This window comes from Rhinolophus sinicus, chromosome 14 (genome assembly GCF_057876585.1).
Source record: "Rhinolophus sinicus isolate RSI-liver-muscle chromosome 14, RSI-T2T, whole genome shotgun sequence".
Taxonomy (NCBI): Eukaryota; Metazoa; Chordata; class Mammalia; order Chiroptera; family Rhinolophidae; genus Rhinolophus; species Rhinolophus sinicus.
Window position 1 is genome coordinate 39,608,335 of NC_142514.1, and position 72,089 is coordinate 39,680,423.

The window sequence follows — 72,089 nt, forward strand, 5'->3', positions numbered from 1 at the left end:
TATGCTAGCGTGTATCGGTTAGACTCCAACACTGGACAGAAGTGTGCTGCCTGAAGGCCTCGTCTCCCATGGAGCAGATGGTTGGGTGACTGCACAGCACCATCCTTCTGGGATATTTGTCATCTTTTGTCCCCTGGGACACAAGTCCTGCTCATCACATGGAATTCTGCCTCTTCCCTGGTTATAAGAGGATGGGCCTTGAATGCAGGCCTGTATGAACTCACGGCTTACTGGCTGCGTGTACTTGGGCAACTTTTCTCTCTGAGGCTCAGTTTTCCCATCAGTGATAAAACAGGTAGAATAATACAGTGGTAGCCATGGCGAGGAGAAGCCCCCCCCACCCCCCACTTGTAGCCCCTCCAGGATCTGCCTCAACCTCTGACTGGAGAACACACTCTTCCTGGGCAGCCCCAGGCAATGACTGCTCACTTGGGGCTATTAGAGCCTGTCCATTTCTGCCCAATGTGGGACTCCTCCAATGGGCACTCTTTGCTGAGAGCTCCCCATTGGGTTGGCCAAGTCAGTTGTTAGTTCTGCAATGCTGCTGGCGTCACTCTCTGCCAAACCTGCTTCCTCTCTGCTTTCCTTTCCCAGGAAAAAAAATCCCTTATCCCAGTCTAAAGGCTTTCCCCGCTCAATTCTGCCTTCTTTTTAACTTTTATAGACATTACCCCTAATATACCACTTGTATCCCTAACTTGTCTCAGGATATGCTTCCCAGAGGGCCTGACACAAATACCTACATAGTAAGAACACAATAAATGGTGGGCATAATTGTAACAGCAATCATAACTGTTATTGGTATTATTACTTCTCCCAATTAAGAAAAACCTGTAGCCCCTCTAATCAGCGGAACCCGAAGTTACAAGTACACAGGGTGTCAGTTTTCAGTCTGGCCAGCAATTCTGCACAGTTGGCTGTGTACTGCAGATTATGGCCACGGGGGCTAAATCCTGAAGACCTTTGTTTTACAACTGCTCGCATCAGTTGCAATTGTTCTCACAAAGGGCACAAGCACTCACTTATAGTGTGCAAGGCAGCTCCGGTTTCAGGAGGAAACAGATGAATTTTCAAAAGAGGAACATTTCAAGCTAGTTGGCTCAACACTTCCTCCCTGCTGCTCAGATGGAGAGTGTATTGGACAATTCATTATACTTGTCGGGGCTCGAAGACAATCAAACACCAGCCATGCAGCTTTGAGATTTAAGACCCTTCAGGATATTTTGCATACTTGTTATATTGCCACCTTTGGTGTGTTAACATTTATTGTCCCCCAGGGCCATAAAAATGTCCTGCCTTTTATAGAATGCACAGATTCAGAGACTCACCCCAACCCCCTGGCCAACCCACAAGAGTTGGAAGGGACCTTAGTGAGGCTTGATGTTCTTGATTTGTAACTGAAATACTACCCCACTATTAAGTTGTTTGGCCAAGGCACCAGCATGTTACAACAAGAGGGATCCCTGCTCCCCACTCAATCCAATGAAGGTTAGTGAGAGACACTGACACTGGGGAACTTACTAGCTCCTAATACAACTCACACTGTTTCTTCGTGTGTGTTATTCCCAGTTGACCATATGACCTGATTTGCATCACATAGTCTTTGTTTATGCCTATTGCCCCAGGGTAAATATTAATAGCCCCACCTTCCCTCTTAGATATGGAGTAGAGCCTTTCACAAAACATAGGTATGCATATACACGCACTATCTGCATACAAAATGGTGAAAGTTTGGAGTCATGAACCAGATACAAATTTATAGGCGTGAGACTGCTCTCATTGACTGATAATTATTTATTGCATGGTTCTGTGATACTGCTGTAGAAAGCCCTCCAGTGACTCTTGTGAAAAGCCAAGTGAGCCGCCATCCTGAATTTGACGGAATTCAGTCTTGCTTGGAGTCAAGGGTATGGCACGAATGACCGCTTATGGCTCTTTCTAGTTCTGTGAATTCCTGAAATAGATCGGTGGGTGCTGACAAATGGCCAAAGAAGTCATTGGCTCTTGTAGTTCAATAAAGATGATGTTGATAACAAAAATGATAATAAGACTAACACATGATATTTACTAGGAGGGAGGCATTGTTCTAAGTATTTTATATTTACACATATTAACTGATTTAATATTTATAATAACCTTATGAGGTAGATACCATTATTATCCCCATTTTGACAGGTAAAGGAATAAAGGCTCACAACTGATGCCTCAGTGTCCACATGGTCTAATTTTGCTGTCTGTTGTCGACAGAGAGTATAAAAATGGAACCTGGATGTCTTTCCTTTAGATATGGGCTTTCCCCTTCTCCACTGGTTCTGCCTCTCCCCATTTTCTTCTATGACATGGCTTCACACAGTGGGGTTTTCTGTTAAGCCCCTGTGATCCCTGGGCTATGGCTTAACCTCTTTAGGGCAATGACTATGTCTTGTTGCCTATGGTATCCCAGTGCCCATCCAGGAGCCTGGCACATCAAAGGGTTTCTAAATAATTGCTGGCTGAAGAATTGGGAGAAAGTGACAGTACTCCACACACATGCAGTTCTCCTGACTCACTCTATGGACCTTGGCCAGGCGTTTATTTTCTCTCCAAGTCTTAGTTTTCTTATGTGTGAAATGTAGGAATTTAACCAGATGGCCTCCAATATCTCTTCTGGTTATAGAACTCTATGTGCCTGTTACATAATCATAATTATAAATCCCTACTTCGTGCCTGGAGATAAGAAACATGATCTCTCCTCCTTCAAGGAGTTTACTAACAAGTTAGGAAATAATGTTATTGTTCATTATTTTATGCACATAAATGCCAAAAAATTACACTGGGCTATATGTGAATAAATCTCCAAAGAACAGAGAAGATGTGTAGTAAGAGTGATTCATTTATGCACTGAGCATTTACAGAGTACACACTGCTGTCTATGAGCCGGGTTTGTCCTCGGCATTACGTAGACACAAGGTCAAGGGAAAAAGCTATAGCAGCATTAGCTAGGACGCAAAACCAGCAGTCTGATCTTGGGAAAATTATATAATCCCCTTGAGTCTCAGTTTCCATATATATAAAATTGGGAGATCACTTTGTAAGTTATATAAATGTCTAACCACTGTGCCGTATGCCTGAAACTAATATGTTATTGAATGTCAACTGTAATTGAAAAAAGAAAAAGATATACATTAACAAACAAGAGTTATGGAGAGGATCTGATGATTAAGTAAGTTTGAAAAATGCTGGGTAATTTGAAGGTGAGATACCAGTATTAGTTGCCTTTAGTGCTTACAAGTTCTGTCTATTGATTTTTCCATGCATACCATGAAGGGGTCCAGAGTGGGACCTGGATTGCTATTGTGCTTGGTCGGGATCGCGGAACACACTTGTGATCTTGTCTCTGTGTTCAGCCTTGGTTTCTCCAAGCTGTACAGTAGTCAGTGGGCTCCCCCAAATCTCGTCTGACCGTGTCACTTCCTGCTACAATCCCACAGGGCACGTCATTGGAAAATAGGAGAGGGTCCAGGGAGCTTCAGTTTGGTCTGCAACGTTTTACATTTTCAGCTAGGAAGTGGATGCATAAATATTATTTATACCAGTTATACTCTTTGTCTGCCTGAAACATTTTTTAATTAAAAAGTGCATGAGGAGGGAATACCAGGGACACTGTGCTTATTGACTGTCTCCCGACATCCTGCAAGCTGTGGGGAAGGAGACAGCATCCTCCAGGGTGGCAGGAACAGGAGGGCTCTGAATCAATCCTCTGGGTCATTTGAGACTTCAAGAAGGTACTATTTTCCAGAAAGAAATTAAAACTGGGTTCATGAATTGGGGTCTTTATTTTCCATAAGGCGTTTGATGGTTTTCCCAGGGAGAAAGAAAACAAGTGGAAAAAGTGGGAAAATTCCCCAAACGCATGCAGTCACGGCAAGGGAGAAAACCGTTCTCCTTGCCCTGCTTCTGACTGAATTGCAAGGAGGGTCCTAATTGTCTCCCAGGCCCAGACCCCATTCTAATTTATTGAGGGAAGGGCCCAGGAGGTAAATCTCGATGTCATTCTCTAAGCCACCTAAAATGAGCCCATTAAACTACCACCCATGAATGGAGGTGTTTTTCCCAGGGTTGCACGCCCCCACCCTCATCCCACACCCAGCATCAACCCAGGGCACCGCCACTCTGGGAGCCCGAGTGGCACATCTGACAATGAAGCATTCAGGAAGGCCTTCCTGGATGGGGTCGGAAGCCTGTTTTATACCCTGTTAATTACTGCAACAATTTATAAAATTCATGACAAACATAAAGCCCTTATAGAGATTGTATTTCAAATGGTATTTACCTGTAACAGAATCCCCTTTGTTTGTAATTCCTGGATTTATGAGCTGTTGCACAACAAAATGGAACCACCCCTTGTCCCCATGGGGGGTGCTGGCTGAGGGACCTCAAATATGCCATGGAGACAGAAACCTACTCAGGCTTGGACTCCATCCCAGACCCACCTCAGTCCATGGCACTTCTCAGTTTCACAGCCTGTGAACTTGGGGGAGTAGAGGTTGGACTGGGAAAGGTAAGTTTTCTCCCAGTGAACTTTGGTGTCTCAGGGCTGGAAGGGACCTCAGACATGAGCTAGCCCATCTGTGCATCCATTATTGGAATCTTCCCTATAGCTTCTCTCTCTCTGCTTGCCTACCCCAGTGAGAGGGTGCTTCTTACCTGACAAAGCAGCCCAGATGATTGTCCTTTTTCTCTAGTTTTGTCCCTTTCTTCTCCTCCCCAACCTCCCCACCTTGGCCACAGAGTGATTTTTCTAAAACCCAGATCTGATCTTGTGTTGCTCCTTGTTTAAAAATCACTCAATAGCTTCCATTTGCTTCCTAAATAAGTCCAAACTCCTTAACAAGGCCTGTGAGTTCCTGTATGGGGGGGGGGGGGTCCCTGCCCTCTTGCCTACCTTCATCTGCCGTCATCTGTGGTCCATTCTTCTCTGAGTTGTGCCAAACTACTTTCAGTTACCCTCTTGCATTAAATTCCCATAGTAAGGCTCATTATAACAGAAAGATCAAGGACTTATCTTTAGGGGCAACAAGTAAGAATGTGTTGTGAAGCTGAAAGATGGTGACTTCCTTAGCATCCAGCATGGAGAGTGGGGTGATTGGAGCCCTACAGAGGGAAGAGAGGATGGTGGCATCTCCAGGGAAGAGAGGGAAGCAGGACCTTAGAAGAAAAACCAGAATCTGAGGAGAATCGGTGTCCTGAGAGTGTTGCCACGCAGCAGCCTACCCGTCTGTCTCCTTGTACCTGCCCCTAAAGAAAGGAGAGTCTGTGAGACGGATCCTTTCAGGGACTGTGCTTGCACCTTATGTCTCCCTGTTTGGCCCCAGAAAGATGCCTGATCAGCCAATGACGGGTACGACTCTCCATGTGGAAAGCAACCTAAGACAGGCGGAGCCGTGTGGAGACCAACAGGAGAACCCAGGGGGTTCATAGAGGTGGGCACAGCCCCCCACCTTCCTCCAGCTAAGGAGAGCCTCTGCCTCTGTGGCTGCATTCCTTCCCAGAACCTGCAGGGGAAAAGATTCAATGATGTGCTCTCCATCTATTCATGTGCATAAAGATTTTGTCCCTTGGGGAAGTACACACATCCTGAGACTTAAGGTTCAGCTGCCTGCAGGCAAGGGTGATTGGCTTGAATCAGTTTCCTATTTAATGTATAGGATACACAGATCTTGAGATTGACAAGCTTTATCTCCATGGCTACTGTCTTTTCTTAACCCTGCGCCGCCCTCCTCGCTTCCCACAACCTGGCAGGACGTGACATGAGAGCAGGAAAAAGGCCTCGCAGTTCTCTCCGGTGAATCTGAGCTGGTAAAATGTGAAGCATGGGTAAGGGCTGGTTTCCTCTGCCCTACCCTAGAGGAAGGGAGAAGGAACCCAAGCTCAGCTCAGTTCTTCAGCAGGTCGGCTTTCAGTGAGTTTCCAGCTTTAAGGAAAGCTGTACAACTATGCAAAGGTGCTAACTTTATGAGTGTTGGAATTGCATTCATTTTCTCCTTAGCGTCAGAATATGTGTATTCTGCGAAATCTGTGGGAGATGTTCAGATTTGCATCCTCTGAAACAGAGGACTGTTTATAGAGCAGTTGAAACCTGGAGTGACTGTGTACTCTGACTTTCCAAAGTTTCTATTTTAATGCTTATGTGCTAATTTCTTTTAAGGGGAGAATTGTTTTGTGCAGAAATCTAAAGAGAAAAGAGCATGGACTTCCGTCCATCAGATTTCAACTGTTTTACAAGGGCAGACAATTAAGTGTGTGAACTCATCCTAGAAAAAGTGCTACATACCTCATTGCTGAATATTACTATAGTCACCTTTGAAATACTCCCCTTGGGAAGCTATGCACTGATGCCAGCGCCTAGTCCACCCTTCAAAGCAATTTTGGAACTCTTACTGGAATGGCCATCAGAGCTGTCGTCGTATTACACTTGATGTTCTGAATGTCATCAAAATGTCTTCCTTTCAATATTTCCTTTATCTTTGGGTAAAGAAAGAAGTCATTGGGGGCCAGATCAGGTGAGTAGGGAGGGTGTTCCAATACAGTGATTTGTTTACTGACTAAAAACTCCCTCACAGACAGTGCCGTGTGAGCTGGTGCAGTGTGGTGATGCAAGAGCCATGAATTGTTGGCGAAAGGTTCAGATTGCTTAACTTTTTCACGCAGCATTTTCAGCACTTGAAATAGTCAATTTGGTTAACTGTTTGTCCAGTTGGTACAAATTCATAATGAATAATCCCTCTGATATCAAAAAAGTTTAGCAACATCGTTGCAACAAGATTGTGATCATATTTGTCCAACCTTACTGGTTGTGTGACCACAGCAAAATAATTCCTTTCTCTGGGTCTTGGCTGTCGTTTCTGAAAAACTGAGGTTGTTGTTTGTAAGAGCTCTTTGAGATGTTCACATCCTCAGGACACAGTTTTGATTCTGTAGTTTATTCATCTATAAGATGGAGATAACGCTAATATCTGCCTCTCAGAGTTGCTCTGCATAATAGTTAAAATAATCGACATTATTATACATATTAGAAGGATGAGTTTTCTGCATTTTCTATCAGCCCACATTGTAAGGAGAAGCCAGGAAGAAAAGTTCCAAACTGTTTAGTTGAGGCGTAGGGAGGGAGGAGTAAGGATGATTTTGGCTGTAAGTAACAGAAGACCTCAAATATCGTAAATGATAAGATAATTTGTCATTTCATATTCTCAGCAGCCCCAGTAGCATACTTTCGCATTTCACTGCTTTCTCCCCTAAGCATGAAGCTGACAGACACCTCATCAGAAAGTGTATGAGAGCAGGAAAAAGCAGGGCCTGGCTGTTGAACAGACAAGCAGCAGTGTAGCATCTCCCCCAGAGTGTCACAAATATACACCACAAACCCAGCTGTGGGGTGGGGGGATTACGGTTGGTTCTAGGTCAACGACTACTTCAGAAATAATTCAGTCTGCCTGGTACAGAGGGAGGTAACATGATGGACAGGGAGACACATAGTATCTTTAGAATCAGTTTACCTTCTCAAATTTGGCTCCATCATGACCAGACATGAGTTTAGACAAATATTTGATGGCTATGTGTTTCGTCAGTCAAGGGAATGCAAATCAAACCCATAATGAAATACCACTAAATACCAACCCACAAGAATGGCTAAAATTAAAGAGACTTTAATTTTAGGAGTTGGAAGAACTGCGACTCTTATAACATTGCTGGTAGGAGTAGAATAGTATAATTCGATATATACTCTATGACTGATTCAGCCATTCTGTTGTGGTTTATGTCTAATAGAAACAAGTGGTTATGTCCATCGAAAAACATCAGTAAGAATATTCATAGCAACCTTATTCATAGTAATGCAAACTGGAATCCACCCAAATGTCCGTTAACAAGAGAATGGGGAAATACCTTGAAGTATGGTGGACATGGTCATGTGCTGCCCAGAACCCTCTTCAAGGTGGGAGTTGTAGCCCCACCTTTTGGGGATGCTGCCAGCAGACAACCTTTAGGCTGTCAGTCCCTTCCAGAATTGCCCCAGCTGCAGAGAGCTCACTTGCTCTAGGCTGTCTTTCCTGGGGCAGCCCACATTCACACAGCATGGCTAAGATGGGCCGTTTTAGCTTCAGAGCTCTGTGTGGGGTTGGCTGAGGCAGTCCTCGGGTCTGCTTGGAGCGCTGAACTTCTCCCTGTTTGTTCCCAATCCTGCTTCCTGTCCCTCCTTCCACAGCTTCCATCCCAAAGGCACTTCCTAATAACTACACTGCTTGCTAATCTGTCTCAGCGTTGGCTTCCCAGAGAACAAACCTGCAGTTTGCGGTGTAGTCATACAACAGAATATGGTACAGCAAGAAAAAGAACAAACTATGACACAGGCAACGTGAATGAATGTCAGGGGAGGTAAGCCACGTATGAAAGAGTACTCACTAAACAATTCCATTTAAATGAAGGTGAAAAACAGCAAAACCAATTCATAGTGTAAGAGGTCAGAAGAGCAATGACCCTTGGTATCAGGGAGCCTTGTGTGGTGCTGGAAATAGTCTGTATCTTGATTCAGGGGGTAATTATACACACATGTGTACACCTTGAATTGTGCCATTTACTGAGTTAAGTTACACCTCAGTAAAAATAATAAAATAATAAAAAGCCCAGATTGTATTGTAATTACTGATATACCCTGATAGTCTATAACTCCCTGAGGGCAGTGACTGCTTGGCTCAGAGTGGGTGTTCAATAAACATTTTTTTGAATGAATCAATGAATATTTCCATAGATGATGAATCTACCAGTGTTGTGTTGGGTAGACGTGAGTGAATCTCACCACTTCGTGAACTTCATTTTACAAGAAAGGAGACCCACACAAATAGCAAACTCTAATTCATAGGCAGGTTATACAAATTACATAAGATAATTGATGGAAGTATGCTTTGTAAACTTCTGTTTAAGAGTTAGTACACAGGTTCTGAAGTTGGACTGACACAGGTAAAAAATACACTCCGTAGCTATCAACTGTGTGACCTTGGGAAAGTTACTTAACACCTCTGTGCCTCAGTTTCTTTATCTGTAAAATGGGGTAAAAAAAAGTACCTACCCTATTGGGTGACTCTGATAATTGAGATAATCTGAGTCACTTACAATAAATAGTGGCTGACACTTAGTAAGTTCTCAAGTGCTAGCTAGGATCCTGTAAAGAATTTTCCTGCAGGTAGCATCTTTCTGGTAAAGCATTCCTCTCCTACCCCTTGCCCTACTTGGCTTTCTTCCCCTTATCTCTTCTCTGGAGCTCACTGGCATCCTGGGATCCAGTCATTTGTAGCCTTAAAGAAATGAGTTTTCCCACAGGGTAACTGGCCTCCTCCAAAGGAGATTATCCACTAGGCAGCCCCACACTCCTGATCAGGAAGTCTGAGCATCATTTTTTCCGCCAGTGGAGGAAAAGAGGTGTTAATTGACTGCTTGTGAAATATCTGGGCTTCTCTGAGCAGAACAGCCTGTGAAGGGGTGCTGCAAACGGTGAGGGGGCAGAATGGCGCTCACCTGTAGAAACCTTTAGCGCTCTTGAGGCCTTGAGGGCAGAACATGATCTCAGAGTAGACTTTTTCTCCAACACATGCTAGACTGGGTGAAGTGGCCAAAGATGGAGTCAGGTTCCAAATAAAAACCAGACTCAGCAGGGGTGATGTGGTGTGGCAGAAGTGGGAGTCCCAGCTTCCCCAATACCTAGCTGTACAACCTCAGCTTGTCACTTCATCTCTGGATTTCAGTAAAATGAGCCATGGGGACTAGATAATCTGTAAGGACTCATTCAACTCTGAATTTGGGGATTCTAAGAAGTGCCTCTTGGTACAGGAGGCTCAGGGGAAATGAAATTTAATTCCAGCTCTGCCATTTGGCAGCCCCATGTTCTGGGGCAAGTGATACCACTTTGTCCCTTTGGGTTCTACCTGTAATAGGGGGTAATAGAAGGAAATAATAGAGGGCTGCTGTAAACAGGAGCTTAGTAAGTAACTGTCCCTGTGATGGGTCATTTTATGGGTCAACTTGATTGGGCCACAGGATGCCCAGATATTTGGTCAAATATTATTCTATCTGCGAAGGTGTTTTGGATGAACTGAACGTTTGAACTGGAAGGCAGATTGCCCTCCCTAATATAGGGGCTCATTCAATCAGTTGAAGGCCTGAACAGAACAAAAAGGCTGAACTACTCTTGCCCGAATGACTTTGAGCTGGATATTGTTTTTTGCCCTGCCTTTGGACTTGAATTGAAACACTAGTTCTTCCTGGGGCTCAAGCCTGACCTTTTGGACTGAAACTAAACCATCAGCGCTTCTGGGTCTTCAGCTTGCTGACTATAGATCTTGGGACTTGTCTGCCTCCATAATTGTGTGAGACAATTTGTAGTAAATCACACACACTCACACACACACACACACAAAATGTAGGTTCTGTTTCTCTGGAGAACCCTGAGTAATACAGTCCCCTTCCAATCTGCCTTGTCAGTTTTTGCAGAAACATATTCATATTTTGCTTTCATGTATCTCTCAGCTCTTACTCCCCACTCCCAAATAAGAGAGTGACTACTTACAGAGAGCAAAAAGTCTCCAACAATAGAATACACTCCATTTGTCTTATGTTGTTTGTGCCCATTTTTTTACTTCAAGCATTTTTATCATTATTATCTAATCCTAGGGACACACCACCCAGAGAGATAAATAAAGTAGAAATTGTTCCTTTTTATTTTAGCAACATTATTAAGGTATAATTGACATATAATAATCTACACTTACATAAGTTTACAATTTGATGAATTTTGACGTACATATGCACACCTGTGAAACTACCAACACAATCAATATAAAGAACATACTCATCATCCCCTAAAGTTTCTTTATGCTTCACTGTAATCCCTTCCCATCCCCCCACCCCCACTACATCCCAGATAAGCACTGCTGATCTGTTTCTGTTTTTATAGTCACCGAGAAAGCTGAGGACCAAAAGGTGACATGTTCTGTCTCTGCCACTGCTGTCATCCTGTGTCCTGACACGACCCAGTATTCATTCTAGCAGAGACCATCTTCAACCATCCCCAGAAGAAAAGGGGAGGGAACTATTTACTGGGTAAATATGCTAAGTCCCAGACTAGGTGCTTTATATACTCATGTGTAGGTATAAAAACAGAGTAGTCTGAGTACCCTTTTGGCTTTAGGTGCCTTGTCTCTGACGAGTGTTCTCCTTTGTCCGAGTTCTCACTGAGCTCACGTATCTAAGTATGATTTTGGCTATGTCTCTGCCTTGGATGTCTAAGAAGTATCTCAAACTGAACTCACTTGAACATCACTTTGCTTAGAATCTACCTGCCCCCTAGTGCCCAATCTGTAGTCCCCGCTGAGTCATCTACTCAAATGCTCAAGTCAAAAAATTGAGTCAACTTTGATGCTTCCCTTTCCCTCACCTGGGACATCTATCTAATCCATTGGCAAGTTCCATTAGGTATGTCTTCAAAAGAATCCCAGTCTGCCCTCTGTTTTCTATGTCCACTGCCACCGCCTGATCCAAGCCACCCTCATGTCCCACTTGGTGTCCCTGCTCTCACTCTTGCCCAGGCTTCTGCAATCTTTTCTCTATGCATCAACCAGCAATCTTCTTAAAACAAGTCAGATCATGGCAATCCCGTTCCTGAAACCCCTCAATGGCTTCTCAACACATTTGGGTTCATCTTATATTCTCATTCAGCCTTGTGAAGTTCTATGTGATCTATCACCTTCGGGACCAGGTGCTGTCATCCTCCAACCCCAACCTGGACACACACACAAGTTTCAGCCAAGCTGACCTTCCTTTTGTTGTTTGAACATACCAAGCTTTTTGCTGCCTTAATCACTGCCTAGAACACCATGCTTCCCTCTGCTTAACATGGATAATTTCTATTCTTTCCTAAGGTTTCACCTGAGAAAAATAAATCGTGGTTATCACCATTTGAAATTATCTTGGTATTTGTTTGATGACCTGTCCATTGCCGATCTTCCTTCTTGAGAATGAGAGTAGGAACCTTGTCTGTTTTATTTACTGATGTGTTTACTAATATATTCCCAACACCTAGAAAATCATCTGGCACATACTAGATGCTCAATGAGTATTTGTTGAATAAATGATCAAATAACAGGGATCTTAATTTTAGTAATTGTTAACCATCTTTACAGTTAAATACTTCTGTATCGTCATATAAAAATTCAATAACTCTTCCTAATTCTTTCTCCCCTCAATGTTTTACTTGGCCATGTGCTCTCCACAGTGATGAAACATTTAAATGTTTTTATTTCTTCATTTTCCTACTCCCTTGTGGAATCTTGCCCCCCCTCACCCCCGACCTCCGGGTAAATTTTGCTGAGTAAATTCAGAACTTTCATTTTGTTATCCCATATTTTTTTTTTTTATAATATGCCTCTTCTGTTTCAAAAATCCTTAGTTAACTCATATTACAATTCCCAGTCCAGCATTCATCATTCTTTTAGATTTAACTATAAAATACTATAAAATTTATTGCCCACCACTTTTTCTTATACTTGTTACCTTCCCTATCTTGAAACTTTTGTTTTAATTTCATTTTCATTTGGTTAGAAGTCTTCTCAAGTGATTTCCTCAGCTAGGGGCATGGGCACAGACCCTGACTTCTTTGATGTTTGAAATTTTCTTTCAAAAACAACAACAGCAGCAGCAGCAACAACAACAAAAATATATCTGGTAGTAGTTCATGCTGTTCCTGGGCAAAGGGGGTGTGACAGAATAGTCAAGGGCCTTACCCTCAGGGAGCTTACATTTTTCTCTGGCCTTTGCACTAGTGGAATAGACTAGCTTATGCCACTCCGATGTCAAGGGCTTAAAAAAATAAATGTTTCCTTTTTGCTCATGCAGAGTTTGCTGCTTGTCCCAGGGAACTTCCTAGAGAGGTTGTTCACCATGTGAAAGCTGAGTGTTGCCTGCTCTGTATCAAGTTGGGCTTCCCAGATCACAGCAGCTAGGGGAGAAAGCACCGGAAAGTTTTGTGCCACTATTAAATGCTTCTGCTAAGGGACATGATCATTTTCATTGGCCAAAGAATGTCACCATGTCAAACTGCAAATGGGGCAGAATAATGTCAAGTTCCTTGAGTACCTGGAAGGCAGACAACTGGAAATACTTATAAGCACCATTGATATCTAACTCAGCCTCCACTTAAAATTGATGTCTTTGCAGAATATAGGACATTTGAAATGCATTATTTTCCTCTCAGTGATCTAAAGATTGTGATTCAGTCTTCTATTACCAGAGTTGCATATAGAACCAGATTTTCAGATCTATCTATCTATCTATCTATCTATCTATCTATCTATCTATCTATCTATCATCTTTCTATTTATCTAGCATTTTTATCTATCATCTCCTTCCCCCCCCCCACACACACAATTTACCTACCTATCTGTGTTAGTTGAGGTCAGCCAAGATGACACAAAAATAGGATTAGATATGTAAGCGATTTATTGAGACAGGAGCAGGTAAGGCTGGGAACTCTTCAGACCATGACGGAGGTCTAAAATGTATAAAAGCAGAGTGGAAAAGAAGCATTGAGGTAGGAGTTGTCTGTGACTACAGCACAGCTCCAAGAGAGGTTTGACCAGGCCTATAGGGAGTCCTTGAGCCAAAGTTGTCCATGGCAAGAGTCCCACATCTCTCAGGAATGGTCCTTCTCTAGGACCCTGCACATTTAGTCACTGGCTGGGAGCAGTCTGCAGGAAACATGGCCTCAGCGTGAACATGGCAGTAGGTTGAAAGAGGTCGTAGATGGGGCCATCAGTTAACTAGGTTTGCTGTAGTAGGATATCTGAGAGGCACATCTTCATGGCTGCCACAAGACTCTTATAAATATTTTTTCTTCTTTTTTTGGATTTTGGTAATTTTGCCAGGGCATATCCAGGTGCGTGTCACCTAAAAATTACTCCTATTCATCACAACTTCCATATGAAGTTTCATGTCTTTCCTCACTTCAGTGAAATTTTAATTGTATCTTCCATTATTAATTCTCCTCCATATGTTTCCTGTTTCCTTTTTGGAACTCTGTTACTTACATAATATATCTCTTGCATATGTCTTTCATGTCTCTTACCTTTTCACATGTGATTTTCAATTTATGTAGTTTTTGCTCTGTATTGTGGGTTGTATTTTTCTAATATTTAATTTTCTAAAATGCTATAGTTTTGGAAATTAATGCTTAGTTTTGAAATTTTTCTATTGAATTTTAAAGTTCAGAAATCATGTGTAAATGGGATTTATAGATGATGTAATACAGAATTGTACACCTGAAATCTATGTAATTTTACTAACAATTGTCACCCCAAAATATTTAATAAAAAAAAAAAAATATTTCCGAAATTAAAAAAAAAAAAAAAAAAAAAAGAAATCATGTGTAAAGGACCAAGACCTATTTTTTTGGTGTGTGCTTTCAAAATATCTCATTAAGAATTCTGACTATATCTTGCCTCCTTGAAAGCCACCTGTTCTAGTTGTTGGGACAGGTCTCTTTCCTTCACTGGCTTTTGATCACTTTAATAATATCTGCTCTGTACATGCTTGTTTTGGGGGGTATGCACACCAAGCATTGGAGTCTTTTGGGTCATGGAGATTGATAGACAGTGGAAGATAGGGAGAAGTTTATTTTCTAGTAGGTTGCTGATGACAGGTTTGTTAAAATTGGGTGAGAAAGGGAGGCCTCTTTCCGTTCTAATGCCTCAGTGGAAATGGGGGTGTCCTCAGCCCTACATTGCCACGCCCCTCTGACTCAGATGCCTGTGAGAATAGCTGACTTTCCCTTGAGTTACACATAGCTAATTTGAGGAATGGTTCCCCTTCCCCTCCTAGAGGATTGACTCATCGGGCTTTCTTCTAATGACCTCAAAACTGAGGTTTTCACTGCAGATTCTTCTAGAAAGGCAATCCTCTTTCCAGGTAAGGTTTTGGGTCTTCCCTTGTTATTACCATAAGTGAATCCCCTGTTCTATGTCTTCTTTCCTAGTATTCGAGGTGGTGGCCATATGTGACTTCTCTAGGCTGCTATAACCAGCCCAGCCAAGTTTGTTTTGGTGATTAATTCATCCCAGGGAGTTGGAACAGTGAGAGGATCCTGAGCACATATTCAGGTCATTATTTTGTAGAATGCCCCAAGAACTTCCCCCTAAATCTTGGTAGTTAAAGTACCCCTCCCATCTTATCTTCCTGTGCCTCCCCTTCCCCCCCTTTTTTTGTTAGTATTGGTATATCAGCTTATTCTCACCAAGGCAGTCTTACAAAAGGGGGAACAATAGTTTGAATTTGTCATTGTCACTGCACTTCTACTTTCCTACAGGTGAGATACCCTACCTGGTGTTGACAATTGTCTCTCCTAACTCTGGGGTCAGCAGTCTAGAGCTAGCTCTGGGAATTGACACAAGGCTGTCATCATTGGAGTGGTCCCCAACCAAAGATGGGCAAGTCGGCTTAGGCACAGTGGGAGAATGTGTCTCTGGCCAAGGGGAGTGAGTTAGGTCATGTAATAGTTGTGATAGTGGTAGTCTCATCATGAGAGGATACCTTTGAAATGCTTTTGTTGTTTAAGTTTCTTTCCTGATGGTTGGCAATATTGCCAGTGTTTCCAACCAAGAGGTATAAAGGGCAATTAGTGTGTCCAAGCTCTGTGCAAGGCGTTTTACACACGCTAACCCATTTACTCCTTACCACCCCTCTGTGTTGTTATCTTCATTGTACAAAGGGGCACCTGGGGCTCAAAGAGAGGAGGTAAATTAGGTGGCAGAATTGGTGTGTGAATATGGTCTGGGTGATTGCAGTGTCCATAAGCCTGTTCTGTGCCACCAATCCATGCCGTGTTCAATTGTGAGCTGACTTTTGAAAGGTGAGGCAAGATTTCAATAACAAAGAAGGAAAAAGAGGGCAGTCAGTGTGAGACACCAGCACAAGAACAGGCAGGGAGTCAGGCGTGAATGGGAAATTGGAAGTGGTCCCATGTGATTGGATTATAAATTACACAAAGGGGTTGTTGTAGGGACAGATGAGATTTGAAAGAGAGGTTAATGCTAGATGGTCAAAGATCACATAACTTCCAAGCTGTGAGACCTTAGGAAAGTTTCTTCACCTCTCTGAGCCTTAGTCTTCTGACCTGGAAAATGGAGATGAAATGCGAGCACGTGTGCGTGCGTGCTTAATGAAAGCATGTAAGAGCTTAATGAAAGTTCGTCCTCCTCCCTGTTTTTCAGGGAAGAGGCAGCTGGCTGGAAGGGGGTGGTGAAGAGGGAGTTAGGGGTGGGAGTCATGGAGGTCTGGCAATGTTTTAGCAGCTCCACAGGCCCCAGGTTTCTTCCAATCCCAACAAACTCTTCATCATTTGAGAGATCAGTCTCGGGCCCATTTGGTGTTAATTACAACAACCCAGGCTTCTCTCTGCAAAGGAAACAGGCCCTCATTTCTCTCATTAAAGTAAAATATGACCCATTTTTATGCCTGCATATTTTGTTGCCGAGATTACGAGAATCATCCTCTCTGTTTATACGGAACGAAGAAACGTTATACCAGGAGAGTGGCCTGGGCCCCGGAGTCTGGGGAATAGAAAGCAGATGTTGTCCTCGCTATTATTTTCCTGTCTACCCCCAGCTTCCACTCTCTTCCTCTCTGCTTCTCCCTTTCAGAAGCACAATGCTCATTTCAGATCAACACGAGGTAAGTGGATTGTAAGAGAAAAAGCTCACATTTATTGAGCTCTTTACCAGGTGTCAAGCCCTATAAACAAGTTTTGCCTTTAATTCTCCCCAGAAGCTTCAGGAGTTGTTGGTATTAATCTTTTCTTTTTCAGCTCCAGTTCTCTCAAACCAAGAATGCTCAAAGTCTTCCTGCTGCCCTGAGATGTGAGAAAATCGAATCCTGCTGATCACAGATGTAATGACAGACCTTTGTGCACTGCCTGGCAGGGTCCACAGAGCTTGTATATGCATCGTCCTTGCAGAGCCTCAGCACAGGTCAAGGTAACTAGAGGTCACAGGGGTTCAGGGATTCAAACCAGGTCAATTTAGCAAGTGGTAAGGACTTGGGAAGATTTTAAGGGGAGAATTTACAATGTAAGATGTATGATTTTGAAAGATTGCCCTGCTAACAGTTTGGAGAATGGTTGGGAGGGAAGTGAGAGTGGAAGAGATGTAAGAAAAATCGTCCCCAACATGGATATAAGGCAGAGAGGTCTGTGTGCCTTCTCATGTATAAGCCAGAGCAGCGTCTAACAGGCCCACCCAAGTCTTACTTAATTCTCTATGGCAGGGTTGACAACTTTTTCTGTAAAGGGCCAGATAGTAAATATTTTAGTCTTTGTGGTCCATGTGGTCTCCATTGTAGTTACTCAACAATACCATTGCAGCCAGGAAGCAGCCAAAGGCAGGATGTAAACAAATGAGCATGAGTGGTGTAAATAAAACTTTATTTACAAAAATAGGAGGTGGCTGCTGGCTCTTGCCCTGTTGGAATGTACTTTTGTTGGACATATTATTTACTATTGATTAGAGTCTAGGTTCTGTGAAATTACATGTTGATTTGTGAATTTTTTTCTGAAAGAAATGCAAATCATTTCTCTCTGATAAAAGAAAAAGAAAATAATTCCAACAGTTCTGTTTTTATTTTCCTGAAGGACATTAACTCATTTTGTATCTAACAAGAAATCTATTCCAATGTTCTTTCTGCAGTGCTACGTGATATCACTACTCAGCTCTTCAAATACTTTCTGAATCAGCTTTACCATCAGGCTGGTTCCCTCATTAATGAGTTAAATGACTCTCTAACTGTACTAACTTTATATTAGTATGGCAGTCATTTTATTTTAGCTCTCTGAAAATGAACTGTAAAACAGGAGCGATTGAGGCTAAGCCTGTTGGAATAGTCCATAGAAAACACAGAAACTGTGGAGATGGAGCCACTAGGACATGAGACTTTTTTGAAAGGTATAATTGATAGGACTTGATGACTGATGATACCAAGGAATGAACAAGAGGAGAGAGAATGAATGGTTCTCAAGTCTAGCTTGCTATGGTGACTAATAAATGACACTGCTCTTCACAGAGCTAGCAATACCATCACAGAACAGTCCCTAAGACTTGGAAAGTTGTATGGTTGAGAATGGACCTGGGAGGGGTTGGGCAAATGACAAAGGACCAGGCCAAACTTGAAGGCCCACATCCTCTCTGCTTGTTGGAAATTCAATTTCCTGCATGTTGATAGGTTAGTATTTAGCAATCTGACATGACCATTCAACTAAATTAATTCCTGGAGTTTCGAGATACATCTGGATTAGTTTTTAGGGGAATATAATAAGGAGGTCCATTGAGTGTCACTTATGGGGAGAGGGGTTAAAAAGGGGAAAGCACTGGTTATGGTATCCTTTCCAAGTGGGGCTGTGGGGTCGGAGGGTACAGAGACCAGCTGGGACCTCAACCCTGGCCCTGTGCTTGGTGAAGACACATGTCCTAGTCCTTACGAGGCTTATGTTTGAACCCTTTGAACCGGGGAAGACATTACACTGTATTATAACTGCCTTTTTCTCACTTCTGGGAATTTCTCCTATAGACATACCTGCACACTTACAACATAGCAGGGATACAATCTGCATTTTCATCAGTGGGGACTGATTCCATAAATTCCATACAATAGAATGGTCAGCTACTGTAGGAAAGAATAAAGAAGTGCTCTATAAACTGACAATGATTTCAAGGCAGAGTGTGAAGTGGTCAGAGCAAGGTGAGAAACGCGTGTGGAGTGCGCCACTTTTCATGTCAGAAAGGGGAAAAGTAAGAATCCGTATTTTTATTTGCCTGAAGTAGCTCTAAAAGGATACACAAGAAACTAATGAAAGTGGTGATTTGTTGGGATGAGAAAGGTGTGTTGGATGGGGCAGGGTTCGAAACCAGGTTTCCCCAGTATACCATTTTATGTTCTTTGGATTTTTTTTTTAACCATGCAGAAAAATTACCTGATTACCTAACAAGTGAAATGAAAGGGAGAGTATAGTCTACTCATAGGAGGAGCATAACCCAGCCTGAGGTAACAGGGAAGGCCCCTTGGAGGAGGTGACATTTAATCTGAGGCTTAAGAACAGCTGGAGCTGTTGGGGAGCAGAGCGAAGGGAACAGCATGGGTGAAAAGCTTAAGGTGAGGGAGTGGGGAATTTAAGGAACCTTAATTTGTTGTGGCTGAGCAGAAACCTTAAAGCTCAGCAGTGAGGTAGGAGGAAAGGGTCTGACATTATCAAGGGCTAACTTTAGGTCTTGCCAATGACAGCCACAGCCTGCGTGGCGCATGGGTTTCCCAGACACCAGGCATCTTACCTAACCCATTACCTGCATTCTCTCATCTGTTCCTCACATGAGCTAAGCACCATTTTTTTATCATCACCCCCACTTTCCAGAGCAGAAACAGGAACTCGGAGAGTGTAAACAACTTTTCCTGGGTCGTGCAGCCACTGAGTGGCAGACAGTCACCCAGGCTGCTGCTCCTCTGTTTCGTCATCTCTAAAATGAGGAAGCCAACCTCAGAGATGATACAAAAGGGATGGGGAGCCCCTTGCTCAGTGACCGACACGTTACAAGGACGTGCCTACTCTCAGCTACTACTGATGGGTGGCTCCCCAAGTCCAGGCAACTCACACTAAACAGTACAGCCTGCTGGGAAGGGCTGAGTCAGAGAGAAAATAGAGCTCAGCAGCCAAAATCCTTTACTAAGAGAACAAAAACAATTATTCTAAAGAATGGTACAGGGGGACCCTAGTCAACCCAAATCTCCTAAATACAAGATTCTCAAACCCCTAATCTTTTGTGGCCCGGGGCAAGTCATTTAAAGGAGGTGACACTGAGCAGAGTTGCCCCGAGCACTGGCCCCCTGCCAAGCGCTCTGCAGGCCGTCTCCGCAACAGTCTCAGTTACTCCTTCTGCAGCTGGCCAAGCTGCACACTGTTATTCCCATTTTATAGACAAGGAAACAGAAGCTAAAGGAGGTTAACTGACTCGCCCAAGGTCCAGCAGGTAGTAAGCACTGAACCGGGACTTGAACCCTGGTCTTGAATGACAGTGCTCTTTGCATGTGAACATGTACCCACGTGATTAGGACACAGTGTGAAGAGAGCAGTGGTTCCACCTAAGTCTATGGCTCAGTGAGCCTGCAAAGGAGGGGCCCGGAACCTTTCAGAAGAATGATGAGGTTACCTTTGATTGGAGTCCTAAAGCACAAAAAAGCTGGCCAGATGGAGAGGAGAGGGAAGAGTGCTCCAGGGAGAAGGGTCAACCTGGACAAAGGTTTGCAGGGACCCGGGTCTGTGGCTTATTTAGAAAGCAAGAGGCCTAGAATGGCAGCGGGAGGGAGTGGGAGGAAGATGGGGGGCAGGCTGTTAGCAACTGGACCCGATTTAACACATGAAACAAACTTATCTTTTCCCTTAGCCAAGTCCATTGTCTCCCTCTAATCTGAAAATGAGAAGAGAGAGGCCACTGAAAAGTGTTTTCCCATTTGAACCAGGTTTGCATTGAGAAGACCCAGCTGGCTGGTGGCTCGGGGAGGATCATGTGTCAGGCCTGGAAGGCGTCCAAGGAGGGTCTTCTGAGGGGCTGCAGAGCACGGCCAGCCCGGTTCCGTGCCTCTGTTTAATCACCCTGCCCCATTTGCTCTCTCATTTGTTCCTCGTCCAGTTGCTGCCCCCACACCTCATCAATCACCCAGGGCTCACGGAGAAAGACCCACCACGCTGCTGTGGACACCCCCAGAGCCTGGTGCTGACAACGGAGAGCTGGATTCCATCTGTCCTGATGATCTGGGAGCAGATAAGGGCCATTAACACCTTTCTTAATTAGGGAACCCCAACACAGGCCTGCAGTCCCTGACAGGCAGAGCTGGGACTAAACATGGAGTTCCAGGCTTCATCTTATTTATTTTATTTAAATGAGTTAATCTAGGAAAGCCGTTGGAACCGTGCCCAGCACAAAGCAAGTGCTGTAGAAATCTTTGCTATTGTTGTTATTACTGCTGTCATATTTATAGGTAGAAAGGGGACTTGCCCAGTTACACAGCAAGTGACAGGCTGAACTGGGACAGGTCCAGGCCTGGGCTCTTTCCAAGGCATCTTGCTGCCCGAGGGAGGGCTCCACAGGCTTTCTTTACAACCAGTGACTGACGTTTTGTTTCTGATTTAGGGTCAGTTCTAAAAAAAGGGCACATTAGGAAGCTTATTGGCTGAGGGGATGCATGACAAAGGCCGTCCTTTCTCACACACACAAAAAAGGCTCTTTATTTGAGCTCATCTTCAAATAGCACTGTACAGTAGATATCTCCAGTTCATGGGTGGAAAAATTGAGTATATACATACCGCATCCGAGACACCCTCTCCGAAGATGCTCAAGCAATTTTAGCTTCCTCAGTCCTCTGGGCGAGTGCAGTCTGACTAATGGAGATGTCTGCCTTGCAATGTATCTCCCACCCAATGCTGACCTTTCTCCCCTCCCAGAGTGAGAAATGAGAAATGATGACCAGGAGAGGGAGAGACTCACCAGCTTGGTGGGGTCAGGGCTGGATGGGCAGCCAGTGGGTGGCCAGCTGCTGGGTGGGACAAGAGCGCCTTGAGAGGCACCCATTTGTTTTGTCCCTTGACATTTGGGGTAAACTTGTACCTGCTACCCACTCTGTGAAGCATCTGTACTATTTGCTGCTGAGAAGAATGTCTAAATAGAATTCAAGCACGCTGACTTGAGAGAGTTTCTGTACCAGGTTGGGAAAGGTGGGTCGTGGGCCAGGGTCACTGAGATGTCCTCAGCCCAGAGAGGTAAAGCTAAAAGGAGAAAATCAAGGAGATACTTGCTCAGGGAGTGGCCACCAAGGCCTGTGGTGCTAGGCCAGAATCATTTCTGAAATTTGCTAAAGCTGGTTTTAGGGGAAGTGAAAAGCAGCTAGTTCTGTTTTACCGAGGGGTATAGCTTACAAAAGGGGACAATACAGCACATTAGTTTAGATCCCTGTCTCTGGAGCCAGGGTTCAAATCCTAGTCATCCTGCTGCTTACTGTGTGACCCTCAGCAACTTTCTTAATCTTTTTTGTGCCTCGGTTTTCTCATCTGTCAAATGGGATAATATTGCTTGTACTTGCCTCATAGAGTTGATGTGAGGATTAAGCGTTAGTGTTCATAAAGTGCTCAGAACAGTGCCTGGCACATAGTAAGCCCTATGTTGCTACTATTAATGTTATCATTAATGTCTAGTATGTGTCCGGTGCTTTCATGCATTGATCTCTTACTAAATCCTCACAACGGATTCTTCCCACAGACAGTAAGTGGGCTGAGGTGTGGACCCTGATTACCTACCTCCAAAGATTGTGGTTTATTCCCCCACCCCTACCCGGGCCAGGCTGACTCTAAAATTCTTTTGGTCTTCCTCTGAAATCTCTCTTTTTCTTGAAATGTCCTTCACTTTTCCCCATTGGATGAGGGCACGGAGAGATGAATGAGAAGGTGACTTTATGGGCATCCCCTATGCTAAGACGAAGCTAGAAGTCGTCAGCCTCGTCTCTGAGGCCTGTGTTCTTTGCTGGGTAAAATGGCGCTGTGCACACAGCCTGCTGTCAGACGTCCTGGTTTGCCTCTTGCGTTGTTCTCGGCAGGTGTGTGGCTGCAGGCAAGTCAGTTCTGGGAGCCTCATTTCTCTCTGCCTTTCCCATCTCCACAGCACTGTGGCTGGGTGGGCAGCTCCTGGGGGACTGACTACGTGGAGAGCTGCTTAGACATGCAGTTTTGCAGAGATTAGAAGAGGCCTAAGCCATTGCCAGCTTGGAGATGCTTCTATAAAAGAAAAAAAACCAAAACATTTAAAAAGGCAAAGAGCATTATAAAATCGGATGTGTTTGTAGTCATACAGTGAGCATGCCCTTCCTCTAATGCTGCTGGGACCGTGCATAGCACCTCCTTTGGAGCCTACATGGAATGTCTAATGAGACCCTCTGGGGCTGCAGGGTGGGGCCAAGACCCTGCTGACTCCTCTGAGACAGGTCATGGGTTTCAGCTCTGCTGCTACCCCTGGCCAGGCCTAGATTGAGCTCCTTGTGTGGGGCCCCCATCTCTATTCCTCAGAGTGCCTGGCATACCAGTGTTGGAGAATCTGTCTGACAGAAAGAAATTGACCTTCCCTCCCTGCTTCTAGGATGCCTGGAGTCTCTTACCTCCCTGCTTTTTCTCATCAACTGTCTGGCAGGCCCTTCCACATCTCCCCACCTTCTTCTGTGACTACTTCAGGCTTAGAATATAGGTCGCCATGTCTGTGGAACAATCACTCCCTCCTCTGTGCCGCCTCAGCTTTTGGCTCCCTATAGAGGTATAGAGCTATCGAGGCCTAGAGATAGAGAGCCATAGAGCTGGCTAGGCATAAAGCTATAGAGGTTTAGCTATATCGAGGTCTAGAGCTAGAGCGAGAGAGGCATAAAGCTCGAGAAGTCTTAGAGCTATAGAGGTATAGCGCTGTAGAGCTAAGAAATATAGTGCTATACTTTTGTGACAGTGCTGTGTCCTACACGTGGGTGGATGAGAAGAGTCCAGTCACCTGGGCTGTGAGCAGCGCAAACCCTGAGACCAGATCTGATGATGACCCAGATAGCCAGTGCCTAGCCCAGAGCCTGGGACACATCAGGTGCTTATGAATGAGGGGAGCTGTGAATAAAACAGACCTGGACGCTGGCTTCCAGGTCCCCGTGGTGTACCCCTACGCGTCTTTTCTTCCTTCAGTCACAACACTGACCCCATTTCGTGATGGATCTGTCTCCTTTGCTTATGAGCACTGGGGCTGGCTTTGTCTCTTGCCTCAGTATCTTTAGCACCCAGCATAGTGTCTGATACACAGCAGCTGCTCAATACATATTGAAGGGATGAAGGAATGAATGGCTGGGTCCTACGTTTTATGCACCTGTGACTGCAAACTAGAGGAGCCACACCGGGTACTGGAGCCCAAGTGTAGTGAGCTCAACTTCCATCACGCTCTTCCCTGCTGCACACGAGCCACTTTATAACTCCAGGCAGCAGAAGGAAAGTGTTGTGGGAAGAACAAGGTGGGAGTCATGTCCAGACCTTTCAGGAAGCATCACTGCAGATACAGCCTGCAGTAAACGGGCAACTCTTCAGAAGACAGAACCAAGACACACTGGCCTGGAACAATCAGTTTTCTTGCTTAAGTCTGCCCAGAATTGGTTCATCTCCTAAGTGGCCAATGAGTTCCCTCCTCATTGGAGAAGCATGTTAGTAGGGGCCCATTCAAGGTTTAAGTGGAACAAAATGTGTCCTAAAAATTCTTTCCTAAGGCTCCTCATTTTACAGCAGAGGACTTGGAATCTAAGAGTTAAGTTACTCTCTCAAGACCACATGACTAATCAGTAATTATACTTCTAGCTATGATGTATTGAACATTTACTGTATATTAGCCACTAGCACAAATGCTTTGCATATATTATCATATTTGATCCTGGTTAAAACAACTTTATGGATTGCTTAATTATCCCCATTTGACAGAAGTAGAAACCGAGGCTCAGAGAGATTCGGTTAACTTGTTAGCTATTGGCATAGCTGGGACTCCTGTCCAAATCTGGCAAACTCAAAGCCAGTGCTGCAGTTCTTAGCACAATGTATACATTGGCAGTGTCTCTGACACTTTTTTAAAAAACTCATGCCAGAGCCCCACCTCAGACCTGCCAATTCAGAACCTCTGTGTTCTGAATAAGCTCCCTAAGTGTTTCCAGTGTGCTCCCATGCTTGAGAACCTCGGTATAAACAACTCACCTTCTCTGAGTCTCAGGTTTTCTTATCTGAAAAACATGGCCTGCAGGGACCGAAGGCTCTTTGCAAGGATCCAAAGAGCTTATGCCTGTGAAAAGGTCCAACACAGTGCAGGGTGCTCAGTAATTGTTGACTTCCTTGTCCCAGCAACCAAGAAGTGCCTGGAGGGCTTCAGGTCTCTTGTGTGTGTACACGACCCCACTTTGCCAGAGACCCAGAACACTGTTTTCTGGGCTTTGGGGTTCAGTTTCCTGATTGTTTGTTATTATTCTTAATAGAATTCAGGAGAAGGCCACGAGTGGGCCAGACATCTGTGATAAATCTGCTGGGGTTTTTACAGGAAAGATTTCCCAAGTTCACTATATTCTATATTTCTTGCTTTTCTTTCCAGCTACAACACAGCCAGGAAAATATCTTGCTTGAACTGAAAGAAAACATCCCGTTAGCCTCTGGTGAAAGTTGACTTAGGGAATATGAGTGTCGTATTATATGGCAAATGAAGGCAAGGATATTTGGAGCTTTCTTTCTGAAACACCCACCTGAAAGGGAAAGTGAGTATTTATTGCAAACCTTCCTTGTTTCAGTCCTTGTACCAAGTGCTTCACATATGTTATCTCATTTCATGGAGGACCTCCCTCATGGGGAGGTGAGGAGCATTATTATCACTATTTTACAGATGAGGAAACGGAGGCTCAGAGGGTTACATGACATGACCAAGGTCTGGCGGAGAGTATGTGGACTCAAACCTCATCTGTTTGGTTTTGAAGTGTGGAGTCTTCTCTGTACCACAACTGTCTGCTCAGGTCTTCTGTTTTCTTCTAATAGCAACAATAACCTTAAATTAATTTCGTGACAAAAGCAAACAAATTTTAAAAGCTTGCTCCAAAAAAAAAAAAAAAAAAAAAAAAAAATAGTAGAGCTCTTTCCAAAATGTAACATTCTTGCTATGTTTGATATCCTGCATGCTGGATTCTAGAGGTGTGCAATAAATGACTGGAGATTGAACAGACAAATGGGTGAATCTTCTGCCCACCTGCTGGGGCATCCCACGGGATCTCTCTGTGCTCAGTTTTGCCTCCACTTCAGGCTTTCTTCCACTGTGTCTATGTCTGCTCCCTGGAAACTCCTTTGCTTTGTGGCAAGTCTGGATTCCAGGGTTTCCCTCTCTCTGTTTAGCTTATTTTAGGAATAAACTAGCTTCTCAATGCTCCTTCCAGTACTCCTGGGTAAGTCATTTTTTTTCTCTCTAGATCTACATTCTAAGATGTTAAGTCATTATCAACTATATGTCCAATTTTACTTTTAATATGTAAAATAATAATAATAATAATAATAATAATAATAACAATAACAATGGATATAATTTTTAGGGCTTCCTATGTTCCAGATGCTCTGTTGAGCACTTCAAATACAATGTCTTAAATACTCACGATAATCCTATTATAGTGGATTGAATAGTATCCCTCCAAAAAAGAAATGCCCAAATTCTAACCCCTGATAACTATGAATGCGACCTTACTTGGAAATAGGGTCTTTACAAATGTAATTAAGTTAAAGATTGTGGGATGACATTCTAGATTTACAGTGGGTCCAAAATCCAATGACTGGTGTCCTTTATAAGAGAAAGGAGAGGGAGATTTAACAAGGAGCCCCCGAGAAGACCACGTGAGGACAGAGGCAGAGATTGGAGTGATGCATCTATAAGCCCAGGATGCTCAAGGATTGCTACCAGAAGCTAGTAGAGACATGGAATGGATTCTCCCTCAGAGTCTCCAGAGGGAAATAACCCTGCTGACACCTTGAGTTTGGACTTTTGGTGTCCAGAATTGTGAGAGGATAAAGTTCTATTGTTTTAAGCCAGCAAAATTTTGGTAATTGGTTATACCTATAATATAGGCGTTATTTTCTATTTTACAGATAAGAAAACTGAGACTGAGGAAGATTTTATAACTTTGTCCAAGGTCCCAGAATTAGCAAGTGCTCTAGACTGGATTCTAACCCATTTCCAGGGCTGCCACCTGTGCACTCACGAGGGCCCTGTGTTTGTTTTAATGCTCTCTTGTTGCCTTGAGATTATGAATACTTATTGAACAAGGAGCCCCACATTTTCATTTTGCTCTGGGCCCTACATATTACCGTGTTTTCCCAAAAATAAGATCTAGACGGACAATCAGCTCTAATGTGTCTTTTGGAGCAAAAATTAATATAAGACCTGGTATTATATTATATTATATTAATATTATACCAGGTATTAATTATATTGTATTATATTGTATTGTATTGTATTATATTATATTATTATATTAAAGACCTAGTATTATAGTAAAATAAGACTGGGTCTTATATTAATTTTTGCTCCAAAAGACGCATTAGAGCTGATGGTCCAGCTAGGTCTTATTTTCGGGGAAACATGGTATGTAGCTAGTTCTGACCAGGTCTGTCTGGTCCCCGAATCTCTGCTCTTTCCTTCGTCATCTGTAGTATCACAACCCACACACATCCTCAGTCTCCATCCATCCCCACAGTCCCAGCCTCCAAACCAGTCTCCCCCTTGTGACAGGCTGAATAATGATCCCCAAAGGTGTTCACATCCTAATCCCCCAGAACCTGTGACTAGATTATCTGTCATGGTAATAATGTCTGTGCAGATGTTATTAAATGAAGAATCCTGAAATGGGGAGTGTACACTGGATGATTGACCCAGTGGGCCAGATGTATTTGTAATCACAATTGTCTTTGTAAGAGGGACACATGAAGAGTTAAAGTCCAAGGGGAAGGCAATATGATGACAGAACAGAGATGGGAGTGAGGCACTTTGAAGATGGAGAAAGGGGCTGCTAATCAAGAATTACAAGTGGCTTCTAGAATCTGAAAAAAGGCAAGGAGATAGATTCTTCCCTCATAGTCTCTGGAAGCCAGTCCTGCTGACACCTTCCTTCACTTTAGCCCAGTGAAAATGTGTTTGGAGTTCTGACCTCCGGAATCGTACAAGAATAAATTTGTGTTTTAAGCCACTAACTTTGTGGTAATTCGTTACAGCAGCAACAGGAAATGAATACACCCTGCTTCCAGGACTCCCTCCTACTCTCACCTTTAAATCTTTGGAAGAAAAATAAATCATTCTGGTGGTATTAGGGAAGATAAATAGAACTCTAGCTCAACAGGAAAACATTCAAAACATTTACATAACATTTACATATAATTGTAGATATCACAGGTTTTAAAAGGCAAGATTCTTTTTTTGAGGTTCATTTAGTAGGCTGGGGAAAATGTTTCAATATTTATAGTTAAATCATCAAAATTACTGATGCAATACAATAAATACTGATTTAGAAAACCAAAATAATATTTAAAAAGTGTGTCTTTTTAAAAGCTGTCAATGCTTGTTTGAATCTTTCATTATTCTGAAAGAGAACATGATTTTAATGTTTGTGTTTATTAATAGTTAGATTTCTGCCTACTACATTAAAAAGTTAAACCTTAAAAGACGACTTTAAACATGAATTTAACCCTTTTAGATAAAAATGAAAGAAAATCAATCAAAATTGTACAACACCAAGCAAATAAAACACAGAAAGAGATAGAGCTAGAGGGAGAGAGAGAGAGAAACCAAAATCCATTTTTTTTAACTTAACTTTCAAAGTTACTCATCACTTAGCCTTTGCCCAATATTCCTTCCACATCTGCCACCAACCCCCGACTCCATGCAAAGATGTGCAGCTGAAAAAGCATGAATTTGAGAACAAGTTCTGTTCCATAACTTCCTGCCTGTGTGAGTTTGGTCAAGTGACTTCATTGGTCTGAGTCGCATTATGTCCATTTCATAAATGAAGAAATTAGTCCTCAGGGCTGGGTTGTAGAGGAAATGAACTGTGCCTAGCATGACACTGCGTCATAGGTTTTGGAGATGATGCCATCAAGTATTAATTGCTATCCCTTCTTCCTTTCAGGTAGCAGCCGACATCATGTTCTACACTCAACTGCTTGTGGGGCACGGTTGTTAGGGCAGAAACACTTTTTAAAAAGGCAGCTTTAGGATTTCTACGTGGGCATTTGAAACTCTTATCAGTAGTCTACAGAAGACAAAGTCTGGCCCAACTCAGGGCATGAAGTTTATGCTTTAAACAGCTGAGAGTCCAGGGATGATGCTTGTTGTCTTCCATAAGAAGAGCTCAAAGCTTTCTGAATCGGTAGAAAGATGGAAGCGCTGAGGAGGAGGACAATAGAGTGAGTCTCTCATGCAAGTGTCACCTTGTCCCTCTTGGAGATATGAGGCAGAAGGTGAAGGAATCCCCAGATAGACTTGATGACTCCCAAAGAAGAGGGACTGGGGAGTCTCTGGCCAGCATCTGGGACTCTGTGAACCCCTTGTTCGGGATGTCGTCAGTCCCACAAGGATCTTATCTTGCCCCATCCTGGATGAGTGGGGTGAACATGGCCACATGGGAAGAGTAATAGGATGTTTGATTAGCTTCTTCTTTTTTTTTAATTAAAGTGTTTTGGGGTGACAATGGTTGTTGCGTCCAGCACGACGAGGGTTGTGGGGAGCGAGGAGGGCGGCTCAGTGTTAAGAAAAGACAGTAGCCATGAATAGAGTTTAAGTGTGAGGGCCAAGGGACTGGCAGCCTCAAAGACTGGGCTGTGGGTGCCTAATTGGGCCAACACATTAGTTTTTATTAGTTAAGTGGGGAAGTAAAGGAGATAAAACTTGTCAATCTCAAGATTTGCGAATTCCGTACACCATAATAGGAAACTGATTCAAGCCAATCACTCTTGCCTGCAGGCAGCAGGACCAGTAAGTCTCAGGATGTGTGTACTTCCCCAAGGGACAACATCTTTATGCATGTGAATAGATGGAGAGCACATCATTGAATCTTTTCCCCTGCAGGTTGTGGGAAGGAATGCAGCCACAGAGGCAGAGGCTCCCCTTAGCCTAGGGAAGGTGGGGGGCTGTGCCCACCTCTATGAACCCCGTGGGTTCTCCTGTTAGTTCCCACTCAAATGCTCCTGGCTTGAGTTGTCCCCCACGTGGGGAATCTTACTTGTCATTGACTGACCAGCCATCTTCCTGGGACCAAACAGGGAGATAGAAGGTGCAAGCACACAAAAGTGAAGCAATGTCCCTGAAAGGATCCATCTCACAGACTCTCCTTTCTTTGGGGGCAGGTGCAAGGAGACAAACGGGTAGGCTGCTGCGTGGTGACAAATGGTTAGTAAAGTTACATAGATTTCGAGTGTATAATTCTGTAATACTTCATCTATATATCACCACCCAGAGTCAGTTCTAACCGAGCCCAAAGTAACGTTAAATGAGATAGGTTATTTCTGTCATATAAAAGTTTAGATTGGTAAGTGGTCCAGGGAGGAAAGGCAGCTCTGCTTCATGTGTTCTCTGGGGCTTTGGTACCTTCTTTCTTATTATTCCATTATCCCCAGTTGGTTTGGTCTCCCCAGCTACAGTTAGCTCTCATCTACCACATCTGCATTTCAGTGAGATGGAAGAGGGAAGAAGGGGAAAAAAGGATGCATTTCCTTTTCAGGGTATGACCAGAAGTTTTACACATGGCTTCTTTTCACATCCTATTGGCTGGAACTTTTTCAAGCAGTCATCCCCAGCTGCAAGAAAGGCTTGAAAATAGAATCTAGCTGCAGGGCCACGAAGCCAGCTAAAACTTCCAGGTGTGGGACTTTATCGTCAACAGGAGTCAGGATAGAATGAATAATTAGTAACCCTGCTACTGAGAGCCAACATAGAACAGCAAATATTTTTCTACTGGATCAGGCAAAGTTCAATGAAGGAAGTAGAACCATTATGACTATTATGGAATAAAGGATTTATTATAGAAATAAGACACAGTTTTGGGAGAAGCTGGGGTCTGAATGGAGCAGTTAACACGTTGCGTACGGATCACGAGAATCTTCACGAGGGATTTAAACCCCGCCGTACGCAACGTGTTAAGAGACAAGAGAAGTCTAACCAATGCTTCTGAGAAAGGTGCAGGTAGACAAATGAGGGGGAAGGAGAACATGCTAGATCTTTGGCACATCTGCAGCTGTTGTTTACCTCATTTAAATATGGCAGCCTTTAGAAAACTATGGCTACTTCTTTACCTCTGCTTCTAAATCTTGCATACATTTCTCTTTTGACCAACTCCAACTGATATTGTATAGAAAAGGAATTCTGGGAAATGTAGTTTTAGCTTAGCCTAGTTGGCACAGTTACAAACCACCATATTCATGTTGTTGAAAGCAGGAGAGATTGACATAACATTGAGATGGAGTAAATCTGGGGTTGCAAGGCTGGGCAAGGGGATAAGAGCAGCAGGTTCTGCATGGTCCCCTTGGGTAACATTCAATCAATGAATGATGCTCTTGAGAATGAGACAGCTCTGCTTCCCCAACCCTCCCTCCAGTGCCTTGACACCATGCACCAGTCCCCCCCACCCCCTCCCATCAGGACTAGGGTACAATCTTGGGAACTGAAATGCAGTCTTGGGGTTGGTCCAGGAGGGAGAAAACTCCAACTTGAGAAAACCCTACTTCTTTTTCTTTTTTCTTTTTCAAAAAACAAAAACCTCAAATTGATTACATCAGGATTTCTGCCTTTAGGCAGAATATGGGCTTAGAATAGAAAATAGAATGCTTTATAGAAAAATAAGTTGAATTTCTCATACACTGGAATAGGTACAGTGAGAAATTAACATATGTTAAATATAATAGATAATCAACAAATCTGCCTTTTTTTTTTTTTTTTTTTTTTTTTGGTGAGTTCTGACCATCAAAGGACACCATTAGTCCCTCAATGGGTCATGCTCTGGGTTTTGCACATGTGCTTCCTTCTTTCATGAACGATCTTTCACTTTGGTCACATTGATTGTAATTTAAGCAGCTGGGGGTGCATTTTTTCCTCAGTGACTGGGCTCAAACTCCTGTGTGAATCTTTCCTGCCTGGCCTCCCTGGTGTGCCGCAAGGAGTTCTGTCAAACACTTATATGTGTGCCCGACTCAATGTACTGTCTTCCAGACTAAATTGTGAGCCCCTTTAAGCAGGAACCTCACATATCTTGCATGTCTGTGTGCCAGCACCAGGGAGCAGGTCTTAATGACCCTTGTCAGCTGACTGAGGAGGCAAACTTTTCTCCACATTGTGAACAAACAAATCAGATGATTGCTATATTCTGAAGAGAACACTGTTCCCTAATTGTGTAAATATAAATGACACACACACACGGTTCTCTGCTGATATTGTTTGATTGTGTTGATAAAAATAGGAACTTTCTAAAACTGTGTGTAACAGGGCACTTTGGGTCTGCAAGTGTATGTCTCCATCTCCTTTCATTTCCCTTCTAAGCCACTCCCCACGTCCTTTCTTCTTGCCTGTACTGCAGAGAAACATCTCTTACTTTAGGTTTTTGTTAGTGCATTAGTTTCCCATGTCTGTTATAAAAAAATACCCCAAACTGAGTGGCTTAAAACAACAGAAATTTATTCTCTCACAGCTCTGGATGCGAGAAGTCTGAAGTCAAGGTGTCAGTAGGGTTATGTTCCCTCTAAAGGCTCCAGAGGAGAATCCTTTCTTGCCTTTTCCTAGCATCTGGTGGCTCCCAGCAATTTTTGGTGTTTTCTGGCTTGTATGAGTAGATACATCTCTCCTATCTCTGCCTCTGTCATCACTTGGCCTTCTCACTGTCTCTTCTGTATTTTCACTTGGCCTTCTTATAAGGATGCTAGTCATTGGATTAGGGCCCACTCAATCCACTATAGCCTCATTTTAACTTGATTACATCTGCAAAAATCCTATTTCCAAATAAGGTCACATTCGCAGGTACAGGGGGTTAGGACTATAACATATCTTATGGGGGGACACAACTCGCTCCACAACTGTCACCATAGCTTATATTCTTTACACCTAGAGGTGGATGTAGTCTAAGCTTAGATACTCCCAAGGACACCTGCAGTCAGCCATTGCATGAGGCCCAGCTGGAACCCTGCCAGCACAGGGCAGAACCCTGTCCTCAAGACCGCTGTTGGGTGCAGTGGCCAATATGGCAGGTGATATGGTCACTGCCTTTGAGTGTCCGTCCCAGCCTCACACATGAAATCACACAATACTTGGTATAATATAGTAGAAAGTCCAGAGGTCTCACATAGCATTGGTTCTATCACCAATATGCTACATGGACAAGCTACTTCTGTGAGCATCAGGTCACTACTTTGTTGAGTTCTGCATGAATGAATGGGCAGACACTTCCTGACTATTAGCTGTGTGCCAGAGCGGGGGCTGGGTACTGGGATACAGAGAAAATGAACTCTTCCCACGATGAACCTGGCATCAAGGAGGGGATAAATCACTAAGTGTGAGGTGTTGTGAGGATCAAAGCCCTTTTGTGGTCCATAATGGGCTGGGTGCCCATCAGCAGTGAAGATGACTCATGGGGCTCAGGCCGGGACCCTCATCGTTCCTCCATTGGGCCTCTGACACTGCTACATGCAGCAACTTACAATTCAGAGGAGAACATTTACTTTTCATTCACTTGTTTCTCAGTTTCAGCACTTATCATGTAGCAGGCACAGGGCTAGGTTCTGAAGATATGCAGTGAACACAGCAGGTACAGGGGCTTAATCATAGGAGACACAGACACGCCGTAAGTGGCAAGTGCTGACATTCCCAGAATCTCTGGCTTTGGCCTTAAAGGCTAGGTAATTTTTTCAAGGTTCTCAACCTTGAATCTTGTCTTAGTCCATTTGGGCTGCTGTAACAAAATACCACAGATTGAGTGGCTTATAAACAACATACATTTGTATCTCATAGTTTTAGAGGCTGGAAGTCCAAGATCAAGGAGTCGTCAGATGACATGTCTGGTGAGAGCAAACTTTCTGGTTAGTAGATGGCCCTCTTCTAGCTGTGTCCTCCCACGGCAGAGGGGGAAGGGAGCTCTCCGGGGTCTCTTTTATAAGAACACTAATCGGATTCATGAGGGCTCTGTCCTCATGCCCTAATCACCTCCTAATGACCCCACCTCCAAATATCATCACATGTCAGATTAGGTTTCAACATACGAATTTGGGGAGGGGACACAAACATTCATTCTATAGCAAATATCAGTTGATTCCAGATCTAAACTCAGTCTTTTGACTTTTGTTCATGAGTCTTTCTGTCTTGGTCCAGGTAGGAAGCAAGGATAAGATCTGCCTCTGCTCAGAGCAGGGCTGTTGTCCTATTTGAAGGAAGTTACATCTGAGAAGGTACATGCTAAGGGTTAAAATGTTAGCAAGGCAAAGGAGTTCTCATTATCTGGGGCTATCTGGATATGTGCAGCTGTGTGTGTTTGTGTGTGTGTGAGAGAGAGAGAGGGAGAGAGAGAGAGAAAATAGCAAGCACAGAGGCTGTCCTGTGGGTCCCTAACTCCAGACTCGCCTTTCCTAGAAGTTGTTAGGTGTGAGTCCTGGCTGAGGTTGGCATTGCAGAGCCCTCCATTGAGGTTCCTCTGCTCCAAGATGCACAGGCCACTTGTCCACTACAAGTGACAGGGATTTCACTATTATGTAGAAGGGCACTTGCACTGTTGGAAAACACTCTCCCCTCCTCTCTCCTTCCCACATGCATCCTCTGAGCAATAGTCAATATGCAGTAGCTCCTGTGCTGGATTAAAAAAGGAAAGGCAGGTGGGTTCCCTGTCCTTACGGATCTCACTGATGTTTGAGGGTCTCAGATTCACAAACAGACAATACCAATGCAATGTGGGAAGTACTGTGCTTGGGCTTGGGGTACCCTGTGCTTATCTCTGGGGGAGCAGCTGCCTCAGGGTACCGGGGAGACCACCCTGAGGAGGTACTCCTGGGCTGAGCCTTGAAGGATGAGTAGGTGTCAGCAAAACAGAGGGGAAGGAAATGCCAGCAGAGGACACAGTGGGTGCAAAGGTACAGAGCCAGAAAATAGTAAGACATATCCACCCACCCTTAGCCTTGGATTAGAAGGGGCTCAGCGGGGAGGTTTCCCTCCTTCTCCTGCTTCTCCTCCCCCTCCTCTCCCAGCATTGTGGAAGAGTCAGTCATCCATCCCATGACAGTGAGATAAACTGATGCACATGATTGGGGGATGATGGTGCATTCAAAAGTCACGCACAGCAGGGTGGCTCTCTGCTTTGCCCCCATAGAGGCAGTGGCAGCAGGGAAGCCAGGGCCCAGCCCACACAGAGTGGACTCAGCCTCGTCCCCTCTCCTTCAGTCTTGTGCTCAAGTACTTTCAACTCTGGTCTCTCCCACACGGCTGGTGGCCTGGTAGTATGAACCCAAGATGTAAATTTGCATTTAAGAAATCCACAAAAATCTCCAGGAAACTCCACTAGGAGCTTTTGAGTACAAGTCCAGCTATTAATATCATCTTTGATTTTTTTTCTGTGTAAGGGCGCCTCGGCAGTCCTACATCCCTTGGTCTAATAAACCCCAAGTGTACCCCACCATTGTTTGAACACCATCTGCCATGAGTGCACTGGCATTCAGCCTCCTCTGGAAAGCCTCCTTTCTTCACTTCCTTCTTTTCCCAGCTGGATCAAGCAGCGCCCACTCTCACTCGAGGCAACTTCCTGTAGCCCTTTTACTTAGTCCACTTACTCCTTCTATCTGTGTTTTACTCGTGTTCAGATCGTCCTAAAGCCTGGAGGAGCGCTCATGTCATATGTTGTATCTCTTTCATCTTCCCCACATTCAGGGCAAATGCTTAATAAACATTTATTGGAATAAACTTTTCTGGCAGTGAAAGGGGGGGTTAATACCTGGATAACTGATGTGGGCTTAGGGCGAAGATGATTTGTTCATTCGTGCCTCCAGCAACTGCCCACTGAGGGCCAGGATGAAGGCAATATGTCAGCTGGTCACAGACTACCTGACCTCGAGGAGCTGACAGTCTCATTTATCCCCATCACAATGCTGAGGTTATTTTATTTATTTTATTTTAACAAGTAACTCAATGTTTACCAAACAGGAAACAAAGAGACTCTGGATGGGGAAAGCCACCAAGGTTGCAAGTGAGAGGGCTGGGACCAAACTCAGGTCTGCAAGGAGTGGAGGCATGTGTCCTGGGGGGCGGCTTCACCTTGGTGCTGTAATGTCTGGTCTCCTGTAGCTACCAATGCATGTCACTTGCATGTCACTTGTGACTGCAGTCACCTTTCTCCCCACTGTGGCAGCATTTCTAGGACCTGGAGCGAGACGGACTGTGGACCAAAGCCAGGCCAGCTACAAGAGTTCTTTTTCTCCTCTGAAATGACCTATCTCGCAATGCGGGATGCTTTCTCCACATGGCCTTAATTGGACGGTCCCTCCCTTTTAGTAATCCTTTTAAAGAAAAACCAGAGCAACGCCCAGATGATTTGTGATTACCAGGGTGAGATGCACTTTTTCCATCATCCTGACATCCGGGAGATGAGCAAAGCAGAACAGAGTGTTGTGTGCTTGCTGTCTCCACCACCTTCTCCCAGCAGGCTTCCCTCCAGCCAGCAGGCCTGGGGGTTGGGAGGTTGCTGCAGTTGGCTGCTCTTCCAGGAACGAAGTCCATGGATGGCTTTATTCCTGCTGATGTGCTCAACAAACACACACTCCTCAGTGCCAGACCTGTGCTGGGTGCTAAGGGGCCAGAAATGAGGAGCTGTGGCCCTTGTCCTCAAAGACGTTCCCTCAGAGCTTGATGAGTAGGGGAGCGGGGAGATTTTCACCAGGTGAAAAAAGGGAAGGCATTGCAGGCAGAGGCTGTTTGGGAAGGTGGAAGGATGTGTGTGTGTGTCGTGTGTGTTCCCCAAAGAGACTGTGGCTGGAAAGGGAGGCAGGGTCCACTTAGGGAGGGCTTGAATAAGGATAAGGAGATGCATTTATCCTTTAGGGGATGGAGAGACACTGAAATTGTAAGATAGATGATCCCTGCTTCACTCAGGATTCATTTGGAGAAATGTGAATATTCAAAACCATGGGTACAGCCAGGCATCATTTTAGGACAGACAGTAAAATGTTTCCTTTCTTCCTTCCTCCTTTTCTTCCTTCCTCCTCCCCTCCCCTTTTCTTCTTTCTTTCTTTTTTTAGATTAATTATTAAGGAATTAGAAACTCCTGACTCATAATCCTAGCTTTATGTCTTCAAAATGAACACCTGTCGTGTGGGGCATCCGGTGGAGTCTCTGCTCCTGCTCCCACGTAAGAACGCAGGATATGGTGAGGCCAAAAAGGAACACCCACAGAGCCATACGTAGGGGAGTCACATCACAATAGTCTCGCTGACAGCTGGGTTGGAGACACAGGAAACAGGAGCCACACTGTTTGTAACCCTCACTGCACCGCTTGCAGGCTCAGCCACCATCTTCTTGCTAGCCCCCATTTTCTGCTAGTGTAGCCACAGCAGTTATATTAGTGGCCAATGGCTCACTGGTTACAGCTGACGGCCAACTAGCCACAGCTGATGGCCATCCAATCACAGTTGATGGCCATTTACTACCTGAGCCAGCACCTTTCTATGTGAGGCCGAGAACCCGGAAACTGCTCTCTGGGGCTCTGTCCCCACAACACCTTATGTGTCCTGGGCACTGTGTTTAGCATTTTTATAAACATTGCTGTAATGCAGGTCTCAGCTCCCACTCCCCGCACAAAAATGCAGGATATGGTGAGGCCAAAAAGTAACACCCACGGAGCCATAGATAGGGGAGTCATACTACTATATTCTCAATGGCGGCTGGTTGAGACACAAAAGCAAATATCCGCCAGGACCCCAACAGGGGGTCTTGCTGCACCCCAGTCTCGCTGGTGGCAGGGCAAGAAACAGAAAGTAGGAGCCACACGACCCGCAATCCCCCGTCCACGCTTCTCTGCCAACAAACCACTTGCTAACTGCAATCTGCGCCTGCTAGCGTAGCCGCGGCAGTTATATCAGTGACCAATGGCTAACTGGTTACAGCTGATGGCCAACTAGTTACAGTGGATGGCTATCTGATTACAGCCGATGGCATCTAATAACAGAGCCAGCACCTTTCCACGTGAGGCTGAGAGCCTGGAAACTGCTCTCTGGGACTCTGTCCCTACAATTGCCTCTAATCCTCACAGGCTTATGGTGTAGATTAAAGTAACAACAACAACACATAAACAGATGTCATTTGCTCGCTGACGAATTATTATGTTCTAAGTACTATGGGAAGACTTTTAACTTGTTGAAGTTGGTACGATTGTCATTCCCATTATACAAATGAGGAGACTGAGGTTGAGAGAGCCTGAGAAACTCACCCAGGCCAGCATGGAGAAGAGACCAAATTGAAGCCCAGGCTTGTCTAATTCCAAACGCACACCTGTCCACACTGCCATCCTGCCTCCTGGCTCACCAGTTCCCTCTTCTGCAAAGGAGTGATGACCTTGACCTGCTGCTGGACACAGGCGATATGAAGGTTGACCTAGTTGTTTTGCAAACTGCAAAATACACACGCGCTTGTGAATTGCAATTATCACCAAGCAAAAGAATGATTCCAGAGAGAAAAATGTTATCACTGAATGAATTCAGCCATATTTTTATTTAAAAAAAATTCTGAGGTTTACTCGTTTTGTTTACTTAGATGACTAAGCCACAGATTTCTTTGTATTTCTATAACATTAAAAAAAAAACCAATTTGGAAATAAGGCAATAACTTAACAGTTGATTAAAAAAGAAAACTCTTATGAATGTGTGTGTTAATGAAAGATTTCTTATGTGGTTGGTTGATTTCTGGAGAAGACAAGCATTGACGTGTCTAGTGAGTCTTGGGGACATTTTCACTTAAAAAGGAAGATGGTCAGACGGCCGCCACCACCCAAGTATGAGGGTATTTCCAGAAGCACATGAAATGCATGGGGTTGCTTAAGTCTCCTTTCTCCAGAGCATTTCACAAAGCACGCTGATCATCTCTGGATGGAGAAGCACGGAGCCAGGCTGGGCCTGCTGTCAGGGAGGAGGCCACGGGCGGGGAGGCGTGCTCTGTTCCTTCTTACAGCGCCTTTCCTGGACGTCAGTGGGGTGGAAAAATGGCCCTTTCTGGTAAACACAGATGGCCTGAATACAACCCTGAGTTGTTACTTTAAAAGGATAAAAAGTGAGCCAGACTTTCAATTAGAGACAGGTGGGAAGTGTCCTGTGCTCAGGGAGCTGGCTGCCCTGGAGGGAGGAGAGGCCTCCAGAGGGGCTGTCTGGTTTGCTCTCACCTTCCTCCTCCCCCTGCCTGGGGTCGTCCGTGCCTCTCCTTAAGCCCCTCCACCCCATCCTCTGCCCTGAACAAAGCCCGAGGACTTCAGTTTCTCCCCTCTTCTCTCCTCTCAGCTCTGCCTCTGCATCAAATTACTAAACAAACCTCTACCAGCCTTGGTTTCTTTCTGGGAAAAACTGTGTAATGTAATAATCCTGCAAGGAAGGTCCTGGGGTTTCAGTGAGACACTGCACAAGGTCCTCGCCGTGCCGGCCTGGGCTGTGCTCAGTACAGGCGGGGACTGGGAGCTTCCGCTCTTTACCTCCTAGGTCATAAGGAGGCCGTGACTCGTCTCACCTGAACCTCTGAGTCTGCCCCTCTCTCTCCTCTTTATCTTCACGAACCCCTAGGCCATGCCATAGTTGATTTCATTTTATCCTCACATCACCCATGCCAGGAAGAGCATTTTTCTCCTTATCTATAGCTGTATGACAAATTACCCCAAGATGAACCTAAAGACATAAAAGCACAGGCAAGTCTTATCTCACCAGTTTCTGAGGGCGAGGGAGCGGGGAGGGGCTTAGCTGAGTGGTTGTGGATCAGAGTCCCTCATGAGGCTCTACTTACGCTGTCAGTTGGGGCTGTGGTCATCTGGGCTGGGCTGTCAGTGGACAAGCTCAAGCTCATAGGGTTGTTGGCAGGAGAGTTCCTGCCATATGGGTATCATTATAGGGCTGTTCACGACATAACTACTGGCCTCTACCAGAGCAATTGGTGAGGGAGAGAGGGGGGCAGGAGAGGGAGAGAGGGAAGCGTCTTTTATAACCTAATCTGAAAATTGACATACCATCACTTCTGCCATATTGTATTTTGTCACACAGATCACCCTGGTCCAGTGTGGGGAGGGGGCCACACAGGGTGTGAACACCAGGAGGCAGAGATCATTGGTGGTCACCTTGGAGGCTGGCTACCGGGGTCACCCTGATAGTCACCGGCAGGAATGGGCTTACTAAGAAGTTTTAATTCTTACAACACGGATTCCGCCTTCAAGAAATCCTTCCTTTTCATCATCTTCAACCTCTCCTGCTTCTGATCTCTTCCTCAGGCCTTAGTTTGGGCTGCTTCGCTCAGCTTGAAGATACTTCAATTCCTCCCCTCCCTTGCCCACTCCGCACTCCACTTGCCCACCAAAGCCACACGCGTCTCTTCATCTATTCATGGCCAAACTTATGCTGTCTGGTTGCCCCCACAGCCTCACCAATCTTCACTGCCATCGGCTGTCACCTGACTGACTCATCCTTCACCGAAGAAGTAAAAGGGTCATCACAACCTCGTTCCTAATGACCGACACCTCCGTTCTCGGCAGGGGGCCTCCTCCTCCCTGACCTCTGCCCATGGGCTCTTTGCTGGTTGAGCTGCGCTCCTTTCTTGGCTTCTGGAAGAGGACCCCTCCTGGATGACTTCTCTTCCTCCGGGCCCTGATGTGGTTGTGGTGGTGCCTCTGGGTTCTACCCCACAGCTCCTTTCCTTTATTTATTACACTCTCACGATGTACCTCTTTACTTGGAATTTGCTTCCCTTCCCTAACTTGCCCAGCAGAAAACTGTACGCCTCCTTCTAGGCTCAGGAAGGGCAACCTATGGCATCTTCTTTCTAAATATCTCTCCTGTTTGTTCCCTCATTTCTAACCTCCAGCCTTTGCTCTAATCCAATTTTTTACCTGGGTTTTGCCGTAGAAACTTCCCACTGCTGCCTCTGAAGTGGTCTCTACCTCCAGGTCTGGCTGCCCCTTCCCTTCTCCATGGAAGCATGCTATTGGGATGATGTCACATCCTAGTGACGTTTTTTTTAAATAGCTCCCTGTTGGGCAGAGGAGAAAGTCTAAAGCCCTTGCAGGGAACCCATGGTCCTTTGTGATGTGGATTTTGCCTACTTGTTCAGTGACATCACCCACCCTTTCCGCTCTCCTTCCTCATTTTACCATCAGACATAAAGTACCATCCCCTGTACTCCTCATTAGGGACCTGCTGTGCTGGTCCTGCCAGCCTCAGTTCAAGCCCCACCTGTGGAACTCTCCCTGACCCTGCCAGGGAACCGTGCCAGTCTCCAGGAAAGCAGTAATGAAAGGACCAGTGCCTGGCAATGTGTGCAGTAGATATTTGATGAATGAATGAACGACTGGCTTTCCTAAAACTATTGTCATGTTTCTGTGATACTAAAATCTTCAGCATTATTTGGTGGGTTAAGTCCAAATTTCTGACCCAGACATTGATGATCTTTCCCAACGTGGCCCTAGCCCCCAGGTTCAGTTTCCCAGCTCAAGCCTTTGCTCAGGTCACAGTTCCTGCCTGGGCTGTCCAGAAAGTTCTGGAACACAGCTCCTCTTCTGTGCCTGGTCTATGAGGGTGGTACCTGGGCTCCTCTGACATCCTGCTGACCTTCCCTAAGCACTTGGCTGCGGCTCAACAACCTTGGCTGCAAAGGAATCGTTCTGCAGAGACTGGCCAAGCGTTTCTGACTGTGTCTTCCATGTTTTTGTCGGGTTTAGCTTTTTTTGCATCTCAAGAAGACAAAGGCATTTTAATTTTAAGCACGTGGCATAGAGCACTGACTGAAGGATCTCTTTGTCCTTCTCCTGGAGGAAGTTAATGACCAATGCTTTCCCTCCCACTATTTCATGGGCAGCATACCAGCCAGGACTGACGCAGACGCAGCCTTCCTGTACTTGTAGAACGTATGGTTTTGACTCCACAAGTGCATTATTCATGCAAATATCAGAGTTGAAGACTTTCTACACAGGGGCAGTGAAGTATTTGTCTCCACATCGACCTTGATTAGCAATCGGTAAAATGTTCTACATTTAGGTGCTTTTAGGAGCCACATATTTTATAACATCAAGATAGAAGAAGAAAGTCAGTGAAAGGCTTTGAAATCCTCATCACAAGGTTTAAAGAGTTTTTAAACCACAAAAGCTTGACTTCAAATTCCAAATGCAACAGTTTCTAGAGGATCCCCTGCTTCAGCTCTTCATCCCCACTTTACTAAAGAAGAAACTCAGATTTTTGAAGAAATGTAAACTGGTTCTGTCAGCACTGTGCTTCGTAGGAGCCCAATATTCACGATATTCATATATGTAAATATATGTATAACTTGATTATCTCTGAGCTTCAATTTCCTCTTCTATAAAATAGGATTTATCTATGTCTATGTCTATGTCTATATCTATGTCTATGTCTATGTCTATATCACTTTCAATACTAAGTCTGTTTCCTCATCTATAAAATGGGGATTCTTATCCCTGCTCTCTCCATCTCATTTGATCCTCACCTCTCAGTGAGATAAAGTAAGTGAGCCTCTTGTAGAGCAGTTTGCTCTGTGATAATCCCCATCACTAGTAGACTTTAACCATGGCACAATATGGAAAAGAACACAGGCTCTGAGTTCAGGAAGACTTGGGTTGAAATCCTGGCTTGGCAACTTACTAATCGTGGGGAAATTAGCTAATTTCAGTGCTTCTTTGGTCCTTAGTGTTTTCCCTTATAAAATGGGGATCCCTCCTTTGTTGGTTCACTGTGAGGATTAAATGAGGTCCTGTCTGGAAGACCTACCTGCACGAGGTAGTACCACTTTCTATTCACTGCCCCAACCCAACCCTTTAGATGTTAGTACTTTGCCTAGTACTTGAAAGAATGTATAAGATAGATGTACGAGTGAATTTTTCCTAGAGGTAAGCATAGCAGTTTCTTGTTCTACAATTTCCATTATACCTTAACAAAAATGAAAGATATTGAAAGGAAAAATAGAGTTTGGATGCTTAGAGTCCTGTTCTCTCTAATATTGCAATGTAGTGAAGTACCATCTTTATACCCTGGTTGTCCTGGAGAAGAAAAGCATGACAGCCTTATTTATGGTTTTATTCCCATATCAGAGAGGAACAGTGGGTTCTTTCTCCAGTTGTCCCCATCCTTAACTGGGGAGAAGCCCAGGGATGTATTTCATAGCTGCATTTGGAGAGCTTTTCTCCACATTCAGAGTTAAGCCTTTAGCAAAATGAACCACTGACTATCTTACTCAGTTAAGACCATCATCTACTTTCCCAATAAAACTTCACTTCAAAGACGAACTTGTTTATCCACCAAATATTTACTTATCACCTACTACATACTAGGTGCTGCTTTGGCAGTTTGGAGACAGAGATCAAGGCAGAGAGATGACTAGGGCTGTGTGGTATGGTGAAAAAAGTCCTAGTTCTGTTGCCAAGAAACCTGGGTTTACCTCCTGATGTCTGAACTTACTTTCTGTGCAAACTTGGGAAAGTCACCTAACCTCTTTGAATCTGGGCTATAATGAATTCCTGTTTCATTGGGTTGTTTTCAGGCATGTGGTATCTAGACATCCTAGGTTCACACAGACCTGGGATAGAATTCTAGCTATGCCTTAGGTAAGTCACTTCACTTTTTAAGCCTCAGTTTCCTCATCTGCAAAATGGAAATAATAAGGAATCTTTTGAAAGACTGTTGGGATGGTTTAGAGCTAAGAGTAGCAAATGAAAGCACTTTATGAAGTTCAAGTCAGAGAGATTTTTCCAGGTGAAATTAGAATCCATTCTGAATGTCTTAGCTCTTCTTGAGTCTAATTTCAATTCTTACTTGATTAGAACTGTCTGAAACAGTTTGCAGAAGGACTTGAATCTTTGAACTTGTGCTTTCCCATTTTCTACAAAACAAATACTTGGATGCTAAAACCTAAAGTGAAAACAAACTGATGTATCAAGTTCCCTTCTGCAGCTTGCTTTCCCTTGTCATGGTCTCCCCTCCTCTGGGTGGTGGCCCCAGCTGGCTTTCTCTGCATATGTACAACAGTGCTTTGTATTATACAAGGGACTACCATCTCTCCTCTCCCAGCTCTTGCCCCTCCCAACTTTTGCTATCAACTTTTTTCAGGGAAAACACGAACCTTGTGCTTCCCTCTAGATGGGGCCAGAGTTTCCATTCATTGGCTCATCCTGCACGTGCAAACACAATTACTAAATCTTGGCATTCTGCACTGTGGTAGTCTGGGGTGCAATGGCCTTTCTGGGCAGGGCACTGTGAGTCAAGAGTAGAAAATTAGAATAGCTGATGTCCTGGATCTAAATGTCCCCATCCCTCCACCCTTAGAGGGCGGAGGCCACCCTAAGGCCCTGCTAAGATTTTCCTTAGGGCCCCATATAGCAGGGGTGTTTCAACAGAGCCCAAAGTTGTGTTGGAGTAGGGCTGATGGCAGAACCTGTGGCATGGTGATCCCCCTAGGGCCCTCTTTGCTGGAGCTGATGTGTGGCATTTTTGAGGGGGAATTGAAGGAGGAAGAGGTCAATGTGTGTCCCGTGGTGGAAGGCATAGTGTGGCACCTGTGTTCCTGAAGAACTGGGACATGAGAAGATCTGGAAAACTGGGACATGATAAGTAAACAGTGGATATTGGTAAAATGTGAAAGTGAGATTTACTTCACTAATGAAACAGGCAGGGGTGTTTCTTGTCATTAACCCTTAGTTATCATGAGCTTTCAGGGCATCAAATTTGTAGGGTTTCACTTTCAGCTTTTCAGATTTGACACCCATTTGGGAGATTGTTCCAAGCTCTTCTCTCTGAAAGCCTCAGTTTCCTCATTTGTACAGTAGGGATGATGATACTTCGTGCCCCAGATGCTGGGTGCAGAAATCGAGTTGGGTGTCAAAATGTGAAATTCTTCAAAAACTCTAATTCCCTGGGCAATTATTAGAAATCTGGAAGGAACAAAATTAGCTTGTGAAAAACCTATGAGAGAGAGGGTCATGGGGCAGTTATACCTATGTTGGCTCAGGATCATAAATGGAAAACTTGGCTTTGTTAGAAAAACAAACACCTCTTTGTTCAAAACAGAGCATTCCTCTTTATTAACTGATTCCCTTCCATGGTTTCCACTGTGATTCTGGTCAGTGGAGGTGCCCGCTGTGGACACTCACCAGGATGGCAGATTTCGAGGCTGTTAGTGATGGTCGAGTCATCACAAATCTAGAGGCTCTTCCTTCCTATGGAGAGAGAGAGAGATCTCAGAATCTGGCCAAATTTGGGCCAACTGGATCTTAGAAACAAGCTCCCAAGTGTCTTTGGAAAATCCCTGGAAAAGACGAGGAAAACGCTTTGCCTTCTTTGAGCTTTTGATAACCTTTATGTGACACTCCTGCTCCTTTTGAAAACAGAAGTTTGTTTTGAGTTCATAGAATCATAGAATTTTGGACCTGGGTGGTGATGAGAGGACTTTGAGTTCATTGAATCCAATCCTTTCATGGTGTGGTAAAGAAAATGTGAGTCCAGAGTGGGAAAGGGGCTTGCCTGAGGTTGTGCAGCCAAGTCATGTTGGGAAATAAGCCTTGCTCTTCTTAGTGAAGATTCTATAATCAATCAAGAAGCAGATCCAAACCTTCTTCTCGCCCTTTAAATAACCCCTCCAGGCAAGTAGGGTCTCTTGGGACCTTTACATCAAGTTTCCTAGGAAGAGTGAGCAAATGAGCCCTCTGTAACTTGAGAGTGAGTGCCTCCTTAAAGTTTGCACCCTAGGCACTTCACTTGCCTCAGTAATGCTGGCCGTGACCTCTCAGCTATCACATGTGCTATGCCTTCCCTCACCTCAGTGCCTTTCCTTCTGCCTCTGAAAACTGCACGGCTCCCTCACTGCCCTGTGTCTGGGCTCTCAGTTCACTTCAGAGGGAACTTCCCTGAGGTAAGACAGCTGCACCCTTCATTGTCATCCCCTCACCCAACTTTATCTTCACCACAGCATTGGGCAACTCCCAACCCATTTATTTACTGTCTCAGGCCTCCATTAAATGGAACTGACAGCACCCAGCAACACACCGACACAGAGCAGACCCTCAATGCATATTTGTTGACTGAAGGACCGAAAGGATGAATGAGAGATGCCTTTCCTTCCTCCGTCTTCAAGATGTTGCTTTCCATTCAATGCGGTCCCTCTCACCAAATCTTTAGTTTCATCATCTCCACAAGAATCTCTTCAAAATATTCAGCCTTAAAGTGCTTTGACTGATCTAGTTCATGACACAGACTCAGACTTCTTTTCAAAGTTATTTTATCCAATTTTTTATATTAAGTTTCTTTATAATCGTATAACCCAGAATCCAGAAGCCAAATGTTTACTGAAGTTGTTCCCTGTGTTTTACAGATATCTGTAAAAAGCCCAGTGAAATGGTTGGACCTGGGGGCTGACTGTCTTCCAGAGGAAGTGCATTCCTGTGTGTTCCCCCAGTACCCTCTGTAGAACAGCTGGATTCTTCATCACTCCCTGCCCCGTTCAGAAACCATCCAAGGTCACCCATGGCCTGTAGAGTAACATTTGAACTCCTCAGCAGGGCATCTGTAGCTTGCTTTTCCAATCCTTTCTCTCTCTCTTGCACCCCAAGAAACTTTGCTCCAGCCAGACTTGCCTCCTTATTATCCTCCCAATATCTGTGTCTGCGGCTCTCTCCCTTAGGAACCTCATCCGGTCTCACAGCTTCAACTCCCTCACCCCACCTGAGTCTCTGTTTCTAGAACTCAGCTGCAGCTGGAATTTCAAATTGGCTGTTGGCATCTCTTTTCTGTTCCAACTCAAATTCAACACGGCTAAAGCCTGCCTTTATTTTCCCTCCCCGACTCCTCCTCCTCACCCGTCCACCATTTCCGTCAATCCCACAGTCCGGGTGTGACATCGCAGAGTCTGCTGCACTGTTCCTTTTCTTCTGCCACCCACACTTAGCGACTTACCACATTGTATCAATCCATCCAAACAACAGCTATTAGCATAGACTAATCACAGATCTACTACGTGTCATGTAGTTTGAATATATTATCTACAATCTCCGAAATAAGGCTGTTGGTGACCTAGAGTATAGATGAAGCTGGTGCAAGGAATGGACCTAGGTATTCAGTAGCAGAATAATTCCTCTATTACATAATAGTGCAGAGGTAAGTGGTCCAGGGTGGGTGAGACTTCTCTTGTTCTCACAGGGCATCCAGGAACCCAGCTGGTAGGTCAGTCTGTCATCTGCAGGTTTGGCTTTATACCTGCTCTGGTTGTCCCCATTTCCCAACTTGCTGACAGAATAAAAGAAGTCCTATAGCAAATAGCTGAGCCGCTATTTAAGAAGTGACTTGAAAGTTCCATGTTTCACTTTTGCTAGGGTCCCATTGCTCTGAACTGAGTCATATGACTACATCTAGCTGCAGCTGAGGCTGGGAAATACAGCCTTTAGCTTGTGACATGTGTGCTCAGGTAAAATGGGATGGGGTTCTACCATAATAGTAAAAACTAGAATGGATACTGGCGGGTATTGTTACCTTTAGTTTAAAGATGAGCACACAGAGGTTTAGAGAACTGAAATGACTTGCCCTAATGTCCCAGAGCTTGTCAGGCCTGACTCCCAGGTCTACCTAACTTGAGTTTCTATTACCTGACAGGTCCTCTCAATACATAGCATAGGTATGACCAGTAATAAGAGATATAATTAAGAGAACGGTCACTATGAGTCTGAGCTGTCTGGGCAGGTTTCACAGAAGAGCTCGAAGGAGGAAAGAGGGAAGTCTGGTTAAGTGGAGAAGAGGAGAAAGAGAAATGTGATTATTTATTTGTAACAAGTGAGTGTATAAACCATCTTTAGGTTTAGTCACTTCAACTGAAATCAACAAATCCTCCTAGAGTGCCTCTTATGTGAAAGGTTGAGTTTGAAGGAAGATACAATAGTGAACTATGAGCAAAATCCTGCCTGAAAGCCTTCAGTGTCTGAATTACCTCAGTGAGAATCCACATACCCTACTTGGCCTGCAGGCCCTCCATGACCTGGCCCCTGCTTTGGCCTTGAGCCTTCTGTCTCCTGCTGTTTCTCTTGCTCTGACTTGCCATGGCTGGGCCTTTCATACCCAGTCTGTGCACATGCCTTGAATGGTCTGGATAATAGCTGTTAGTACTTCCTGACAGTTGGGGAGTTTCTTCTTCAGGAGAAGCCCCCGGACCCATCACTTCCCTAACTGGGTTAAGAGATTCCTTTGTGCCCTTGGGCATTGCATTCCCCCATCATGCTACTTAAATTACTACACGTAATATGTTTGTAAGTTTGACTCTCCCACTAGAGTATGTGCTCCATGAAGAAGGCCCACAGCTTTTTCGTCCCAGTGCCTCCAGCACCTAGTACAGGACATGAAAGAAAAAAAATATTAGTCTCCTCTTAAGACTGCAGACTTCTTGAGGGTTGGCCCACTTGTTTTTTATTCATTATTTCTTTAATTCAGTAAACACAAAAATAATTCATGATCTGCAGATCACAGTCAATGCTTTAGCTGGCTGTATTAGTTTGCTAGGGCTGCCATAACAAAGGACCACAGACGGGGTCTCACAATTAATATTCTCACAATATTCTCACAATTTTGCAGCCTAGAAATTTGAGATCAAGATATGGCAGGGTTGTTTCTCTGAGGCCTCTCTCCTTGGCTTGTGGATGACTTTCTCCCTGTGTCTTTACATGGCCTTTCTTCTATGTGTGTCTGTATCTTAATCTCTTTTTATAAGGACACCAGTAATATTGGGTTAGGGCCTATCTAACCTCATATTACTAAAGTAACCATATTACTAATATGGTTACTAATATTACTAGTATGATAATATGACCTCATTTTACATTAGTTATCTCTTTAAAGGCCTTATCTCAAAGCACAGTCACAGTCTGAGATACAGGTGGTTAAGACTCCAACATATGAATTGGGGTGGGGAGGGCAGGAGTCAGCTCCTAACGTTAGCATAAGTTGCTGTGGAGAAGGGAAGAAGGAAGAATAAATTCTGACCAGAAAGGGCAGGGGGATATTCATGGGCGGTGTTAGCATAAATCCTTAGGACTGTGGGCTCCTCAGGGGGGAAAGATTGTGGCTAATCCTCTCTCTATTCTGCATGCCTAAAGCAGGGCACGATTTGCGAAAGATGTTTGTAAGATAGCGTTGAAGAAAACAAATGAACAAGCAAATGAGTGAACTGGCATTTGATCTAATAATGCTGTGATTTGTAAAGCATCACTTCTCACAGGATAACTGCTCTCCGTGGCTTTTTGGGCCCTGCTCTCCTCGGCAGGGTCAGTAGAGCAAGGCTCCACGTTTCTCATTTGCTTCCAACAATGGTCACCAGGATCAAAACTTTCCAATCCAATTAAACATTTGGGTGGTTGGGACCTGCCCAAGGAAAACAACAGTGCGCTCAATCAAACCTTTTATTTGGAAAATGGTTTTCAGCTGAGAGACCCGGGCGCCTTGTCATTGCCTCATTCTAGGATCCTGTTGCTAAAAGCTGGAGTGGAAACGTAGGAAAATACAGCAACTTAGACTTAAAAATGATAATCCCTCAAATTTGTTAAATTCTTTACAGGTTTTACAGAGGCCTTTCACTTCCATAAATTGATCTGACCCTCGAAACAACCCTGTGAAGTGGGTGACAGAAAGTGTGGGCTTTCAAGTCCAGACTAGATTCCAATCCCAGCTCTACCACTTCCTGGTGGGGAGAACGGGAAAGCTGACAAATTTCTCAAAGATCTGATTGTCTCATTTGTAAGATGGAGATGATAATACCTACTTCTTAGGCGTGCTTTGAGGATTAATTGATATCAGGTATTAGAAACAGCCTGGCACATTTTGACCACTCAAAAAATAGAAGAAATGCTGGAACCAGAATTTGAATCTTTTCCCTCTCTCTTCTCCCTTTTCTTTCTTTCTTTCTTTCTTTCTTTCTTTCTTTCTTTCTTTCTTTCTTTCTTTCTTTCTTTCTTTCTTTCTTTCTTTCTTTCTTTCTTTTCTCTCTCTCTCTCTCTCTCTCTCTCTTTCTTTTTGTTTTAAATAGAGAGAATACAGTAAATATTTCATAGGATTGTTTTGGTGATTAAATGAACAATGCATGTTCATAATAAGTGCTCAGTACAGGTATTTATGTCTGTTTTTTAGACTCTCGATGTCTCTTTTAAAACAATGAGATCAGTTGCTAGCTTCCTTCTGAATGTTGCAAACTAAATTACCTTCGACTTAGAAAAAAATCTTGCAACTTCCAGCTTCAAGAAAAATTGGCAGCTGTGTGGAAACACCACCAGACTGGGAATGAAGAGCCTTGACTTATTTGGTTTTGATGCTTCGTTGCTGTGAGGTCTTAAGGAAGGTACTTTCCTTCTCTGGGCCTCAGATTCCTCAACTCTGCAAAGAGCAGATTGAACCAGGTGAATGCTCTTACAGCCCCCCGAAATCTATGTTTTGTCCATAAATCTTTTGCCCAAGTCCAGTAAAAATCCTTAGCACTTAAAGGGGGAAATTTAATCAGAATTTTTTTCTGATTCGTGAGCACTTAACCAAACAGAACCCTACTTTCTAAGAGCTCTTTGATGTTGAAGCTGCCTTAAGGATAATTTTTTTCTCTTTTAAAGGGGTTTTTTAAAAGTTTTTTTCTTAGAAACAGGAAATCAGGTTTTGGCAGGAGGGAAAGAAATTCGAACACACCAAGATTTGGGGGTGGGGGTAGTTGGTTTGTTTTCAATGGGCAGGATTTGAGAGGGTTCCTGAGATTGGCAAGAGTTGGCCTAGGCCACCCTCGTGCAGCCTCCCAAGGGTCTGCCAACTTGAAAGGCTGTGTGAACGTCTGGGGAGGTGGCGAGGGACACATGCCTGAAGCATTTCCCAAGCCTTTTAGGACTGGTTGAATGTTTTCTTTTCACCCTCAGTCCCACGTCTTACTTCTTTCTCCTTTGCGATATTTGGCAATCCAAATTGCCAAGAACCTTAAATGATCTCTAAGGAAAATATTTTTCACTAGATGATCAGTTTTTTCTTCCAGAAAAAAAAAAAAAAAAAAAGGAAAGAAAGAAAAGAAAAAAACAGACAAGAACACACAAGTGAGTGCGTGTGGCAGAGAGAGAGCGTTCTAGTTGCCTCTGGAAGGCTCCTAAAATCTCTATATGCCAAGTCAGGAGGCTGGGGTGGTGGGTGGAGGGCCCAGATCAGCCTTCTGTCACCCGCAGGGCTTAGAACAGGTCCCTTCACCCCTGAGCTTCTTGTCTATCATCTGCAAGATGGAGAAATGAGGACTGTTTCACAGCATTGCTGATAAGGTCTTGTGAAATAATACATACTTTGAGATTCCCTAATAGATGCTTGATGAATGTCTCCCCCCACCCCCTTCCTTTCCTGACTTACTGGCCTCAGTGCATGGGCAGTGCTTTTGTTGAATGACCAGTCTGCCCCTGGTCCTTCTACAAAACATCGATGTGGATGCTGCAGGTAGTGAGTGATGGTGTGCTGTGGCAAAAAGAGTGCTGGGCCAGGAGCCAGATGACCTACCTCTAGCTTCTTTTTCTGTTTAATTGTGGTTAAAAAACCACATAATATAAAGTTTATTCTCTCAGTTTTTAGGTGTACAGTTTAGTAGTGTTAACTGTATTCACATTATTGTATAACAGATCTCTAGAACTTTTTCACCTTGAACCCTGAAACCTTATACTCATTGAACAACTCCCTAGTACCCTCTTTCCCAGGCCCTGGCAACCACCATTCTACTTTCTGTTTCCATGATTTTGACTACTCTAGATTGCTCGTAGTGTTTGTCTTTTCGTGGTTGGCTTATTTCACTCAGCGTAATGTCCTCAAGGTTCATCCATGTTGTAGCAGGTGACAAGATTTTCCTTTTTCTCTTTTTAAGGCTGAATAATATTCCATTGTATGTGTATCCCACGTTTTCTTTATGCATTCATCTGTAGATGGGTACTTGGGCTGCTTCCACCCCTTGGCTGTTATAAATAATGCTCCAACGCACATGGGTAAGCAAATATTTCTTTAAGATCCTGCTTTTAATTTTGTTGGTTATATACCCAGAAGTAGGATTGCTGGATCACATAGCAATTCTAGTTTTAGTTTTTTGAGGAACTTTTACATCCTTGCCAATACGTATGTATGTATGTATGTATGTATGTATGTATGTATGTATGTATGTATGATAGCAGTCATTGTAATGGGTGTGAGGTGATACAGGCATCCCTCAGAGATAGCGCAGGTTTAGTTCCAGACCACTGCAAGTTGTGATCCTTTTGCTCGTGAAGGATCTTGCCATCCATTTGTAAAAAGTGCAACATCTGTGAAGCGCAATAAAGTGAGGTATGCCTGTATTTCACTGTGGTTTTGATTTGCAGATGACATAGCTTCTAATGTCCTGTTATCATCTCTTTTACTTGATGGCTCTGTGACCCTGGTGTAATGTCTAGTCTTCTTGTGTCAAGGGAGCCTGTGGTAGGCCTTTCTAGCATGATAGGGGTGTGGACTATGAACAGGAACGTTCCCAGGTGTATTACTGTCTTGGGGCCACTGTAAGAAAGTATCCCAAACTGGGTGGCTTCTAACAATAGAAATGTATTGTCTCATGGTTCTGTAGGCGAGAAATCTAAGATCAAGGTGTCAGTAGGGTCTGAGTGAGAAAGATTCTATTCCACGCCTCTCCTCTACCTTCTGATGCTTTGTTGGCTATGTTTGGTATTCCTTAGTTTATAGATACTTCACCCTGATCTCTGCTTTCATGTTCTCATGGCATTTTGCCTGTGTGGGTGATTATGTCCAAATTTCCCTTTTTCATAAAGACACCAGTTATATTGGCTTAGGCATACCCTAATGACCTCATTTTACCTTAATTGTCTCTATAAAGACCCTAGTTCCACATGAGTTTACTTTTTAGGTACTGTAGGTTATGACTTCAACATATCATTTTGGGGGGACACAATTCAACTCACAACACCGAGCACCTCTTAGCTTGCATCTAAAGATTACCTGAAACATCCAGGAGCTGAAGAGTTAGAGGGGGATGGAAAGCTGGAAGCACAGAGGATGAGGACACCAGTTGGGGAAGTAAATTTCCTTCAACCTTTCCCAGAGGCCAGGAAGAGAAAGAAATCTGTAAGCCAGGCAATGCTTGGATGTGGGAATGAGAGTAAGATCCCGAGCAAAGCAAAAGGGGCTGGTGTACCTGTTATCCTCCGTGTGGGTGAATTGGTTTGATTTGAAGACACACGATGATCTACGGCAGTGGGCTCTTTCTTAGCCAGTATCAGCCTTTCAGGAATGGAACCAAAAGTAAGTTGTGGAGTGAGACATATCTATTTCCAGCTTCCGCTTACAGGCTGGATCAACCTGGGAATTTGTCCTGGACTGTGTTACAGAGTTTAGGGCAGGATCAGATATGCCAAGAGCTTGAGGACTGCAGGTCTGATCTTTATTGGGGGGCACAGCCCCTGTGGTGGCCTGAGTTACTCAGTGCTGCTTGACTGAAGGTCACCCATATTTTGGAGGCTGATCTAGGTCTCATGCTCTTTTGGTCCAGTAGGCTACACCATGACATCATAATGCCTAACTTGACCTCGTGGCTGCTGTAATGTGCCATCTCGATGCCTCTCCAGCAATGAATGACTTATCCCCCCTAGTGGCTGGAAATGCTTTTGGCCTTCTCTGGAACTTGCCCTAGGCTAGAGAGAGTTTCCTCATCCAAATCCGGGATTACTTCCTGGGGTTGTACTTTCTGGACATCCGATGAGTTCTCAGTGAAGAAAGCCCACTGTTTTTGCTGTAAAAATGGGTAATTCCAAAGGGCCTCTCCAGCTTCTGAGCTCCCAGTAGGGTCAGCTGAAGCCTTTAATGCAGCCTGGCTTTTCTTTCTGCCCCATCCTGCATCCTTTCCTTTCTTTCCATGGCTGTAGATCTCGAGTATAGCCTAATAAACTTCCTGCATGCTAATTTCCATCTAAGAGGCTCACTTCCAAGGGAACCCAAACTGCACATAACATGTTCCAAAAAGAAGAGGCCTGAACTTGAAGAAGGCAAATATTCCAACTCCACAAAGAAAGGACCTGGAAAAAGAAATGACTATATCTGGCATGTGATTGTACCCAGAACATGTTTCTCTCATAAATTAAATGGGAAATGGACAGCTCCAAGCTCCAGCTTTCAAAGACACATGACTAGAGAACATCTTTTTGGCTTTGATTCAAGATCCTGGGTATACGAAGGGAATCGCAGTACCGTGGAAAAGAAGTCTAAATGTATATTTGTTTAAAGATATTTTCTTAATCAGGGAAGTCTCTTTCAGCAGAAAGCAGGCACACACAGAGTTGTGACTTCTGACAGGTGTGAAAAGCAGAGCATTCAGGTGATGTTTTCTGTCCAGCCTGTGGCCATGCACAGAGAGATAGGAGTTCTTTGGCCCTGGTTCTGTGAAAATGTATCCCATCTGCTGGGAACTTCTCAGCACTTGGCCAGAGCCACTTTCTAAGAAAAGAAGAATTTAAGAGGGGCTTTTGCAAAGTCAGCAAATAGAACTTCCAGCTGTTTGGAAGATGTTTTGGCAGGGCTGGGGGTATGGGGCAGTAATAACTGACTAGAGGTAGGGATGTGATTAGAAACCTCCCACCTGCAGTGCTGGACAAATACACATGTCCACATCGTTATTTACTTCGAGATGGGTCTTAAGTGCCCTTTATCTTAAATGCAAATGCTTAGGCATGTAGGTCTATGTGCTGACAGGCATAAACACAATTAACATATCTGGGATTCATAGGTTGAAATCAGGCCTCATGGTAAAACAGATCCCTGTTTTAGATCTAGTGTGATGTCTAGTCTAATAGAGCCTCAATTCTTCATAATGCCACTCAATGCTTAAAACCTTCCAGGGCTGTACACTGGCTAACAGTGTAAGTCTACTCTCTTCTCTTGGAGCTCAAGGTCTTCCATGACTGAAACCTGAGGAAGACCTTTATGCCGCTCACTAGTATTTCTGGTCTCCTGCTTCCAGGCACATGGAGGTGATTGTCCTTCCAGCCTTTGACATTCACCAAGACCATGAGACTGATTCGGCCAATAAAATGTGAGTAGAATTAACATAGGTCATTTGTGGGTGGAAAGCCATTCTCCATGGTCCTTCTTCCCTTGCTCTTGTGATCATGGATGTATACATTGCAATGGAGGTGCCATAAAATTGAAAAATCCTCGAATGCTGATCCAATACGGAGGAAAGCTGCCCTAGATAGCTACTTGGACTGACAAGCGACTTTGTGTGAGCTAGAAATAAACTTGTTTTTATGCTTGATCACTGAGATTTTAGCTTATCATGATTCATAACAGAATTCTTTCTCTTATTCTAGCTTTACCTGTAGCTACTTCCCTTATTGGGAAGAAAGTGGGTTTTGACATCAGAAGACTTACTCATTTTCATAAATAGTATTTGCCAAACACAGTGGCTCATAGTAGGTCAGCATAAAATATTATTTCATTTCTTCCCTCTACCCCAACCCTTCAACCATATCAGAATACTTGCTTTTTGTCTCCTTATGCCCTGCATTTTTAGACAAGGAATCTGTTCTGAATTCTTTATTTTAAATTTGAGTTTTTGATGAAGTATAATATCATAGGGGGCATTATTAGGACCTAGTTAGAAAGCAGCCTGGAGTTTATATATGTCAAAGAAGCTGATTTTGGCTTGTAAACAGAGAAAAGTAAGCATTCCTGAGAGTCAGAAAGATGAATGGATTAAGAGTATGAATTAGGAAGGTAAATGCTTTAAAACCAAGCTCTCTTACAAGTATAGAATGTTAATATTTAATGAAAAGTGAACACTTGAGTGGCTTTTACTTTCAAGACTTCAACAGTGTACTGCATTTAGTCATTCATTCAAAAATATTTACTTAGTTTCTACCATGGGCCAGGTGCTTCAGGCACTGGGGAGAAAGCAATGAACAAGATAAGAAGATCTCTACCCTTAAAACATTTGCTTTTTAGGAAGGAGAGATGTTTAGTAAACAAGTAGGTAATAAATAATAAATAAATAAACAAAGCTACTTTCAGATGATGACAAATGTTATGAAGAAAGTCAACCCTGCATGGAAGAGAGGAACTCTTTGGTCCAGGTCATCCAGAAGACCTCACTCAGAGGTAATGGGTGTGCTAAGCACTGAAGCTGAGAGCCAGCCAAGAGGAAAAAGCAAGTGAAAGACTTTGGTGTGTGAAAGGGCTTGGAGGGAGGAGAAGGGAAGCCATTGTGACTGGGGCAGTAGAGGAGAAAACATGTGGGCTAAGGTGAAAGAGGTAGGCTTGAGCCAGAATAAGCAGAGCCTGTGGGCCACAATAAAGGTTCAGAATAAAGTTCAAATGGCAATGCGCTGATGTGAAACCAGTGAAGGAATTTTTTCTTTTTCCTTTTTTTAAATTGAGGTATAACTGACATAGAATAAACTGCATGCATTTAAAGAGTATAATTTTATAAGTTTTGACACAGGCATGCATCCATAGGACCATTTCCACATCAAAATAGTGGACATATCCGTCATCACCCAAAGTTTCCTTGTAGTCTTTTATAATCCCTTCCTGCTGGCCCTCCTCAACTGGACTCCCCACCGTCACAGACTACCACTGACCTGCTTCCTGTCACTATAAACTTGTTTGCCTTTAAAAGAACTTTAAATAAAAGCAAGCATATCATGTACTCTTTAAAAGAAATCTAGCTTATTTTACCCAGCACAATCATTTTGGGATTCACCCGTGTTATGTATCCCGAAGGTTGATGAAGCAACCTGGGAATACAAGGCTAAGAGCAGGCAAGGGTGACAGAAGCCTGGCTCAGATTTGTCCCTGTGCTCCTTCCAGGTGGAGGGTCATAGCTACCTCATGGCTCAAAAGGAGACTTGATTCTCAGGTGAGACCTCCTTCCTACCTGTCCAGCCATGCATGAGGCATGTGTTGGCATAGTTTGACAAAACTTAATAGATTTTAAAGGGCTGTGGTATTAAGTGTTGAGAACCTTCCAGATTGAGTTTCTTTCAGTTCCTTAGGCATTCCAAGCTCTTCGCCCGTGAGCTTTTGCCCATGTAATCATCTCAGTTTGGAGCACTCTCGCTCTTGCCTACTCCATTTACCTAGATTCTACAGCTCTCAACTTAAGATGAAACTTCCTCCAGACAGTTTCCCTCGAGCTTTTCCCAACCCACTACACACCTTAAAGTGTTAGGTTGTCCTGTGATGTGCCTCTATTGCACTCCCCTGCCCATCTCAAATGATGCCCCTTTCTTTCCAGGGTTTATAGTCTAGCAGGGAGAGGGAAAAGGAAATGAGCTATTAAAATATGGCACAACATCTTCTTTACATCTGTTATTTACTCTAATGTCTCAGTGCCAGACATTGTTTGAAGCACGGCAGACGGCCAATAATACTGTAAAGTGGCTGAGTGAGTGAGATTGCAAGTAAGGCAGGTGTATTGTTTGCGCAGAGAGAACCGTGACCCGGGAAAGGAAGGCTAACCTCTCGGTGTTGGAGTATTCAAAGGTTTGAGGGACAAGGAGGATGAACTTCCTTAATAGCATAGGGAGAGTTAAGGCCTTTTCCCTCCATACCTTCCTGCATTTTCCCCTCCAGCTGCATCTCTAAGCATCCAATGACCATCTGTGATGTGGATTGTCCCTCATGCCCCAACCAAGGGGTCATCATATTGACTCCTAACAGCATATATTAATTTTACCTGTTTTTGTTAGAATGATGTAGCATGTGTATGTCTTTTCTTGATGAGCTCCTCTTTTTTATCTGACCCAGAAATTGTGCTTCTTGTTTGTCATTATAAGAACACATTTAAAAAATAAAGAAAAAATTTAAGTGAGAAATAGATGAATTAAAAATAAAGTAGGAAAGGAGATAATTTTAAACTTCAGTAATCTTATTTTTAAATATAAAGGGCATCCTTGAGAAACAAAAACAGAGAATTCAAAATCTAGTAAAATGAAAGGCTAAGAGTTGAAATAAAATAATGAAATATAAATAATAATGAGATAATCTGAATGAGATTAAAAATAAGATAAAAGGCTAAAAAGCAATGAATAAAAATATGAAAATAGAGTGTTAAAAGGATGATGATTGTGGGCCATAACTTATGAGGTGAAAAAGTTAAACTGTAAGTTATTTTTTTAAATAAAAAAAAGAATTAAAAAGCTAAAAACAAAAGTAACAAGTTCAAAAATATATACATACATATATGTGGTTAGATGATTAAGGAAACTATTTTTAAAAGAAAATTAAAAATTTAAAAATACAAGAGAGGAGAGATTAAAAGCAAAACATGAAACTTAAAAAAAAGATCACTGGAGAGGCTGGGCATCTTCCGGTCACCTTTTAAAGCAGCAGGAATTTGGATGGGCAGAAGTCCAAATAGTGGTCCTAACCCTGCCAGCCTTCTACCAGCCAGCCCAGAGACAGGACCTCTGTTAAACAGTCGGTGGGACAGGAGCCTTAGGCAGAAGGTTCAAGCCGTGGTCATCCTGGTCTTAGCATTCTTCCCAGGCACACATCCTGACAGCATGTAGTGGATATTTGCTAAGTGTTCTAAAGGATTAGCTGATAGGTGAAGAGAAGCAGCAGAAGACACAGCACAGTGACAATGTCGAACTCCACTTCCCAGGAAATTGCAGAAGGCTCAGATGATTTTTTATGATGACAATGATAACGATAATCGTAAATATGTATTTGTCCCTAGCACTACACTAGGTCGGCTTTTTCCCACAGAGGCTCTCACTTTTGGAGCTCATAACCTTGTGAGTGCCATGCTTCATAGATTCTAAGATGCCACGTTTCTGTACATGAGCATCTCTAAGATCAAGTTGCGTCTCGCAATCTATGTGCTAAGTGAGGCTGATATTGCGATTTAATTGTCAGTGTTTTATTTACGTGTACATAAACAATGGTGAATCTTACAATTTATGGCGTGTTAGATTTGATGAAATACAGTAGATGCTACTCTCCATGCTTTCCAGATGGAAAAACAGGCTCCAAGAGGCCAAACAAGCTGCCTGACCTCATATGCTGGTAAATGCAGAGCCTGATGTGACATACAGGTTCCAAGACTCCAAAACTTGTGTTTTTTTTCTCCCGCTGGAAATCCAAGGGCTGGAAATCATCTGACCCACATTGGCGAGGTTAAACCCCAGAATTCGAGAGCTGAAAAACTCCCAGCTGACAAGCTGGTTCTGTATACCAGGACAGAGGTGGCCTGGAATCTTGCCCTGACTCTCCACACTCCCAGTTCACTGCACCATACTGCCTCATCCCATGACCTGGGTTCTGCTTTGAACACCTTTCCTGTTTTCCTAGTTTTGACTTGTTTTGAGTTTGTTTGTTATCTTTTGCTTTTGTCCTCCCAGCGGCTGGTTTCAGCAAAGAGTCAAGGAGACACCCAGCAGGAGGGAACAATCAGGCTCCCATATTATTTGTACTTTCCACTCCTATCCAGTTACCTGACAGCTGGCTGGCTACCTCTGGAAATAGATTATGGCCTCTGAGATCCATGAAGTAGAGAAGGATCAGCAGAAGCACCATACCTATGGCATTGCCGGGCCAGGAGAAACAATATTATCTCCTTGTGGGAACAGTTTATTCCTGTAGTGCTTTGATTTAAACTTACAAGGAGAAATGGCCAGTTACGGAGTAATGTCTTTGAATGTTCTGTTTTAGGGGCTTGGCGGTCCTTAGTGCTAAATGGTAATGGCCCACATCTGGAGAAGCCTGGTGGGGTCTCCCTGGACACCTTAGCTCTCTGGTTTCAATCAAAGTGCCTTATCAGTCTCTCACAAGTGCTTGCAAATGTAGAAATGAATTTGTGAAAAGCAGATGGAAATGCAGAGTTGAAAGACCCTTTGATCCAAGCCCCTCATTATATAGATAAGGAAAGGGAGGCCCAGAGAGGTGAAGTGGCTTGCCAAACTCAGGCAGATTACGGCCAGGACTGCAGTCTGCATCACTGACTCAAGGTCATCCAGGGGTTTCCTTAGGATGAATTATAGAAAATGTACAATATTTGCTGGGACTCTTTCTCCTGTAAGCCCTTTGAGCTTGAGCAGGCTACTTGCCTGCTCTATGCATTAGCCTTCTTACAGGTCTCCTTGCCTCTGGCTCTCTTCTCATGAATTAACATGTACACGCTGCAAGAGTCATGTTCTTGGTGGAGCTTCTAATCACATCTCTTCCTGTTCAAAACCCTTGGTGGCTCCTTGACATGGAAGCTGCACAGTCTGGGTGCCAGCTCCCTCCAACCGCTTTACCTTCCTCAGTGTCCTCGCTCAGCCTGAATTGCTTGTCATGCCCTTTTTAAGCCTTGAAGGCTTTGCTCATGCTCATAGCTGCTGAAACATGATCTGCGTTTTCTTTAAGATCAGGCTTGGTGTCAAGGAGGTCTGCTGCGCCAGGGCTGGGTAGAGGGGGACATGATGGAGACTGCTTATTTGTTATTGTCAGACTTCTCTGTCTAATGAATTACAGGCAGATGGGCACTGCCAGGTGGGCCAGTGGGGGGCATTCAATGCAATGTATGGGAAGGCATTTAGGTTTGGGGACAGTCTGGTAGCAGATGGTTGGTAGGCAGTGAACAGCCAGGTAAGCTATTTGGCGGCAGGTATCAGAACTCCAGCTTCTGGGGTGGGGCGTTTGGGGGCCCGGATCTGGGAACACTGAAGCGAACCACACAGATGTGGCCTTACCTACAGGAAGCTTGCAGTCTAGTGGGTAAGACAAATGTTAAACATAGGTGATTTCTTTGAACACTCATCAAAATCCTATGACTATCACTTCACAAATAAGAAAACTGAGTCTCTGAGATTGAAAAAATTCCCAAGGTCACTTAGCGAGTCAATTTTAGAGGCAACTCCAAAGCCCATGATCTGTCTCTTCAGAGACAATTTCATTCCAGGAGGAACCAGGTCAGGGCTGAGAAGTCGAACTTGGGCCTAGAGTAAATATTATTACTATTAACAATGGGGCTTATTCGTGGGAGAACAAAGCTTCTTTTTCCTTCCATAATTATTACCCGTCATGTGTGAAACAGAATCCTAAGTGCTTTACATATGTTAGTAAATTCTAAATTTCACAATAACTCTGTACAGTAGCAATTAGTCTTCCTATTTTATAGCTGTGGACAGCAAAGGCTAGACTGGACAAATAATTTGTCTAAGATCACCCAGCTATGGTAGAGAAAAGTGTTCAACCTAGATCTGACTGGCTATAAATCTATGTTCTTTCCAGTGGGCCAGGCTACTTCTCTACCACCATTTGTCTAAAAACCACTAAGGGCCTTTTTTTTTTTTTTTATCCTTCTTCAAGGGAAAGAGGAAGAATGAGAATATAAGGTCTATGCTGACAGTGAAAACAGAGAGATACTAAAAATAGTTTAAATCCTAAGAGCCACCTTTGATTTCTCTGCATTACTTATTACCCATATCCAGCTAGACTACCAACACTTATCCTAAATCCACCTACTTCCTTCCATCTCCCCTGTTACCATCTGATGTTTAAACCATCATTCCTAGGATTTTGGCCTGAGCACATGTGTGGATGATGGTGCCAATTACTGAAATGGGGAAGACTAGGGAGGGTCAAGTTGAGGGGCGAAAGTGTTATAAATCAGAAATTTTGTTTTGACCGTGGTAAACTCGAATGTTTATTAGACCGGCAAGGGGAGATGTCAAGTAGGCAGTTAGATATTTGAATCGAGAATTTGACTCTATGTCTTATGTTTGATGGCTGATAACTTTCAGACCCCACATCTAGCAAGCTGATAAGAAAGCTTGGGCACTGAAGACCTGAAGGCCAGCTTCCTGCTGTCCTCTGTTTCCCTCCAACTCAGGCTCCTTTAGAGCGAAAGGGGTCCTTGCTTCGTGTCACAGTCAAACCCAGGCACCCAAGAAGCTCTGACCTGAGCGTTTTCAATGCTGTGGTTGGCCTGAGTCATAAGTCAGGGCTCTGCCTTGGTCTTTCCTCCTGGGTCAAGAGCTGTAGCCTTGCCCAGCATCCCAGTCTTGAACCAGGACGGTGTCCAGCCTTCACTCGCAGCCAAAGGTTGGGGCCCTGATGACCCAGGGTCCTTCCTACGTTAGAGGTATCCTCCCCAGTCTTATTACTGAGCCCCCAGTCAGAAGTCCTTTTACATATGAACACCAACTCCCTGTCTGATTCCCACGTCCTGACCTCTTACTTCTTCTTGGATCCAAAGAGCAAGAAGTAAAACCTCACCTCAGCTGTAGCGTTTAGCTCTTTGTGTCCTCAGTTTTACACGTGTCTGTCTCTCCAACTAGCATGTTCTCTTCAGCCATCTCAGTAGCCTCAAAGGGAACACACACACACACACACACACACACACACACACACACACACACACCCCTACAGGCACAGAGCAGGCTGTCAGGAACCATTTATTGACTAGATACAGAAAATCCTCTGACGGAATTGGGGAGGATTGGTGGAATAGCCACAGAAGAATTAAGTCTAGTTTGACAAAGAAAGAGGAGGTGTGTGGTGAAGGAGAGACGAGGCCACTCCTTTCTTCAAGAGTAAATGCAGTTTGAAAACTTTCAGAAATGATACAGATTCCCTCATGGAGTCAAGTTTCCCCATTTAAAATGTTTGACTTCCTTCCTTCTTAAAACAAAACAAAACAAAAAAATAAACAGGTATATAAAGGATCATTATCTCTTATTGGGCTACTGAGATAATCACCTGACTGATCTCCCTGTTTTTATTCTTGCTTTTCTATAATGAAGAATCCACACAGTGAATTAAAGTGATCTTTGGAAACATAAACCAGACAATGTCACTCTCCCATTCAAAACCCTCCCTCACAAACCTCTTCCTCTCGATGGCTCCTCAGTCACACTCAGAATAATTTCAGTTCCATGTTGTGGCCTGCAAGCTCTCTAGGATATGTCCCTGCCTACCTTTGTGAGGTAATTTGTTTCTGCTCTTTTTTATTTTGCTCCAGTCCCACTGGCTTTCTTTCTGTGTTTTGACTATATGTAACTTATTCCTGACTCAGGGCCTTTGCTCTTGCTGCTGTCTTTATTGTCAATACAGTAAAGCATATGATTATTTATGGCTGAATTCTTGTTTTCATTTCAGTCTCATTTCAAATGTCATCGCTTCAGAGAGCTCTTCTTCAACTGTGCTATGTAATATAGCAACCTTCCTTCCAGCAAATTCCATGTTCTATTTTTCTCCTTAGTTCTCATTATCTAAAACTATTTTTACTTATATCCTTATCTGATGCCTGTTTACCTACTTATTTATTCTCTGTCTTCTCTCAGTACTCCTCTACACTCACTTAAGTGTAAGCTTCATCAGAGCGGGAACTCATTCATTCGTCTGTTTCTAGCATATGAAACAGCAACTGGCACATTCCAGAGAATCAATTCATATTTTGAATACATAGAGAGAAAACTTAAAAACAAACCTTTGGTCTCTGTGCCCTAGGCCATGGTCTATTTTCCAGAGAGTCCTCATTACTCTATCACCTTGAAGCAGATGATGGTTGCGAGATGTATGGTAATTGACCAATGCAGATTGATTGGGTATAATCACAGGGTTCAGTCACTTATAAAAAGACCAGAACATTTATCTACCAGCACATGATGAGGAGCTTTCCTGCCTCCTAATAAGTCTCAGTGATTTAACATATAAGAGATCTTTGTAGATAAATGCTAGGCCAGGAAATGAGTGGGCCAGATCATCTAATTTTCTCATGGAATCCAAGTGAAGAAGAGTATTTATGATTACTGAGAAGATGTTTATTTACCCTAAGTTAATGATGTTTAGGCTTTGGGGAACCTCACTTGTCCAGGTGTCTTCCAAGGCTCTGAGAGGGCTTCTAGCAATGTGCTTGCATGGTCGTATAAATCTGGACAAAATTCAAAAGGAAGGCACTTCACTTAAATTAGTCGAGGCCACTGCCTCTTTGCTCCAACTTCCATCCAATATGTCACACTTCCTCTTGTCTTGGCCTGTGTTGGAGGAGCTGCAGGCATTGCTGGGATTTGGTTGAGGGGAAGTTGGGGTGGGGATGTGTTTGGGTTTGGGTTTGGGTTTAGGGAGATGTGCTAATGTGAATCATTGTCTTCTTCCTGTAGAGTTAAGTTGTGGTAGCCGTCCTGTGTAGGAAAGTCTTCCAAGACTATTTCCACCAGGGCCAGAGGCAGGATCCCACCATGAACACATGTGCGATTGTGTGGCAGCAGAAATATAGGGACAGGGGAGGAGAAGCGATATTTGAAATGTATGGGACCAGAAGCTGGTTTGTGGAAAATGTTTACCATTATCAGATGTTTAAAATATTAAGTGGTAGATTTGGTTCTTCTTGGCACCTTGTCAAAATGGAAGTTGTCTCCTATTAAGAATATACTCAGAAAGGCAGCAAGCACAATTATAAATGCTCCTTACATTACCAGCATGCAATAGAGTTTATGAGCATTCCTGCATTCACGGGGCACAGACCTGTATCAGTACTGACAACAGTGAGTATGTCAGCGTGAAGTCTCAGGTCTTTTGCATCCCAAAGGGTCAAATCCTGTCTTAATGTATCTGACAAATCTGGGTCTCACATTCTGGTTCCAGAAGAAATGGTACCTAAAATGGTACCTAAAATAACTAATGCCACAAAATAGGATGTGTATAAACATTCATGTTGCTTTTACTGTATACTAATTGCTGTTCAGGCCGTGACAGAGGACAGAGAGAACAGTTAGATACAGTCCTGACCTCATGGCACTTACAAGCAGGCAGAGAGATAAAGCATGGATGAAAAGATGGCTGCTTCCCAGGAGAGAAAAAGCAGAGCAGGGATCTAGTCTGCATTTCCACTTGGCTTGTGGTGGTGGTTCTTAAAATGACACATTAAAGAGACGTGAGTGATATGGGTCTGAGCCAATGGCAAACTAGAGGAGTTTGGGTGCAGAGAGAGAAAAAGGGAGGGAGAAAGAGATGGACTTGAAGTGTTTTCCATGAGGATGAAGATTTGAAGAGAAGGATTTCTGGGTGGGAGTCTGTGCAAATTGTACCTTTGACAAAATCACCATGTAACTCTCCATTATGATTCAAATCTTTCAGAGTGAGACCAATGTTTCTCTGATGTGGCATCTTATAGATACAGGTCATGAGAACTTGTGGCTTCAGATGGGTTACCCATGGACACAGATATTTGTAATAGAAGGGGTGGGGTGTGGGTTGGGCAGGGGAGGAGCTGCGACAGAGCAGCAGATGAGACTAGAGAAGGTGAAGACATGTTCTATTTGGAACATACTCTTTGTCACCCTAGGGCTCTCCACACCCTAGAGTTCCCCACAATGTGAAGCTTATCCAAAAAGATGACTGTTGTAGAGATAGCAATGATCTCTCCGGGTTGTAACCATTGCTGTAAACATTGGTCCTCTCCCCTCCCTGGCTTCACCAGCCGTAAGCAAGAAACAGCCAAAACCCCCTGGCTTTTAAACATACTCTCAGACTCCTTTCAGCCTTCGAAGCTTCTCAGAAACCCAGCTAAGTTTCTTCCTCCATTCAGATGTAAACTCTGAGAGCCCCCTGCAAACTCATCCTCCTCATTGACCTTCCTTTCTACCCTGAGAGTGCATTGGCCGTAGTTTTTGAACACATCCGTGGTAACTAAAGTGGTATGTTATTTCTAAGACTTGTATTTTATAAAGTACATCATGAAATTCAATCCTAGGGCCCGGGTGGTTTAGAGAATGTTTCAAATGTTCTACTTATTTGAAAGCAAAAGGGGTTAGTCTTTAAAAAAAAAAATCCTTTTACATCTTGGCCAAGTCCCTGATGTACAGTTGGACCACATCATAAAAGACTCTCAAATGGTTATGGCCAATGTCATTGGACTGAATCATCTCCCTACCCAGATGATGAATCTATGGGATTGGGGCTGTTCCCAAACCCAGAGAACTTTAGACTGAACATGGGCACCTGGGGACTTGGCTGCAGCCACCTGCTTTCTTGGAAACTAAAGAGGAAAAGGCATCTGTCGATTGTGTTCCCTTGGTACTAGCCCCCACTGACGCTCTAAAAACAACATTCAGTGGAAAGTAAGTTCCCAAATGATGTCAGAGTTGGGAAGAAATTGCATCCTGAGCATCATTCATAGCCAGCAGTTAATTCTTGAATTTTTTTCTTTTGTCTCTTGTCTTTCCCAGGATGGATATTCTTTTCTAGCCATGGCTTGTAGTCTACAAACCTGCATCTTCCACTTCATCATGAACTTAGTGAACTCTAGGTGCTTTTACCGTTGGGTAGGGAACTTTGGGGGGCGGGGTTGGGGGGTGGGTTGGCGTTAGACCTGGCTCTGATGACTGAGTGAGCCTGGGTGGGTCACTTTGCTCTCTGTCTTCATTTTCCCACATGTAGAGTGAAGGCTGAAAGCCCCCATCATGGATTGTCCACATTCTGATGAAAAAGAGATTGTTTTCTCCAAGAGAACCAGAAATTCTGGTGGTCTACAATATGCTACCTCTTACTCTAGATGTCACTGGCAATTTTAACAAAGTAGCATGGTTCCAAAAGTCCCATATCTTCTACATCATCCAAACTAGATAATTAAAGAGCCTCCACAAGGTTACCACATCAAAGAGCTCTGGGAGAATCAATCACACTACATTCTATATATAAATGGTGTCCCAGATGTGTGCAAACTGGCAAGTACGGAGGACGTGGTGGAAATCACTATGTCTATGTGTTCCATTTCTTTAATGAAGACTCTAATCATAGTGATTCCTGCCTCCAGGGACATGACAGTGCTTTTGGTCTACTATTTTTCTATGGAGGGGAAACTGCAGGGGCTTCCCCTGGGCATTTCCTACTTGGCTTCTTCTTCGCGGATTAGGGAGCCAGTGTGTGGATTCTGTGAGTTTCTGAGAATATGTTTCCAACACTATATTCAGAAATTCCAGCATGAATTTGGAGTTCCAATTGAGCTTACCATGAAACAAAGTTGAGTCAAAATTCTATTTCTCACTTGACGTTTTCAGTCTGCCTGCTCGGCTGTGGTGGGTTCTAGGTCCTAGGATTTAGTGTTTAATTGAGGTTGGTGCCTAGTAATTTCTCAGAGGTATGTTTACCTTGTTTAAAGGCACAGATCCCTTTGGGGGAAGCCAGGAGAAAGAGGTATAGTGCATACTTCCAATAGTTTCCCATGGTTCATGGTTCTCTCTTCAAGTGTACTTGGCCATCCCTCCATTCAAGGTGCTTGGGGTTTGTTCAGATATGGAATTGCCTTGGGAACTGCAACAATATTAGAAACATCATATCTTGGTGTTATAAAATTTAGAGCTTTGCAAATTAAGTAGGTCCTTAATGAGTTGCAGGTCTATTTAGGGCCTAGGGTACCCCAAGGTCAATTGTACTCTCCACTCTTCTCCCTGCAGGTCGGACACTACAATGCTGCTGCCTATTATGATGGCCCACCTAGTTTACAAACGCAGGTGAAATACTTTTACTTGTCCTTGGTTGCTACAGCAGTTGCCTAACTTATGGAACATTCATGTAATGTACCTTTAAAACGAAATCATATTTATTCATTTACATGGCTCATTGCTATATTTTGGTCACATGGAAAAGAGAGCTATGGTAGCAGAGAAAGGAATGTTTAATTCTTTTCGCAGTGGGTAGGTTCGGGTCAAGTTGGGAAAAGTATGACAAAGGAGATGATATTTGAGCTGTGTTTAGAGGAATGAACAAGAGTTCGCTTTGGGGAAGAAAAGGGTAAAGGGAACTCCAAATTGAAGTCATAGTTTGAATAAAAGTTCAGAAGCATGAAAGTGCCTATTTTGTGTTATCTCTGTTTGTGTATGTTTTAACTCACTGTAATCATGAAGACACAAAAGAAGATGGCATAGTCCTAAACCATTGTTCTGATTTATCTCAATCTGATTTCCCATTTTTGGATGGATGTAGGCAATACGATGTAGGAAAAAAAGCAATGCATGTGTTTGACAACTAAACATAGCTGTTGTTAACATTTCCAAAGATTTCAAAGATGAAAATCACAAGATTGTAAAAAATGTTTGATTTTTTCCTAAATGCCTGGTGTTCTTAGTTATGTGGTCTTAGATAGTGGGTTGAACTGCAAACCTGCCTCTCTGAAACCTGGGTTCAGTCATAGTTGAGATGGTTGCTAAAAAATAGATGCCTCCAGTTGCAAACGTACAATTAAAATGATTACGTTTTTCAGCATAGACACAAAGGAATATGCCCCTTCTTTAGTTATCAGATGGTATAAATTGTATAATATTCGTACATATTCGAGAATATGCATCTAACATGTTTAACTCAGTCTGCCCATTTCCCTTTTTGTTTGAAGCTAAGATTTCCTGTACGCCATTATTGAACTGCGTGTCCAGCACTATGAGAAGAGTTCTGTATACCAGTAGGTCAGATGCTGTGTATCCTTGTTGTACAGATGAAGAAACTGAGGCACAGAGGTTGAGTACTTGTTCAAGGTTATATGATTACTAAGTTGCACAGCAGGAATTCGAGGAGGTTTCTTTGACTCCGAAGCCCATTTTATTAACAACAACATTCCTTCTTTTCTTCTCTTTGACATTTATTTTTTTATTTCCAGGGTATGTATTTTTAAACCCTGTCCAGGTTTGGGAGATATCAGACTATTATTTTTTGGATTATGTGTTTAATCATGTTTTTAAAACATCCCTCAACAACAAGTATTCTTTTTCAGTTCTGCCCTCTGGGGCCATGCTGACCTTTCATTGAGCCATGACTTCAATATAACAGTGGTCTCAAGTGTTTTGCAACACAGGGCAATTTCCTTTGGCCAAGAATTACCTTACTGGGTCACAGGACACCAGATTATGCAGGATTTCAAAGCATCCATATATCAGCATAAATCATCCTTAAATCTCTGGGTAAAACAAGGTCAGCTCCGTCTTCATTTTTTCTCTAATTTTTGGGTTCAGTAGTTAAGCTTTGATATTTATTGTCAGGAAATTGGTGGGTTTCATAGGAAAAAATGTTTTAATAGTTTGTGTTGTCTATCAGGGTTGGAGAAGTAAAAAGGAGGGGCTAACAGTGATTCAGTATAAACCATGTGTCAGTTAACATGTTTTTGCCCTTTTATGTAATCATCACCAAAAGCCTCTGAGGCAAATACTGTTATTTCAGTTTTTTACAGATGAGCAATCTGAGACTCCAACTTGTGCAAAGTCACCCAGTGCATAGGCAGTAACTCTAAAAATCAAACTGAAGCCCGTCAGATGCTATAGTCCGGTATCTCTTCACAACACGATGCTTAGGTGATGAGAATGAATTCTTCTATTTAAAGTAATTTCTCTAGCCTATTGTTTTTCCAAACTCTGGAGCCACAAAATTAATTTTGTGAATTGCTACTGACATTAAAAATAACAGAATCAAGTAAAAATATTAGGGTACATTTAAAAAAATAAGGACAATTATTGTTTTGTGAAACTTCTGTTTCAGTTCTATATACATATGTGTACTCAGTTGTGTCTAAGAATGTGTGATCTGGCTTGCCTTGTACAAGTATTTGATCATAGACTGCCGTGAAGGGCTTCTATCCCTGCCCCCCCCTCCCTCGTGCTCTGGTCCACGCACTGGTTATCCTGTAGACTTCTCAAGTTCTCAGGTTTAGAACGGACCTTTCCGCATTCCTTTGCAGCCAGGCTCCTCTTCCTGTGTGTGTTCTGTGTGTAAGTGGGTTAGGGGTGTCGTGATCACCTTCAACCAGTGCCGCTTTCTTAGCTATCACATCTAATCTGCTTTGCAGTTATATCAAATTTACTAATGAACTAAATCTCAAAATTGTCTCTCCCACTCCATCTTCTCCTGCTGGTGACTTTGGAGGCAAGGGTGCAGTTTAACCTAAACCCCCCGCCTTGGGCAACTAGACAGCTGCAACCCTTCCTTTGTCTTTCCATTTCCAGCCTATCTTTGGCAGTGCTACCAGAGTTCATCCCTGGGATTGCTCACTTATTATTGACGAATTAACTCATTTACGTTCTTATCTAATATGGATTGAGCAGACAGTACATCTGAACATATTATGTCCCTGTCTAAATCCTTCCATAGACCTTGTTGAGAGCAAAGGCTCTACAGAGGGGCACACATTTCTTAGATGGCGCTCAGGCAATGCTTTGGAGTGTGGGAAGAAAAGATTACTTAGTCTATTAGTAGAGAAATAAACACATACAGTTTATAAAGATATAAACACACACATTAGGGGCATAGACTCATGTCTCTTTTCTGTATGGTGAAGGGGGTACAATCACAATGTATGGCTGCTGTAGCATGAACCAGAGGTCTGTATGTTCCTTAGCTTTCCAGGCAAAGCCCTTTGCAATCTGGTGCCAATTTTGCTTTCCAGATTCATGTCTGGTTGTTTCCTACTCCTTTCTCCCTCCATTTGCGCTTTCTGTTCCAGCTGTATACAAAGCTAGCATATTTTCTACATTTGAAGGTATATGTCTTCCTATTCTAACATTTCTGAGACGCATTTTGTAGTTATTGCTAAAATAAATTTTCCAGCAGCCAGTTTGGGAATTAAGTTGTGATGGAGTGGTCCCTGCTTCTGTGTGTGTTTGTGTGTGTGTGTGTGTGAATGCAGCTTCCAAATCCATTATATCAGACTCTCCTGTCTTTGAAAATGTTATCATGAGAGGACTAGCTCCTATTTGTCAAAGGTTTCAAGACAATTTCATTGTGTGTTTGTTTTAAATAGCTTTTCAATGAGGCGGGACATAAAGAGTAAAAGAATATAAAAAAACACATTAGCAATAGTTATCTATGGGTAATAGAATTGGAGATGATTATGTTTTCTTTATACATTCCAATATTCAGACTTTTGTGTAGTGCTCAGACAGTACTTTTTATTATGACACATTTCATTCATAGAGAAGAACATGTTATGTACATATCAGGTATAGAGAATAATTAAAAAAAATACTCATGTACCCACTCCTCAGTTTAAGAAATAAAAAGTTATTGATATTTTGAAGCTCTCAGTGTGCTTCTCAGTTGTAACTCTCTTTTCTGCCAAGGGTAACCATATTCTGTTACCCAGGATTTGTGTTTATCAGCATGTTGTTTTCAGTATAATTTATTACATTCATATGTACCCTGAAATGATATATTGTGGACATTTATATATTTGGGGCTTTGTAATAAAGGTGTTATACCACACATGTTACCCTGCAACTTGCTTTTTAACTCAGTGTTATGTTTTTGAGGTTTATCCACGTAAATGCATGAAGCTGTAGTTCATTCAATTTCACTGCTGCATGGTTTTTATTTTTTATTTTTTATATGAATTCCTTCTCAAATGTATTTATCCATTTTCTGTTAACAACACATGGGTTATTTATAGTTATTTTTCTATTACAAACAATGCTGTCATATAAACCTCTTGAGAACATCTCCTGCTACATATGTTCAAGAGTTTCTCTAGGCTGTTCCCCAGGAAGGAAATTGCTGGGTCATTGGATATGTGTGTCTTCACCATGCAAAGATAATTAATGCCAAATAGTTTGTCCAGTGTGATCATCCCAGTTTACAGTGCCATCACCAGCATAAAGTAATACCCAGCGCTCCAAATCCAGCCAACTTTTACTATTGTCTTACTTTTAAATTTTGCCAATCTGTGAGTAGGAAAGAGTATCTTATTGTGGTTTCAGTTAGCATTTTTCTGTTCACTAATGAGGCTGAGCATTTTTATACGTTTATGGACCATTTGTATTCCTCTGTTTACTTTTATGTGAAACGTCTGCCTATGCCTTTTGCCCATTTTTTATTAGGTTACTTATTCCTTTATTGGTTAAGAGGGAATTCTTTAATATGTTTGGATAATAATACTTTGTTACCTATTTATATGGAAAATTTCTCTACTGGTTTATTATTTTTTACAAGCTCTTTTGATAAACAGAAGCTTTTATTTTTAATGTAGTCACATTTATCAATTGTGTGTGTGTGTGTGTGTGTGTGTGTGTGTGTGTGTGTGTGTGTGTGATTAGTGCCTTCTGGCTTGTTATGGAATCTTTCCTTATACCAAGGATTAGAAATACCTTCTTACATATTTTCCTCTAAATTTGTAAAGTTTTACTTTTTACACTGAAGTACTTAATCCACTAGAATAAATTGTTATGTATGGTGTGATGTA

At 43.4% G+C, this 72,089-nt stretch overlaps 1 long non-coding RNA gene across 1 annotated transcript; it reads left to right on the forward strand.

The window, feature by feature from the left end:
- The first annotated feature begins 16,516 nt into the window (after nucleotides 1-16,516).
- Nucleotides 16,517-29,357, forward strand: LOC141572371 (uncharacterized). The gene is made up of 4 exons (XR_012497730.2): nucleotides 16,517-16,749; nucleotides 16,883-17,051; nucleotides 25,251-25,410; nucleotides 28,810-29,357. It is a non-coding gene; the product is annotated as an uncharacterized LOC141572371 (long non-coding RNA).
- Nucleotides 29,358-72,089: the final 42,732 nt, after the last annotated feature.